This window comes from Sorghum bicolor, chromosome 6 (genome assembly GCF_000003195.3).
Source record: "Sorghum bicolor cultivar BTx623 chromosome 6, Sorghum_bicolor_NCBIv3, whole genome shotgun sequence".
In the NCBI taxonomy this organism is placed as follows: domain Eukaryota; kingdom Viridiplantae; phylum Streptophyta; class Magnoliopsida; order Poales; family Poaceae; genus Sorghum; species Sorghum bicolor.
The window spans coordinates 12,233,805-12,305,893 of record NC_012875.2 but is presented as its reverse complement, the minus strand read 5'-3'; the positions used below and the strand labels follow the sequence as shown (position 1 = coordinate 12,305,893).

The window sequence follows — 72,089 nt, the reverse complement described above, 5'->3', positions numbered from 1 at the left end:
GTCTTGATAGATATTGCTTAAAGCGTTTGTCGATGAAGTGTGCTCCTCCATCACTTATCACTACTCTGGGGACTCCAAATCTTGGAAATATAATTTCTTCAAACATCCTCTTTGAACTGACGTTGTCGGCATGCTTGCAAGGTAATGCTTCTACCCACTTGGAGACATAGTCAACTGCCACCAAGATGTACTCACACTTCTTTGATGGAGGAAATGGACCCATGTAGTGTATTCCCCAGACATCAAAGAGCTCAATCTGAAGGTTGTTAGTGAGTGGCATTGCATCCCTTGTATTTATGTTTCCGTGCCTTTGACATGGCCCACATCTTCTGATATATTGCTTCGTGTCCTCATACATTGTAGGCCAATAGAATCCACACTGCCAGTTCCTTGAATGTGTACGGAATGTTCCATAGTGACCTCCATATGGTGATGAATGACATCTGTCGATGATCTTCCATCCTTCCTCAGTGGTCACACATCTCCTGAGTAAGCCGTCAGAGCATACTCGGAAGAGGTATGGCTCGTCCCATATATGTGAACGACTTTCTTGAATAAGCTTCTTCTTGTTTGCTCCTGGTGGTACATACCCTGAAACCATAAAATTAACAATATCTGCATACCAGGGGTCAGACCTGTTAATCCCGTAGAGCATGTCGTCCCGGAGTGAATCATTGATTGGGGTTTCCTGTGGACTCTTAAAATACATTCTAGACAAGTGATCAGCAACAGAATTTTCTACTCCCTTTTTATCTTTTATTTCTAAGTCAAATTCTTGGAGTAATAAAATCTATCTAATCAGGCGAGGTTTAGCATCTTTTTTTAGTGAGCAAATATTTTAGTGCAGCATGATCAGTGTAAACAATTATTTTAGCTCCAACTAAATAAGATCTAAATTTATCAATGGCAAAGACAACAGCCAGAAGCTCTTTTTCAGTGGTTGCATAGTTAAGTTGAGCTCCTGTCAAAGTTTTACTGGCATAAGCAATTGCATGATGCTTTTTATTTTTAGTTTGTCCCAATACTGCCCCCACAGCATAATCACTAGCATCACACATAATTTCAAAAGGCAACGACCAATCAGGGGGTTGAATGATTGGTGCAGAGATGAGTGCTTTCTTTAATAAATTGAAAGATGTTAAACATGCATCATCAAATTCGAAAGGAGCATCCTTGGCTAGCAAAAGAGTAAGTGGTCTAGCAATAAATGAAAAAACTTTTATGAATCTACGATAAAAACCAGCATGGCCAAGAAGGCTTCGAATCCCTTTTATATTCACAGGTGGAGGTAGTTGTTCAATTACTTCAATTTTAGCTTTGTCTACCTCAATACCTCTTTCAGACACTAAGTGTCCCAGCACTATTCCTTCCCTAACCATGAAATGACATTTTTCCCAATTAAGGATTAAGTGCTTTTCTTCACATCTTTGCAAAACCTTGTCTAAGTTTTCAAGACAACTATCAAAAGTTTTTCCATAAACAGAGAAATCATCCATGAAAACTTCCATAATCTCTTCAATCATATCAGAAAATATCATGCATCTTTGAAAAGAAGCTGGTGCATTACATAACCCAAAAGACATTCTACGGTAAGCATAAGTTCCATAAGGGCATGTAAAAGTGGTTTTGCTTTGATCATCGGGATGGATCGGGATCTGATGATACCCTGAATATCCATCTAAGAAACAAAAGAACGAATGGTTTGCTAATCGCTCTAGCATCTCATATATAAAAGGTAAAGGAAAGTGATCCTTTCTCGTGGCTTTGTTTAGTTTTCTATAGTCTATACACATCCGCCATCCTTTGACGGTGCGTTGCGGAATTAGCTCGTTCTTTTCATTCATAATAACAGTCATGCCTCCCTTTTTGGGCACAACTTGTACTGGGCTCACCCACTCACTGTGCGGCACAGTATATATAATCCCTGCATGCAGCAACTTTATAACTTCCTTTTTAACTACCTCTCTCATAGTGTTGTTAAGTCTACGTTGGGGTTCTCGAGAGGGTGTAACAGAAGGATCTGTTGGAATACGATGTGTACAAATCATAGGACTGATTCCTGTAAGATCTTGAAGTGAATAGCCAAAAACCGAGTGATGTTTCTCAAGGATGGTCATTAATCGTAGAGTTTGATCCTGAGTGAGTTTATCGCTAATGATCACAGGGAACTCTGGATTATTGTTTAGGAAAGCATAGGTAAGACCGGGTGGTAAAATTTTAAGTTCTATGGGGGGTCTAGGTGTTTCTGCAAACTCATCTAAGGGTTCAGGCTCAGAAGGTTCGTCTTCTTCTTCTGTGAAGAAAGGAGTTTCTTCTTCTAAGTCTGGTTCATCTAAAAGCTCTAGAGATGCAGCCTTTACTTCCTCCATAGGATCAGGCAAAAGATATGACTCGACCTTATTGTTTAAGGAGTGTGAAATTATTATTGGGAATTTAAAAGTTTTTCCAAAAGAAATGTGTAGCTTTGCAGTATGACCTTCATAAAGGAGTCTTCTAAAAGGTTGTCCTATCAACAGGTCGAAGTCCCATGTATCAAAGATATAGAAGTTCAAATGAACCATGGAGCCTTCTACCGTGAGAGGTAGGACATTAATAATTCCAAGACTGGGGACCAATCGTCCCGAAGATTCCTTTATGACCTTTGTTGTGGGGGTTAAGATAAGATTTTTAAATAGTTTAAGTGCAAAGGATTCAGACATAATGTTGATCCCCACAACAGGATTATAAAGAGCATTAAATCGATCAGAATTATAAGCACAGCGTATAGTTATAGAGGGTGTGTCCAAACGGATCACATCAGAGGAAAGCTCTGATTCCTCAAACCATTCGCTAATCATTACTGAGATAAGCTCTCTCAATTGATATTCACTTGGTAAATAAATGCTGAACTGGCCGTTTTGGGGTTTGTCAATAGAATGGTAGTTTGAAATGTTTCCAAAATCGGCAAAAAGATCAGATTCTATATCCAACATGAAGTCCGGTGGTGGAATTTCTTCCTCTTGTGGCTCAAAACTTGGAATAGCTAAAGTAGATGAAGAATTTGGCAGAGTGTCTACTTCGGCTTCGTAGGTTTCATCATGAAGGGTATTATCCATCTCAGCTTCTAGGATTCTATCTAGGATCACTCTTGCTTCATCAGCAGGGATGCGAAAGAAAGAACCTCTAGACATTGTGTGAAGCATTTGTTTATGATTTTTATGAAGACCTCGAAAAAAGTGAAATAAAAGAACAGGGTCTTCAAGATTAAGGTTTGGACCAGATTCTAAAAGATCAGAAAAACGTTTCCAGGATTTTCCCAAAGTTTCATTATCTTTTTGTTTAAAAGATAGGACTTCGAGTCTAAGGTCGGCTATACGGTCAAGGGAATAGAAATCTAGACAAAAGTTGGCTCGTAAAACTCCCCATTCACCTTGTTGTTGACTTACCTTCTGACTGTACCATTGTCTAGCTTCTCCCCTTAGAGAAAAAGGAAAAAGCTTCCAACGTAAAGTCTTATCAAAAATGCCTTCAATGCGAAGACAATCACATGTTTGCTCAAAATCTCTAATATGAAGGTAAGGGTTTTCGTCTTCCTTTCCCGAAAAAGATAGGTTTTGAATCATGGCAATCAACCTAGAACTTAACTTATATTGGGATGTTTGGATAGGCTGTGATGATTCCCATGGTAAAAGGTCAGTTGCTAAAGGGATTGCAGACTCATGGATCGATTTAGAATTTTGGTTTTCCATAAGGTAAGAATAAAGAAAATAAATAAAGGATATAAAAGATAAGAAAAGATAAAAGTATAGATACAAGCTAGTAGCAAGACACAGGTTATCTCAGCAACCGTCTTTCTCCCCGGCAACGGCGCCAAAAATGCTTGTTGATATTTGGGAACGCAATAAGGAATTGATCCGCAAGCGCACGGATATCGGTGAGCACTTCACCCGGGAGGTTATCCAGAGTATCGTATTTATTTTTTTACCACTAGGAGAAAGAGTGCATCTGACTAACCGGTCTATTACTACTAACCTTTAGGCACAAAGAATGTCTTTCGATGTGAGTGATAAATAGAGAAGACTGCAACTGTAGTCTCCTTCTAACCTTGGTAAGGATGATCTACTGTTCTAATGGGGAGGCTAACGGAATCTAGACACCACAAAGGATGTTCAACCCGCACCTATAAACCCTATCCTTCCTGCTAACGAGATGTGATCTACAAAGGTAGCTCGGAATTGTCACGTTCCTCACTACTACCACGGTCCAGCTAGTCAGGGAATATCTATGAGTACCCCAGCCTAAACACCACGTTTACGCCAGCAATGATTACTCTAAACTCTACGCGAAGAGATTAAAGTAAACTCATAAACCATAAGAACAATAAAACAAGAACTTACTAGAATTTAGAAGTCGAATTACTGAAGAATCCTAGGAGCAAGCTTCGGGTTAGGAGAACTTGATCCCGCAGGTACAAGCTTGGAGTAGACACCGACAGGCCGGGCTTCCTCCACTCTACACCTCCACTCTATCTCTCTCAATCTAGTAGAAACTAGAAGATCTATTTCTACCTTACATTGATTGCTAAGCCTTAAAAGAAATATTAATTAGAGAAGAGGTTTTCCTTCGAGGGCACCCCTCAGTCTCTATGATAATTTCTTCATGTCTTCTCCAGGGGCCAGGGGGCCTTGCTTATATAGTCCTCCCCTTCTATGCATTTTTGGGTCGATAGGCGAGGTGGTACTATGTTTTTCTTGATCCAATAGGTCGGTGGAATATCCCGAGCGAAAGAGTCCTGATTTGGCTCCAACAGGGGGGCGGGCGCCCTGGCTACCAGGGCGGGCGCCCTGGGCCTGGCCCAGTTTTGCCTCCGCTTCGGTCTCGTGGCTTCTGGAGTCTTCTAGATGATGAAAAATTACGCGATGCGTTGATATCTCTATGTAATCCCGACATGTGGGCCTTTCTTCCTTATTTCCTGATAACCCCCTGCAGAAACAGATAAACAACAAAACTCGTGGAATTCTGTCAGATCAAACCCTAATTCTAGGTGATGGTTGCATATTGGTCCTTTCTCTTATTTATTTGATAATTAAAATTGATACTTAAGAACCGTCAACAGTGGCTACGGTCGTCGAGGACCGTGCGTACAACTGGGGGGGCGTCGAGTCAGAGGCCTCGACTCTCGTACGGATGCTCTCGATATGCATATCAGTTAGGGTACCCCTTACTAATATCCTCGACAGTAGCCCCCGAGTCTCTATTCAAGCGCTTGCGCTCGAGTGGAGGCTCTTTTTTGTGGTCGAGTTTCCGTGGGGGCGCGCGAACGACCCCGCGGGGGTAGCCCCCGAGCCCTTGGAGGAGTTTTTGACTCATTCGAGGGTTATATTGCCTAATCTGTGGAAGTGCTCTCGATGCCCATCGTGGAAGGCGGGCTGAAGGCCTGGATTGGTTTATTTCGCACAGGGGTCACGACGTACTCCCGGTGGAGCGAGCGTCATCTACCCTAGATTGAGTTCCTAGCGGGTAATCCAAGTGAGAACCCGTGCCCCGTTCGAGGGGGTCGGCTGTAGCCTGGAGGCGTTCTCATAAAGCGGGGTCGACGTGGTCGGGGTTACTGGTCTCATTCGATAGAGTCCAGCAGCTTGATGCCTCCCCTCGGGGGATTCCTCTCGACCATCTCGTCCTCGCCTTGGACATCCCCAGCGAGTCCTCAAGGCGGGCCTCGTTTTTCGACCGCTCGCTGGGCATCCCTGACTCGGGTACTCGAGATCGGCTGTCGAACCCGTTCGGTGGGTCAGCCTGCAACCTCTCGAGGTTCTTATGAATACCTACCTTGGCTTACAAGGGAAGGAAAAGAACGCGGCGGTTCGCCTTTTTGCCCGTTGGGCGTGCCTTTTTAGGCGGGAGCCATTGTGACACTGTACTGGCGCGGAATTCATAGCGTCCCATCTGTGAGAGAGATAAGGACCATTAGGCAGCGCATTTATTGGAGGAGTTACCGTATCCGTCGAATCCGTCCGTTGGTGGGTTGCCGTCTTTAAATGTCCTGTGGTCTTTCTGCCGTCGCTCCTTCCCCCTTCTGCCTCCGTTATTGTCTCTGCTACCTTGCCATCTCGCGCACGCGCACCCTTGAACAGTAGTGAAGTCGCCCTTCTCCCACCTAAAAATGCCGGTGAGACTCATCGCCGTCGATGACTGGCGCCCGTCGTCGATGACGGAGCGCCGACTGTTGCAGCTCGAGAGGGACGGACTCCTGCGCCCCCGCACTTTGTCATCGCGGCCAGAGTGGATCGCGCCGGCGGCAGACCACCGGGAGCCAAGGCCACCCAAGGGCTATGTGGTCTCCTTCGTAAAGTTCCACCGCCACGGCTTGGGCTCTCCTCCGAGCCATTTCATGCAGGCGCTCTGCCACCACTACGGGGTGGAGCTCCAGCATTTCTCGCCGAACGCCGTCACCGCCGTGGCGGTTTTTGCCGCGGTGTGTGAGGGCTACCTGGGGATGATGCCTCACTGGGATTTGTGGCTCCACTTTTACCGGGGCGAGCTCTTCAACGCCCCTAGTGGAACCAGAGGGGTGAGGAAGCCGGTACGGGCCGGGTGCCTCAACCTGGTGCTCAAGACCGGCAAGTCGGAGAGGCAGCACGAGTACATCCTGGTGGGGTTGACGTCGAACCATGCCGGATGGGACTCCCAATGGTTTTACTTACGGAACGACGACGACCTCTGTTGACGGTCCTTAAGTACTAAATTTAACCATCAGATAAACATGGAAAAGGATCTATATGCACCAAACATCTAGAATTAGGGTTTTATCTGACAGAATTCCACGAGCTTCGATGTTTATCTATTTCTGCAGGGGGTTATCAGAGAATAAGGAGAGAAGGCCCACATATCATGTTTACAATGAGATAATTACGTGCCGCGCAATTTTTCTCAATCTAGAAGACTCCAGAAGCCACGGGAAGGAAGCGGAAGATGATCGGGCTCGGGGGCAGGGCGCCCGCCCACCGCCCTTGGGCGCCCACCCTGGCCAGGAGTTGGATCAGGACTCTCTTTCGGGACTACGATCCACCGACCTAAAGGATCAATCTAAACCATACAATCAAAGTCGGCTTGATCCAAACCAAGGCCTCTCCACCACTGGAGGAGAGAGGAAAAGAGAAGAAATCATTATCCTGAGGTAGCCATCAAAGGTAGGGTTTAGAGCTTCTCTCCCAAAGAGAATTAGAATTATCTACTCCCTAATCCTTCAAGTTTAGAGGTTTCATTAGATAGCAATTAGAGAAGTAGAGCACTACGCTCTGGATTCGGATCTTCGGTAATAAAGATTGGTATTATTCATATCTTTCTCTAATTCTTTGTTCTAATTGCATTATGTCTCTAATTATTATGCTCTTAGTTTGCTCTAGTTCTATATTTGATATAGTTATGATTGATAATGAGTTTATGTATAAGTTTGCAAAGCGCTTAGCTCTTGACGCGAGGGAGTTAGGTGATAGATCACATGTGAGCGTTGTTGACGGTCCTTAAGTATCAAATTTAATTATCAAATAAACAAAGAAAAGGATCCAAATGAAATCAACATCTAGACTTAGGGTTTTATCTGACAGAATTCCACGAGTTTTGGTGTTTGTCTATTTCTACAGGGGGTTATCAGGAAATAAGGATGAAAGGCCCACATGTCGGGATTACATAGAGATATCAACCCACCGCGCAATTTTCTACCATCTAGAAGACTCCAGAAGCCACGAGAAGGAAGCGGAGCCCGAAAGGGGCCAGGCCCAGGGCGCCCACCCTGAGGACCTGGGCGCCCGCCCACCTCTGGACTCCGTTCCGGACTCTCTTCGCACACGACATTCCACCGACCTATTGGATCCAGAATAACATAGTACCACCTTGCCTATCGACCCAAAAACGCATAGAAGGGGAGGACTATATAAGGAGACCCCCTCTGGCCCCTGGAGGAGACAAGAAATTATCATAGAGATTGAGGGGTGCCCTCGAAGGAAAACCTCTTCTCTAAATAATATTTCTTTTTAGGCTTAGCAGCCAATGTAAAGTAGAAATAGATCTTCAAGTTTCTACTAGATTGAGAGAGGTAGAGTGGAGGTGTAGATCGGAGGAAGGCCGGCCTGTCGGTGTCTACTCCGAGTTGTACCTACGGGATCAAGTCTCCTAACCCGAGGCTTGCTTCTAAGATTCTTCAGTAATTCGACTTCTAATACTAGTAAGTTCTTGTTTTATTGTTATTTGGTTTATGAGTTTACTTTAATCCTCTTCCGGTTGAGTATTAGAGTAATCACTTGTTAGCGTAAACGTGGTGTTTAGGCTAGGGTACTCATAGATATCCCCTGACTAGCTGGACCGTGGTAGTAGCGAGGAACGTGACAATTCCGAGTTACCTTTGCAGGTCACATCTCGTTAGCAGGACGGGTAGGGTTATAGGTGCGGGTCGAACATCCTTTGTGTTGTCTAGATTCCGTGAGCCTCCCCAGTAGAACAGTAGATCATCCTTACCAAGGTTAGAACGAGACTAAGGTTGCAGTCTTCTCTATACATCACTCACATCGAGAAACATTCTTTGTAGCCTAAAGGGATAGTAGCAATAGATTTGGTTAGTCAGATGCACCCTTTCTCCCAGTGGTAAAAATATAAATACGATACTCTGGAAAACCTCCCGGGTGAAATGCTCACCAATATCCGTGTGCTTGCGGATCATTTTCTAATTGCGTTACCAAATATCAACAAGCATTTCTGGCGCCGTTGCCGGGGAGAAAGACGGTTTGCTGAGATAACTTTGAGTCTTGCTATTATCTTGTATTATACTTTTATACTTTTATTCTTTTATCTTTTTATTTTTATCTTTATGGATAACTCAAATTCCATACCTATTATTGAATTCTTTGCACCTTCGGAGACCAGCCATAGACCATGGGAGTCAACACGTCATGCCCCTAATTATGATCTGTGTCCGGAGTTGATTGCAATAGGTCAAAACCAACCCTTTTCTATAGCTGAGGTGCTATCTTTTAATCAAGAAGATAATGCACTTTTAGCTACACCTAGGGAATCTGTTAATCTTTCTATAAATTCTGGTTTAGACCTAGCCCTACAAGACCATGTTTTTCCTAGATATTTTCACATTGGTCTTAATCATATAACCTTTGGTAGAGTCATTCTTTCTTTATCTATTAGTAAAGGAAGGTATGTCTTCATTTGTGGACATCCTTCTTGTACTAGCCTTCATAGAATAATCTTAGAGATAGAGAAGGAATCATCTCCCAGACGAGGAAAGGAAGTTTCAATAGCCGATTTCCAAACATTTCAATCCCATGATTCGGCTATCCATCCCATCCTTGAGCTTAATAGTTTCTACTATGCTCTTCCTCTTGAACCTCCCGATAATCCTATGAATCTCTCTAGACATCCCATGCATAAGAAGGAGGATCGAGAAGAGCAACATCGATGGCTAGAGGGCATTAAAAATCCATGTGCTATCACCATTGAATGGATAGATAAAACAAACTTGAGAGACCATCCTAGAGGAATTTTAAGCATTCATGAAGAATCATCCTTGGAGTTTGAGAATGAGGGAAACAACAGTGAGCATGGAAGTTATTTCATAAATACCTCACCCAATCCTTGCTCATATAAAACATCTCTCCAATCAATTTGTCTCTCCAACATTACCACATTTGAGATCTCCAACCCTCTCTTCTTTTCTATTTATAACAACTTTAAAAGAGCGGTTGTCGATGCATATGTCTATAATAAATATTGCAGATCTCATTGAGTTAATTGATGGTTTCCCAAGGACAAGCTTAGTGTCCTAAAACAAGCACTTCTAATTATTTGCAACATTGCCTTGTGTATTGAGCATATAAAGATAATTGTAGAAATATTCCTTCGGGTATTCTTGTCACTAACCTTTCCAGGATTGGAGCAAGAAGATCGGATGAATGACAAGCACAAGGTATGTCCAACCAACCGTCACACAACATTGAATTAAATTCATCCAAACTTGAATTTTGAAAAATTCAAGCTTGGGGGAGTACTTTACATAAAAACATCCTTTGCCATGTTGCTACGTTGGTTGTCCCTACCTTTGAGAGATGCTCAATTTGTTAAGTACTAATTACACTACTTCACCTCCATTTGAGTAGATCGCTATAAATGCTCTTATGCTACCTTTATTTGCTTTAGTATATGTCTAGGTTTGGAGTAGTTTCATTTATCTCTTAAATCAAGCATGGTGCTTAGTTTAGGAATGATGATGTTACATCCAAAGGATTTTTAAATTAAGCATGGTGCTTAGGTTAAAATGCCCTCCTAAATCAAATTAGACATGGTGTCTAGGTTGATTTTTGAGCCGATAGTATGCTATAGTAGATATGGGATATTTTGTTGGACTAACCCCTGCAGGAAAACTTTCAATATCAACCTGGGAAGTCCTGAGATACAAACTCATTGGAGATAAAGGAGACACATGAAGTTTAACAATTTGCACAAGAAGGACATAGCTCATTCATCATAAAGAGATGATCCATGGAGGGTGCCACAAACACGATGCACAACCGCTAAGAAAGGAAAGCTTCCACAAGGTGATACTGTACCGTCACTCTTCAAGTAAGGTAACATTTTAAGGTACGCGACTATCACTTTCATAAGCTTCTCCTTGGTTTTGGCATACACATGAATAAAAGAGACAAACATGTATGATTTGTAGCTCCAAATTAACCAACCCAATTAATTCAACATGTTTAGTCCTTTAATCTTTGTTCTTAGGACTACCTTCGTGATCCCACACTCCTAATCATATAAGCTAAAGTATTGCACATTCAATCTTTGGAAGATATAAACAAAACATAAATATAGACAGATTATCTTTCCATTAGGTTGAGCCATCTGATCTGACAAATGCTACACTCATGATCCATCAACTTTGTCTTGCTCACTATACTTAAGGTTAGAGAAGAACAAATACACTTTTGGTTCTGTTGGTGTTTTCCACCAACAGGGCCCATGCACTTGATGTCTGCCTTTTCTCTATGAATAGGTACACTTCAAACAAAACATGGAGGAGTTTTACAACTCCCAGATTCCATCAAGTGAAGAACCGGGATCTACGAGCACAAACACAATGGAGATCAGACACTTAGTTTCCCAAAGGAAATATTGAAGAACCTCTGTGTCCGAGTTGGTACCTTGTACACTCCAGCAAACTTCGTGGTGATAGAGACTGGCACTGAGGAGAGGGCACCCATCATCTTAGGAAGGCCATTCCTAAACACCAGAAGTGTCATCTACGCTAATGCTGCCAAGATCAGTCTCTACATCAAGGGGAAGAAGGAGATTTTCCTTCAAGAACAAGACTACACAAACTTCAGAGCAATCCCGACATGAACCAAGGAAGAGGACCAACAGGAGGAACAGGAACAAGCAAATGTGGACCGAGTCAGCTAAGATGGTCACTGCAGCTCAAGGAGGTCAAGATCGTCGACTCAAGTCACCTTTCTTGATCAAGAAGGACAACCCTGGTGTTCCAAGCATCGAATGCACAAACAATGGATACTCTTTTTAGAAGACACTCTACGACACTGGATCTGACGACAACATAATGGCCGCAGTCACTTATCAGCTCCTGCATAGAACCATGCCCCTACAACCAAGATACATTCAGCTTCAAACAATTTTCAGGTCATTGACATGGGAGAAGACGAGTATGATCCATCCACCATCCTTGGAAGACAGTTCCTAAACACTATCAAAGCCATTATCTATATTGGAACCGGAGAAGTCCACATACACTTCCCCTCTGAGAAAGGTACGCCACTACTTTAATGATTATATAGTTGAAGATTCTAAACAGGTCAGGACAAGAAGAAGACAACGCAACCGCAACCAGAGGAGGCAAATCATCAAGGACAGACGGGTAGACTACGAAGGAGAAGTGATAAGGACTGAAGACATACAACTTGAACAGAACTGTTCTGAGGAGACCGTAGCACCGAGTCAGGTGTGGAAAGAGAACATAGTTATACACAAAGAGGAGGCGCCACCGGAATCACCGACTACGCCACCTAGCGAATCCCAGGACGACTGAAAACACAAGGAGTCCCATTCGGAGGACTTAAAAACACCGAACGCCTTGCCAAGAGGTAAACTTGGTAGTTATCCTTTTCCTTTCAATTATTCAATTATAGTTTGCTTCGTTAATCAGGTTCATGCTATTTTGAAAAGAAAATAAAAATGCTAAAAAAAAATAGTAAGCCCCCTGTGAGTATGCTCATGGAATAAAACCCATAGGTACATTGACTGTGGTGGCATAAAAATAAAATAAATATTTTTCTACTTTATAAAAACAAAAATATAAAAACAGGGAGTAATAATTATTAAGGAGTCTCAAGATAATAAAGGCTAGATATTTATGCTAACACTTAATCAGTTCCACAAGCTTTGTTGTCTATTTGAGCTCCACAGAATTTAAGAATCAAGAAGACTAGCAGACGGAGGACATTCTAATTGCTGTCAGAATGCTGCTGACTTTCAAATACACCTCTGCCACCTGCTAGCTACATCAAGAGAAATTACGTCAAAATTCAGCTTGGGGAGAGCACCCCCATTTACCTCGATAAGTATTTCTATCTATCTTCATACTTATATTATTTTAGAATATAAATACACATAACTATGAAAAACCAAATAAAGATTTTATGCTTATATATATTTTGCCTAGTGTGTTTAATAAATAAATAAAGTGGCTATGCTAATCTGTATCTAACTCAAGCATGGATATGATGAATAGTTGCTCTGCCTAATTTGCACATTTTAAGTTCTCTCTCAAGTTTAGACATAACTGTTATAATTTAAGGCTTGCTCTAGACCTAAACTTGTGGGATGAAAACTTGATCTGAAGTCTAAGTTGTTAACGGATATGATATGGGAAGGTTGAGCTGTTGTTTATCTGTTCCTAGAGATGCTAGAATTCTGGAGAATTTTATCTTTTAAAATCTTTAAAATGTTGCATGATGAGTACCTGTATGATGAGAGTTTAAATTCCTACCACAGCCATATATACATGATTGCTAGACTTTGAGCCACACAGTTACTATTTACTGCTTATGAGCATTGAGTGTGGTCAAGCTGTGTAGACCCTTAGGAGCTTGTCATGTGGTTAAATCAAGATTCACTTGCACGTTCACTCATACATGCTACTTATACTCCGGAAGTACCATCCACATATATCCACTCATTTCCATCTCCAAAACCACCCAAAAGTATTCTACTCCTAATCCGGGAGAGAATAACCAAAAATATTTTTGTTTCCCCTTGTGAAATAAATGCTCAAGTTATCTTGTTACTACCACTTGCTATATTATCTCAAGAGATGAATGCTCTGAAAAAAAAGAGAAAAAGAAAATAAAAGATACGAGGAAATAAAAAGGAGCAAGTGCTCGGAACCTCGAAAGAAAAGAAAAAAAAGAGAGAGCATCTCATTCTCCTCATAAAGTTTCAAAAGCAAGGAAGGTATGTATCCCCTCAAAGAGCAAAGTAGAATTAGACTTCCACCACCATTGTTATCACCATCATCACCATACACCATTCATTCGCCACACATGCACATCTTGATTTGGCTTATTGATTTGTTTCTTTGGATCCATGGTTTGACTATGCAATAAATGTCTTGTAAGTATGTATACTTTATCTCCCACCTATGAGCTCCAGATATTAAAGCCTTATTAGAGTAGGGTGAGAGAGAAGACAATGTCACTATGCTTCATACCACAAATACTACATATCTTGAGAGAAGGCATATACCATCACTGCCTTGGTAAGGATCCAAAAATACCACAAAAGAGAGACCTGAGAGAATCATACAAGGAATCTCTGAGTTTTATTTGAAAATCTGCAAAAACCCCAGAGCTATAGCTGATCAAGAATGAGAGACATGGCACTTGACTAGACTGTTCTATCTTTTAACCACTCAAGACAGAAGTGACGGTTACAAGTCCCATGGTGAAGGTAAAGTAAGTAAGTTTTAAGTCTTGACAGTTTATCTAACCCAGAGATGAGATCTTATTTAAAAGCATGTGTACCGTCAAAGTTTTAAAGATATTGCAACTACTTATGATCCATAGCTGAGTCTATCCTTGCTCAGGGACGAGCAAGAGGTAAGCTTGGGGGAGTTTGTTGACGGTCCTTAAGTATCAAATTTAATTATCAAATAAACAATGAAAAGGATCCAAATGAAATCAACATCTAGACTTAGGGTTTTATCTGACAGAATTCCACGAGTTTTGGTGTTTGTCTATTTCTGCAGGGGGTTATCAGGAAATAAGGAAGAAAGGCCCACATGTCAGGATTACATAGAGATATCAACCCACCGCGCAATTTTCTACCATCTAGAAGACTCCAGAAGCCACGGGAAGGAAGCGGAGCCCGAAAGGGGCCAGGCCCAGGGCGCCCGCCCTGAGGACCTGGGCGCCCGCCCACCTCTGGACTCCGTTCCGGACTCTCTTCGCACACGACGTTCCACCGACCTATTGGATCCAGAATAACATAGTACCACCTTGCCTATCGACCCAAAAACGCATAGAAGGGGAGGACTATATAAGGAGACCCCCTCTGGCCCCTGGAGGAGACAAGAAATTATCATAGAGATTGTGGGGTGCCCTCGAAGGAAAACCTCTTCTCTAAATAATATTTTTTTTAGGCTTAGCAGCCAATGTAAAGTAGAAATAGATCTTCTAGTTTCTACTAGATTGAGAGAGATAGAGTGGAGGTGTAGATCGGAGGAAGGCCGGCCTGTCGGTGTCTACTCCGAGTTGTACCTACGGGATCAAGTCTCCTAACCCGAGGCTTGCTTCTAAGATTCTTCAGTAATTCGACTTCTAATACTCGTAAGTTCTTGTTTTATTGTTCTTTGGTTTATGAGTTTACTTTAATCCTCTTCCGGTTGAGTATTAGAGTAATCACTTGTTAGCGTAAACGTGGTGTTTAGGCTAGGGTACTCATAGATATCCCCTGACTAGCTGGACCATGGTAGTAGCGAGGAACGTGACAATTCCGAGTTGCCTTTGCAGATCACATCTCGTTAGCAGGACGGGTAGGGTTATAGGTGCGGGTCGAACATCCTTTGTGTTGTCTAGATTCCGTGAGCCTCCCGAGTAGAACAGTAGATCATCCTTACCAAGGTTAGAATGAGACTAAGATTGCAGTCTTCTCTATACATCACTCACATCGAGAAACATTCTTTGTAGCCTAAAGGGATAGTAGCAATAGATTTGGTTAGTCAGATGCACCCTTTCTCCCAGTGGTAAAAATATAAATACGATACTCTGGAAAACCTCCCGGGTGAAATGCTCACCGATATCCGTGCGCTTGCGGATCATTTTCTAATTGCGTTACCAAATATCAACAAGCATGGTGCTTAGATGTTATTTATCTGCAAATGTATCCTATTGGCCGGGTTGTGTGGTAGTTCGCGATAGTGACAACTTCGTTGATTCTTATATAGTCCACCCTCCGTTGATAGGACAGGCAGAACAGGTATTGTGGAGTAAGTCTTGAGATTCTCTGATTTACTTTAGCAATGTTCCTTATACATGAATGAAGAGTCTTTTATACAATACATGATCTTGTAGATAACTAGAGTAGATTATGACTTAGTAGATAGTAGATAATTTGGAATCCATTCTCTAGCTAATCCGACATCACCTACATATATGAGGAGTAGTCTATTTTCTAATCGCTGTGTTATTTATCCCTTGAACTTATAATTCATTATCATTATCTTTATGGTTTACCCCCTACTAAAGTAAGTGACTGTGTGACGAGTTTCTCATTAGTAATCATGTTCTTGCAAGTTTTTCTCTAGTCTATGCCTTGATAGATTTTGTCCTTAATTTAATTTCATCCCTTTTGTTCTCTTAAGCAAAATTATAAATAACGATACCTGGAATACTTATCCTGGTGAAATGCTACAATGAGGTGTTTTATCTGTGCGCATGCGGATATAATAGATTATTTTCTAGAGAGCCTTTACATTTATAAATACCTTTGTATACTCTGGCACCATGCTGGGGATGACAACCTAGTATCTAAGTGGTGTTAGCTAGTGTCAACAAGCATTTCTGGCACCGTTGCCGGGGTTCAAAAGTGTAATTCATAGGAACGGTAAGGAAAGTCAGGAAATCAGCCAAGGTTATTCACATAAAATATTAGACAAGACTATAGAGAAATAATTGCATAAAACAGCTACTAAGTGAGAAATCATAACAAGGCACCTTTGCTTTAGCAGGTTCACCCTGTTGTTTTTCTATGTTTATATTTTTATACATTCAACTCTTCATCTTCAGAACCAATTCAATCAAGAGAAGAAGAAGCTAGCAACCAATTGCTGAAGCTATGGCACAAAAGACCTTGCAAGAATTCTCTGCTCCAAGTCTTGAGAACATTCTAACTGGTCCAAGATTTGCAGTAGAAGAAGGAGTACCTGAGTTTGAGCTCAAGTCAAGCCTCATCAATTTGGTGCAAGCTACACAATTTAGTGGAAAGGCACACGAAGATGCTAGTACACACTTGCAGACTTTCTTAGAGATTGGAAGCACAATCCACATCAACGGAGTTGACAAAGACGTCATACTACTTCGCCTTTTTCCATTCTCACTAGAAGGGAAAGCAAGGAAGTGGTTCTACACTCATCAAGATAACATCAACAACTGGACTAGCTTGTCAGATGCCTTTCTATCAAAGTTTTTCCCTATAGGTAAAACAACTGCTGTGCCAGAACCACCCTAATTATATGGCCCACATGCACTTGACATCGTCCTTAAGACCTCTGACTACTGCACATGAGAGTCATATAACTTGGATAGTCTGTCGGGTGCCCTCGGAGGACCCCGAATCATCCACATTTTAACTCATACAGGATCAACATGGAGTTACCACAACATTACATCATTTGTTACAAAAAAATAACTTACATCGGAGTGCGGAAGATTTATAACTCAATTTACAACATATGATGGAAAATAAACATCTAAATTTCCAAAAGGTGTGTAGAGTAGCGGAAGCATCTTAGGTGAAGCTTCTAAGGTAGAAGAGGTGGATAAATCATGTCGTGCCCACCGACATGACTTCCATTAGCAGCATAAGTCAGCACCTGCAACAGGGGTTATAAAACCCTGAGTACGGGAGTACTCAACAAGACTTACCCGGCAGAAAAAGAGGAGAACTTTGGAATGCAGGCTTAGGGTAGACAAGGAGTGGCTGAGCAAGGAGCCAAATTGTTTTGCCAAAAAGCTTACTAAAAGTGCATCCTTACTTTCAAGTTTTATCCACGAATTCCTCTTCTTAATAGGTCGAGGAGTTCGAGGACAGTCTATCTAGTTGCTTCTCACAGACAAGTCTGTAAGTTCCTAGTCCTTAACTAAAGTAGTATCCATCCAACGGCCATAGCTTCATGTCACTCTGAGTTCAGGAATTGGGACCCGAACCTCATGAGACATTTCCCCCTTTTTCATTTTTCAACTTAGTTGCATATTTAACTACGATGAGGGTCAAAGGAATTGAGTCTCCCAATCGGGGAGCAACGACGACTCGAATCACTAAGCAATCCAGCTAGAGTTCCTAACCACCCGACATATGTAGAACCAAATCTTGCATATGTCAACCCAAATCGAGCTCCCCCCAAATTTGACTAGGTTCGCGGTACCCGAGAGCACAGTACTCCACCATCCTACAGCCGATCTAGATGTTTCCCGGTCATCTCAGATCTGTAAGGTGGGTACACGCTACTCTCACCATCGCTCCACGCCCAGTGCGCGAGTAGCTGTTCGCGTCGAGGGATCACAAGACCGGGCTTACCGAGGGCAAGTGGCTAGAACTATAAATTCGCAACCCATCAGGCCATCAACGGAACGGTCCTTAATCGACACAGTTGGAGACACTACTTTAAGACTCCATTCTTAAAGCAAGTCCACCGACCGGTCTCAAATTGAAACATCATTGAGCGTAAGTGTATTCCACAACAACCCTTCAAACTTTCTTATTTGAAAACCTATCTAGTAGCAGGGCTAAGCATCACTATGCAGTTTCAAAATAAAATAGGTGTCAAGGACAGGATAACAAATATCAAAGTAGTAAATGCAGCAAGTAGGTTAACCCAATTCTCAACTACCTAATGCAGCATTTTCAATTCATAAGTGATAAAAGATTTAAAACATTCAAGGAGGGGTTAATGCATCCAGGGCTTGCCTTGGTTGCAGAGCTGATAGGGACCCTCGGAGACTTCCCAAGTCTCGGTTCCAACTTCCTCGAGCGGAACACCAACCTTGGGGTTCGGTTCAACGGTCGCTCCTTCGGTCACGTGTACTACACGTAAAATGATGTATGCTCATGATATGCTTATGACAACTATTTAAGAAGGACCGAGTTGAGTACAACTTTCCTTCTCGGTGCAAGGACAGGTTAAACAATAACTAAAGTTGTTTGTCATTTTAGTGTTCTTACCCAAGAGGTTGCATCAGGAAATTAAGATTTCTCTTAATTCATAATTATTCTTAATTAACTGACTATTAAACGTTTTTACCTTAATTAATTTTTAATTAAGTATTAATGACAGTAATTAAACATTAATGCCAAACAATAATTAAATGCCAAAGGTCATTAAGGTTAATGACATCAGGTCATCACACAATCCCAAAATCACTCAAACCCTAATTTTGAGAATTTAAATTAATAATCATCTAATTATTCTAGAATTATTATTTAATTACTAATTAAGGGTTTAATGATATTTTATCCAAACGTTATCCAAATGCCACCAAATTTTGTGTGAAGCCAGGGAATAATATTCAGAGGTTCCTCACAATTCTTGGTGATTTTTGGATATACCCATAAATTATTAAAATTCATGGAAGTTTCATTTATCAAATAAAAGAGGCAATTTTTTATATACATGCAAACTACCAGAAAAAAGAATCCAATATTTTTCCTGTGTCCTATTCATTTTATGGAACCTATACAAAAATTTCCATGATTTTTGAATCAGTACATGTTTTTCTATATAAAATTAAACATCAAGCATTTTGAATCAAAAGAAAAAGGACAACAGCACTGTGTTGCTGCGGCCGGCCCGTTTAGCCTCGGCCCAATCCGGCCCCGCGCGTGCTGCTCCCCTCCTCTCTCTGAAGGTCGCTAACGGGGAGGTCCCACCCGTCAGCTTCTTCACCACGCACGGCGGCTCGGCCACGGCTCCGGCCGCCGTTGGCGAGGGTCTCGGCCCACGCGCGCGTGCGCACTAGCCTCGCCTCCCCTTCGCGACTCCACTGCCATCCCCTACTCACGCTCTACCCCCTTCTTCCCACCTCAACCGCGCGAATGGCGGGCGGCCGCCATAGCCGATCACAGACCGGCAACTAGGGCTCGGTAGAGCGCAAATGAACAAGACAGGGAGGTTCGGGGAGGATTAGGGAGCACGGTGCTCACCTCACCACGTCGGGATAAGCAGAGGAAGGCTTTGGCGATGGTGGCCGTGTAGTCGGGCGGCGCTCTGAGCTCAGCGAGCTTGTTCCGACGAACCTGCTCGCGTCCGAAGGAAAAGGGCAAGCGCATCAGCTTCGGGCGAAAGTGAGGAACCGGAAACGACTATGTACAAGGCGTATAACCTCCTAGAACGGCGTGACCACGGAGGAGGCGCACGGCGGCGGTCCCGGCCGGAGTCGGAGGAGAACGGCTCGTTTGTGGCTTATGGGGGATTAGAGCTTGCGCTAGGGGGCGCAATCGGTGGCGGAGCTTAGGGCGGAGCTGCTGGGGGGTCTCTGGTGGCTTGGAAGGGAACGAGGAGGGCGAATTGGTGGGCGCAGTGAGCTCGTCGGCGTCGGACGCAAGAGAAAGAAACGAGTGCGTCGGCCGATGGAGTGACTTATATCGCGAACGGAGGAGACGCCAAGCTTCCACGTCGCCTGGCGACACTGGTATGCAAGCAGCTGCGTGCTCGCATGCATGCGCGCGGCGCTGCATGCGCGGCGGCTGCGCTGGACAGGGGCGCCATGATCCCTATCGGATCACTGTAGCCGTCCATATCTCTCCCCCTTTCTGTCTTTTTGTGAAATTCGACCAAAAGTTGAACTGGAGCCAAATTTTCACCAAAATGAAAGTTGTGCAGAATTTTACAAGCTACAAAACATATTTTGGTGTCCAAAGCTGATTGCAAGTGGAAAAGGGTGAATTTGACAAAACAGTTTGAATTTCAAATCTCAAATTGGAAGAATTCCAATTTTGAATTGGGTAGATCAGAATTTCCAAAATTACTTTTGATTTCCCATAACAACTTGAAACATTTCCAACATGAAAGTTGTTCAACTTTTGGAGCTCTACAACTTTCATGTTGGCTACTTTTCAAGATTCCAAACAGATTTTGAATTAGGGATTCAAATTGGAAAAGGGGACAATTTCTGAAAATCTGTATTTTCAAAATTACTTTGAATTTTGTATTGAAACTTCAAAAACTCAACACACCAAAGTTGTACATCTTGACAAGATCTACAACTCTGCTTTTGAACTCATCCCCAAATTTTGCTTAATTTTTAAGTTACACAAAAGGGGGGTAAAAACTAGGATTGAAATTAGGGTTTTTCCTTAGCTATTTCCTTACCACCCTCCTTAACTAGGGATTAAACAACCATCACAAGCATCACTTCACAAGATAAACAGACTTTAATTCCCTAAGAACAATCAACCAAATTAAACTTATTTTAAGTTGATGCATCATGATGTGCTTAACAAATATGCTTTGCAATACTTATGATGACGTGATCCAGTTTTAGTGTTCGTAACATCAGGGATGTTACAGCCCTTCCCCCTTAAAGAAATCTCGTCCCCGAGATTTTCAGGGTACTAAAACCCGTGGGGTTAAGTAATGGAAAAGAAAATGTGTGAAGCACATTAACTTCTGAGAAGTTCATACAACAATTACGATTGGTCCAAGAATTACAACTAAGATCAACAGGAAGTTGTAATCAACCAGGAATTTTAGAGAATTCATAAGAAGATATGAATCTTCAAATGAGCTTCCAAGGAGGATGAAAGCACACTAACTGTAGACTATAGTGGAGCATGACTAGAGATCCTGATGTTTAACGAGAACCTGGTAGTATTTCCTTATGGCCGCGGTTCCACAGGAGACTACAAGGTTCGACGCTATAACGTGATCACGAATCATGGTACCTACTATAGAGTACGGTTACAATAGCTTTCAATCAACCTATGTTAGTATTTAAAGTCAAGGGAAGAACATGTGTCAGAGTAGAAGTGATCAAGGTGTGACACATGCATGAAAGTCAAGGAGTTATCTCAGGTCTTCATATTTATGTTGGTGATCTATCAATATGCATCCAAAAGTATCCCCAAGGATGGGAACTTTGTGGAGCAAGGATTGTCAAAAGGATATTTAATTTGATGAGACCTGGCACATGATGAGATTTATTGAATAGAACAACTATAAGGAGAATAGTTGTCCTGGATTGAAAAGGGAATCTATAACATCCTCATATCATTATTTTGAAGTGAATGATATGATGTATGCTCGCCCTGTACGTCTTTACAACGTTAGCTAGGAGATAACTACTTATATAGGGCATACTTTATACATTATCTTTATTGCTTCAGATGGAAGGCTCCAAGACCGTTGACAAAGCATTGTTGGAGTAGTTGGATTCTTCACTTGGCTTGCTGAAGACTTGAAGCCTCTTTCAATGTCTTCTATTTGAGTCAGCAGAAAGTCTTCGTAGAACTCAGACAGCAAGCATAAGAAAAGTTAAGGAACATTTATAGGTTGTTATCCTCAAAAACTTTTAATTTGTAAATTTTTTTGAACTTTTCACAAGTAATGTTGCAGAAGATCCATGTATGAGCTCCGATACCACTCTGTGGCAGAACCACCCTAATTATATGGCCCACATGCATTTGACATCGTCCTTAAGACCTCTGACTACTGCACATGAGAGTCATATAACTTAGATAGTCTGTCGGGTTCTCTCGGAGGACCCCGAATCATCCACATTTTAACTCATACAGGATCAACATGGAGTTACCACAACATTACATCATTTGTTACAAAAAAATAACTGACATCGGAGTGCGGAAGATTTATAACTCAATTTACAACATATGATGGAATATAAACATCTAAATTTCCAAAAGGTGTGTAGAGTAGCGGAAGCATCTTAGGTGAAGCTTCTAAGGTAGAAGAGGTGGATAAATCATGTTGCGCCCACCGACATGACTTCCATTAGCAGCCTAAGTCAGCACCTGCAACAGGGGTTATAAAACCCTGAGTACGGGAGTACTCAACAAGACTTACCTGGCAGAAAAAGAGGAGAACTTAGGAATGCAGGCTTAGGGTAGACAAGGAGTGGCTGAGCAAGGAGCCAAATTGTTTTGCCAAAAAGCTTACTAATAGTGCATCCTTACTTTCAAGTTTTATCCACGAATTCCTCTCCTTAAGAGGTCGAGGAGTTCGAGGACAGTCTATCAAGTTGCTTCTCACAGACAAGTCTGTAAGTTCCTAGTCCTTGACTAAAGTAGTATCCATCCAACGGCCATAGCTTCATGTCACTCTGAGTTCGGGAATTGGGATCCGAACCTCATGAGACATTTCCCCCTTTTTCATTTTCAACTTAGTTGCATATTTAACTACGATGAGGGTCGAAGGAATTGAGTCTCCCAATCGGGGAGCAACGACGATTCGAATCGCTTAGCAATCCAGCTAGAGTTCCTAACCACCCGACATATGTAGAACCAAATCTTGCATATGTCAACCCAAATCGAGCTCTCCCCAAATTTGACTATGTTCGCGGCACCCGAGAGCACAGTACTCCACCATCCTATAGCCAATCTAGATGTTTCCCGGTCATCTCAGATCTGTAAGGTGGGTACACGCTACTCTCGCCATCGCTCCACGCCTAGTGCGCGAGTAGCTGTTCGCGTCGAGGGATCACAAGACTAGGCTTACCGAGGGCAAGTGGCTAGAACTATAAATTCTCAACCCAGCAGGCCATCAACGGAACGGTCCTTAATCGACGCAGTTGGAGACACTACTTTAAGACTCCATTCTTAAAGCAAGTCCACCGACCGGTCTCAAATTGAAACATCATTGAGCGTAAGTGTATTCCACAACAACCCTTCAAACTTTCTTATTTGAAAACCTATCTAGTAGCAGGGCTAAGCATCTCTATGTAGTTTCAAAATAAAATAGGTGTCAAGGACAGGATAACAAATATCAAAGTAGTAAATGCACCAAGTAGGTTAACCCAATTCTCAACTACCTAATGCACCATTTTCAATTCATAAGTGTGAAAAGATTTAAAACATTCAAGGAGGGGTTAATGCATCCGGGGCTTGCCTTGGTTGCAGAGCTGATAGGGACCCTCGGAGACTTCCCAAGTTTCGTTTCCAACTTCCTCGAGCGGAACACCAACCTCGGGGTTCGGTTCAACGGTCGCTCCTTCGGTCACGTGTACTACACGTAAAATGATGTATGCTCATGATATGCTTTTGACAACTATTTAAGAAGGACCGAGTTAAGTACAACTTTCCTTCTCGGTGCAAGGACAGGTTAAACAGTAACTAAAGTTGTTTGTCATTTTAGTGTTCTTACCCAAGAGGTTGCATCAGAAAATTAAGATTTCTCTTAATTCATAATTATTCTTAATTAACTGACTATTAAACATTTTTATCTTAATTAATTTTTAATTAAGTATTAATGACAGTAATTAAACATTAATGCCAAACAATAATTAAATGCCAAAGGTCATTAAGGTTAATGACCTCAGGTCATCACACAATCCCAAAATCACTCAAACCCTAGTTTTGAGAATTTAAATTAATTATCATCTAATTATTCTAGAATTATTATTTAATTACTAATTAAGAGTTTAATGATATTTTATCCAAACATTATCCAAATGCCACCAAATTTTGTGTGAAGCCAGGGAATAATATTCAGAGGTTCGTCACAATTCTTGGTGATTTTTGGATATACCCATAAATTATTAAAATTCATGGAAGTTTCATTTATCAAATAAAAGAGGCAATTTTTTTATATACATGCAAACTACCAGAAAAAATAATCCAATATTTTTCCTGTGTCCTATTCATTTTATGGAACCTATACAAAAATTTCCATGTTTTTTGAATCAGTCCATGTTTTTCTATATAAAATTAAACATCAAGCATTTTTGAATCAAAAGAAAAAGGACAACAGCACTGTGTTGCTGCGGCCGGCCCGTTTAGCCTCGGCCCAATCCGGCCCACGCACGCGCTGCTCCCCTCCTCTCTCTGAAGGTCGCTGACGGGGAGGTCCCACCCGTCAGCTTCTTCTTCACCACGCACGGCGGCTCGGCCACGGCTCCGGCCGCTGTTGGCGAGGGTCTCGGCCCACGCGCGCGTGCGCACCAGCCTCGCCTCGCCTTCGCGACTCCACTGCCATCCCCTACTCACGCTCTACCCCCTTCTTCCCACCTCGGCCGCGCGAATGGCGGGCGGCCGCCATAGCCGATCACAGACCGGCCACTAGGGCTCGGTAGAGCGCAAATGAACAAGACAGGGAGGTTCGGGGAGGATTAGGGAGCACGGTGCTCACCTCACCACGTCGGGTGAAGCAGAGGAAGGCTTTGGCGATGGTGGCTGTGTAGTCGGGCGGCGCTCTGAGCTCAGCGAGCTTGTTCCGACGAACCTGCTCACGTTCGAAGGAAAAGGGCAAGCGCATCAGCACCGGGCAAAAGAGAGGAACCGGAAACGACTATGTACAAGGCGTATAACCTCCTAGAACGGCGTGACCACGGAGGAGGCGCACGGCGGCGGTCCCGGCCGGAGTCGGAGGAGAACGGCTCGTTTGTGGCTTTTGGGGATTAGAGCTTGCGCTAGGGGGCGCAATCGGTGGCGGAGCTTAGGGCGGAGCTGCTGGGGGGTCTCTGGTGGCTTGGAAGGGAACGAGGAGGGCAAATTCGTGGGCGCAATGAGCTCGTCGGCGTCGAACGCAAGAGAAAGAAACGAGTGCGTCGGCCGATGGAGTGACTTATATCGCGAACGGAGGAGACGCCAAGCTTCCACGTCGCCTGGCGACACTGGCAAGCAAGCAGCTGCGTGCTCGCATGCATGCGCGCGGCGCTGCACGCGCGGTGGCTGCGCTGGACAGGTGCGCCGTGATCCCTATCGTATCACTGTAGCCGTCCATATCTCTCCCCCTTTCTGTCTTTTTGCGAAATTCGACCAAAAGTTGAACTGGAGCCAAATTTTCACCAAAATGAAAGTTGTGCAGAATTTTACAAGCTACAAAACATATTTTGGTGTCCAAAGCTGATTGCAAGTGGAAAAGGGTGAATTTGATAAAAAAGTTTGAATTTCAAATCTCAAATTGGAAGAATTCCAATTTTGAATTGGGGCAGATCAGAATTTCCAAAATTACTTTTGATTTCCCATAACAACTTGAAAAACTTCCAACATGAAAGTTGTTCAACTTTTTGAGCTCTACAACTTTCATGTTGACTACTTTTCAAGATTCCAAACAGATTTTGAATTAGGGATTCAAATTGGAAAAGGGGACAATTTCTGAAAATCTGTATTTTCAAAATTACTTTGAATTTTGTATTGAAACTTCAAAAACTCAAAACACCAAAGTTGTACATCTTGACAAGATCTACAACTCTGATTTTGAACTCATCCCCAAATTTTGCTTAATTTTTAAGTTACACAAAAGGGGGGTAAAAACTAGGATTGAAATTTGGGTTTTTTCCTTAGCTATTTCCTTACCACCCTCCTTAACTAGGGATTAAACAACCATCACAAGCATCACTTCACAAGATAAACAGACTTTAATTCCCTAAGCACAATCAACCAAATTAAACTTATTTTAAGTTGATGCATCATGATGTGCTTAACAAATATGCTTTTGCAATGCTTATGATGACATGATCCAGTTTTAGTGTTCGTAACATCAGGGATGTTACAACTGCCTTAAGAGGAAATATTGTCAGCTTCCAACAGGAGAAGACAGAAACCATTCCAGAAGCATGGGAGCGTTTTCAAGGATACATATCAGATTGTCCTCACCATGGAATGGCCACATGGTTACTTATGCAGACCTTCTACCATGGATTAACCCAGAAGGCTCGTGAGTGCCTAGATGCATCTGCTAAAGGATCATTCTTGGAGCTTACAATTGGAAAAGCAGAGATACTTTTGGATAAGATAGCAGAAAACCAAAGCTGGTTCCAAGATGAAGCTCAACAATGTCATCAAACTGAAGAAATACTAGAAGAATTAAAAGCATTATCAACCAAGATGGAAAATTTTCTCTATTGGATCGACCAGAGGGCCAAGTTCAAAGAAGATCAAAGGGCCATTGAGACAACATACAAATATCAACCTACCTCAAGTCAACCCAATAGCAAAGGTATGAATTCAGGTAATACTTTCAAGCAACTTTCATTAAAAGAGATAATTGCTCAACAAACTAAAATTAATGATGAAGTTAAACAAAGGCTAGATACAAATGAATCATCTCTAAAAGATATACACAATAAAATGGATTTTCTACTAACTGCCTTTGATGAGCAAAACACTCTTAATAAAAGGGTAGAGCTTAAATTAACAAAGCTAGCTGATGCACTGCCTGTTGCTACTAACATTGAGCAGGTAAAGAACATAACTACTAGAGGAGGCAATGCCACCAGGGATCCCTCATATCCAAAAGAGAAACAAAGAACATCAGCACCAGTGCAACCACCAGTGATAGAAGAAGAAACCCCAGTTGAAGCAGAAGATCTGCTACAACCACCAAGAACTGGAGAAATGAGGAAAGATTTTTACGACACCAACTATTTGCCATTTCCCAGAAGAAACAGAGGACTACAGTCGGATGAGCAGTTTGGTAAGTTTGTAGAGGTCATTGAGAAATTATATGTCAACATACCTCTGCTTGATGCCATACAGGTACCTACATATGCAAAGTACATCAGAGATATTCTTAACAAGAAGAGACCACTGCCCACCACTGAGGTTATCAAGCTGACAGAAGAATGTAGTGCGGCCATCCTCAATAAACCACCAAAGAAGAAGGAAGATCCAGGATGCCCCACTATTGATTGCTCAATCGGAAACCAACACTTCAACAATGCACTTTGTGATCTCAAAGCAAGTGTCAGTGTGATGCCAGCATCAGTCTACAAGAAGCTTGAGCATACAACCCTAGAACCAACATCAATGTGCCTACAACTACCGGATCGATCGGTTCGACACCCGATGGGTATCGCCGAGAACATTCCAGTCAAGATCAGAGATTTCCTGGTGCCAGTAGACTTCGTAGTACTGGACATGAGTCCTGACTCAAAAGTGTCCATCATCCTTGGAAGGCCATTTCTGAGCACTACCAATGCCCACATTGATGTCGGGAAAGGAGAAATCAAGTTCAACATAACGAAAAAGAAGAACACTTCACATTCAAGCCCAGACCAGAGAGAGACTCTACAGTGAAGGAAGTTTATGAACAAGAACCACTGGAGACACCATCTCTGGAGGAAGGTAATTCAGAAGATTAAAAGATTTTGAGGTCCAGCTTGGGGGACCTAAAAATCCCAAACCCTCACCGGGAGGTAAATCGGTATTTATCCGCATCATTAATTCTTGCATAATTAATTCTTGTATTAGTCATATTTATTCATTGCATTATTATAATAATCAAAAGCCCCATATAAAGAATATTCATGGTGTGTAACAACCCATATTTATTAATTATTGTGGAGGCACAAAAATATTTTCCATTATCATTTCAAATAAGTTTCAATTTTCATAGATTTTCCTGCATTATATTTAATTATAGCAACCTTCTAGAAGCATGACCCACACTCCTTGGGTCCCACATGTCATACACCACACCTCACATACATCCCATCACATTATTTGATCCACCAACATATCTCCACTAACCAGCACTTTTCCACCGGCCAACCACCACCCATAATGCATTATTTTGCATGAGAATTAAGCAGAGAAAGGAGTGGAGATAGGGCAGCCAGAATGGACACCACAAGTGGGCGCCCGCCCACCTACCAAGGGCGCCCGCCCTACCCCCTCTTCCTCCTATAAAAAGCCAGCTTCTACCTCCATCCTCTCCACACAAGCACTCTAGAAAACCACACAAGTTTCAGTTTCCAGAGAAGGAGCTCTTGTAGTGGAGTAAGAAGAGAGTAGAGAAGAAGAGAAGAGTGGAAAAGAAGTTGGTAGTTTTCGAGTGAGAGAGTGAGTTTCACCTAGTAAGTAGTGATCCCGCTGTCCAAGTTGGAGTAAAAGTTCTTTAGGGGGAGGCTCTGCCAAAATAGAAACTTGTCTTGAACGACTAACCCCTGGACTACTGACATTCCGGACAGCTAACCACTAACATTTTCTCTCACATTTTCCACTAGTTGTGTTTTTCCCAACTTTTGTTTACAGGATGTTTAAGAAGGTGAAGAACGCAGGGAAGGCTCTCAAGAACATTGGTACAAGGAGTTCATCCCGACACTCCTCACACCCATCAAACATGAGCGTCGACCTGACACCCACACAAGCTCCGTCATCTTCATCTAATCAGCAAGTCAAGGTCGTTCTCAAGATAGGAGACCTAGGACTGAAGACCCAAAGGGAAAAGGAAGTATACCAGCAACTGAAGAACAAAGATTTCATTCACACCCCTACTCTAGATCCAATCTTACTACAAGAAACAGGTATGGACACTGAATTCGACTTAATTTTCCAGATGTTAGGTTGGACAAAATTTTTGAATATAACTGAGCTGGGTTCTCGTCTTCTCACCCTCGAATTTCTTTGCACTTTACAATACTATGAGGGGGGAATTGTTTTTCGGATGTTCAAACAGGAGATTATGTTGTCTTGGAGAGAACTAAGCGACCATCTTGGTTTCTCTTCAAGATGCATCTTGAACATTGACTCCGACATACCTAACTTTGAGAGACACCAGTTTTGGAGAGAAATATCTAGAGATATTATTTATAGTCAAGTCCGAACTAGTGACATGGAACGCCCCACTCTTAGGATGTTCCACAAATGGCTTGGGTACAATCTTTTCTATCGTGATGACATTAGGAAAGTAAGAGTAGGAGATTTACAACTTTTATATGCTACTATTAATAAAGTACCCACTTCACCTGTTACACTTTTAGTTTTTCATTGGCTTAGTGTACCTAGTCTTCAGAGACCAGTAGGATGTACTTCACTTATCACTCGTCTAGCCTTTAATCTTCATTTACTAGAAAACTCGTCTTTGGACTTCATAGATGAGTTAAGAATTTATCATGGCTATGAAACATTTAGACAGGCTCAGATGTTAAAGAAAGAGGGGAATATAATGTATATGCTATATGATGATAAAGGCAAGATTCGGTTACCTAACCCGAACCTTGGCCTCTACGTTGTTCAAAATTTTTTGATTGAGATTGCAGCAACACCGGTGAATGAGAGAGCTCCACAACGAGTGGCATCTGAAAGGATGACCACCCATCGAGAACACACCTGGTATGGAGCTGATCCCGGACCAGAAGAAGCAGCGCACCTGCATTATCGCGACTACAACCCCCGAGTCCTTCCAGACCCATGGGTTCGTCATGCGCAACCACAAGAACCAACAGAGGAGACCTGGCCGGAGAGCCAAGATCACCAGTGGACAAACCCGCCTTTTCAAACGGGCAGGTACTCCACTGATCCATATGGAGCTTCAGGATCCAGACCTCCGCCTCAATTCGATGCAGGACGATACTTCGACGCCTCTTACGCTTTCACGAATGACTACTATCAAGAGGTCGGCGCTTTCTTCACCCGTACCGACAACACTCTCCTCGACATCCAGAATACGCAAGCAGAACATGGACGACTCCTGGAAGAGTAGCAAAAATGGAACCTGGACCACGCCACTGCAATAGAAGAGCTGAGACAAGATACAACAACAATGAACGACAACATCACAACCATGATGAGGTTCTGGAATATCGGGTAAGACCGACATCAACATCCAGCTTGGGGGAGTCCCTCCCCAATTTATCAAGTAAGTTTTTATTTGCTCTTCTTATTTATTCTTTTCTATTTTAGTATTTTATCTTAAAGAGAAAAACTTAGAAAACCCAATAAATATTTTCTTGCTTTAAATTACTGCATTCTGTAAACATGAAAACAAAATAAAAAGCGTATGTAGATAAGTGTGCTTTATTTATCTGCTAAGTTTAATCTCTAGAAAAATAAAAAGACCAAAAAGATACATGATGGAAATGATGAACAGTTGCTCTGTTTACTTACTTTCAAGTACTTAGCTTTTATATTGAAGTTCTTCCAGGAATTACTAAAACTGAAATTACTATGTTTGGGAAGCATAAAACTAAAGTCTAGGTAAAAGAAAGGCATAATATAAAGTTAAGCTACTGTTTATCTTGTTCCTACTACACTAAGTTCTGGAGATTTATTTTGAAAACTTACAAATCATATGATGAGTTCCTAGCATAACAAACTACCTACCACAGCCATACTTGCTATAATATCTTATATTCACATTGATCGAGCTGTGGAGACCCTTGGGAGCTTTTCATGTGGTTAAATTAAGATATTCACTTGCACACATCTACTACACCATCCATCACTATTCATTAAAATTGCTAAAAATATTATCACTCACTGTCCCAAATATTGTTATTCTCTCTCTCTGAAAAGATTTAATGCGGAAGAGGCATGGGTTATGCAAAAATATGCGAGGAAATAAAAAGGGGCAAGTGCCCGGAACCTCGAAAAAAGAAAGAAAAAAAGAGTGAGACGAGAGGTAAAAATGGACAAGTGTCCGAAGTAGAATTAGGGGTACAAAGATGCCCACTTGAGCGGAAAAAATGGACAAGTGTCCGACAGTAGAATTAGGGGTATTTACTACCCACCTGAAAAAAAAAGAGAAAAAAAGAAAGAGATAGCCCATGTTCTCCCAAAGCAAAGATCAAAGAAGAGAAGAGATAGCAATATGAGGAGCAATGAGAGCTAAGTTTTATTATCATATTATTACCATTACTATCATTTACTCCACCACACATGCACATTTTGATTTAATTATATGCTGAGTTCCTTTGGATCCATGGCTCGATTAGACAACATATGTATGAGCTGTTTTTCACTCCTATGAGCTCCACTTAAATATTCCATTAGCTATAGGTAAGTGACATTTTGGTAAGGATCCACAAATACCACATATAGAGAGACTTGAGAGATTATTGCTGGGAACTCTGAGTTTTATTTTGAAAACTTATGAAAAACTCTGGAACAAAGGTGAAGTATAGATAGGAGGAATACTGCTTGACTTAACTATTTTGTTTTTCAAATATTTAAGACTTAAGTGCAGGTACTAAGTTCCATAACACTTCACTCTAATCTGGAAGAAATTTTATAAAAGCATGTGTGCCTGTCAGGAAAGAAAACATTGAAGCAACTCCTGATCCATCTGAGTTTAGCTATTTGCTCAGGGACGAGCAAAGGGTAAGCTTGGGGGAGTTTGTTGACAGTCCTTAAGTACTAAATTTAACCATCAGATAAACATGGAAAAGGATCTATATGCACCAAACATCTAGAATTAGGGTTTTATGTGACAGAATTCCACGAGCTTTGGTGTTTATCTATTTCTGCAGGGGGTTATCAGAGAATATGGAGAGAAGGCCCACATGTCATGTTTACAATGAGATAATAATGTGCCGCACAATTTTCCTCAATCTAGATGACTCCAGAAGCCACGGGAAGGAAGCGGAAGACGATCGGGCTCGGGGGCAAGGCGCCCGCCCACCCCCCTTGGGCGCTCCCCCTGGCCAGGAGTTGGATCAGGACTCTCTTTCGGGACTACGATCCACCGACCTGAAGGATCAATCTAAACCATACAATCAAAGTCGGTTTGATCCAACGACCCAAATTCACTTGAAAGGACTATAAAACCAAGGCCTCTCCACCCCTGGAGGAGAGAGGAGAAGAAAAGAAATCATTATTCAGAGGTAGCCATCAAACTTAGGGTTTAGAGCTTCTCTCCCACAGAGAATTAGAATTAGCTACTCCCTAATCCTTCAAGTTTAGAGGTTTGATTAGATAGCAATTAGAGAAGTAGAGCACTACGCTCTGGATTCATATCTTCGGTAATAAAGATTGGTATTATTCATATCTTTCTCTAATTCTTTATTCTAATTGCATTATGTCTCTAATTATTATGCTCTTAGTTTGCTCTAGTTCTATATTTGATATAGTTATGATTGATAATGAGTTTATGTATAAGTTTGCAAAGCGCTTAGCTCTTGACGCGAGGGAGTTAGGTGATAGATCACATGTGAGCGTGGTGCTTAGATGTTATTTAACTGCAAATGTGTCCTATTGGCTAGGTTGTGTGGTAGTTCGCATAGTGACAGCTTCGTTGATTCTTATATAGTCCACCCTCCATTGATAGGATAGGCAGAACTGGTATTGTGGAGTAAGTCTTGCGATGCTCTGATTTACTTTAGTAATGTTCCTTATACATGAATGAAGAGTCTTTTATACTATACATGATCTTGTAGTTAACTAGAGTAGATTATGACTTAGTAGATAGTAGATAATTTAGAATCCATTCTCTGGCTAATCCGACATCACCTACATATATGAGGAGTAGTCTATTTTCTAATCGCTGTGTTATTTATCCCTTGAACATATAATTCATTATCATTATCTTTATGGTTTACCCCCTGCTAAAGTAAGTGACTGTGTGACGAGTTTCTCATTAGTAATCATGTTCTTGCAAGTTTATCTCTAGTATATGCCTTGATAGATTTTGTCCTTAATTTAATTTCATCCCTTTTGTTCTCTTAAGCAAAATTATAAATAATGATACCTGGAATACTTATCCTGGTGAAATGCTACAATGAGGTGTTTTATCTGTGCGCTTGCGGATAGAATAAATTAATTTCTAGAGAGCCTTTACATTTATAAATACCTTTGTATACTCTGGCACCATGCTGGGGATGACAACCTAGTATCTAAGTGGTGTTAGCTAGTGTCAACAACCTCTTCCCCGCCTACAACGGGTGCTTGATCTCGGAGCGCCCGGGCCACTAGAGTTACGGCGTTGTCCAAGCCCACCAGCCGCGGCTCGACCCCATTCTCGACGCCCTGAAGAAGCTGCGTGAGGAGGGCTTGACTGCCGCACTCGTCCTTTCCGCCGTACATCACCGACGAGTGCTCCCATTGATGTCTCGGGCGTTGAGGATGGACGAGATGGGCCCTGGCGTCCCGTCTCGCGCCCTCGAGGCTTGCCGGATGTCTAATGAAGCGCCCGCGGACGATGAGGTCGCCGCTAGAGTCAGGTCGTCCATTGCAGGCGACTTTCAGCCTGAGCACGTCGACGGCTTCCCTATGAGGCCCGATCAAGGATCGATCGACCTGGTAAGTCCTTTTCCTATGTATGGTTTCGATTCTCGATTTTCTTCGACCACTTTTAAGACTTATCTTTGCTCGTGTAGGGACCGATCGACGCTCGGTCCTCAAAGCCTTCAGTGAAGGATGACGACGTGGATCGTGACAAGAGGCGCGAGTCCGCGGAGAAGCTAAAGTCCGTAAAGGACTTGGAAAAGAAGGGGGAGAAGAAGAAAAATCTCGCGTGACAAGCATTGGAGACTTGTCGAGCGAAGTCCAGGCAGAAGAATCCCCCAATGGGGACGACGGTGGCGATGGTGACGACGACGACTCCGAGGGGATGGCGTCTCGTCTCGATCGGATCCTCGAGGGCCTGCCTCAGATCGGCGTCGACGTCTCGCGGACGGGAGTCCCAATGGGGGCGCCAAGCGCGTCTCATGAGAGTCAACAGAGGGAGTCATCTCCACACCGCTCCCGCGCCGACACTCCCTCAGAGCCTGCACCAGGTCGGACCGTCCCGCGCCCCCAACCTCCTCCCGCGTCTAAGGCGGGCCACCGGGTTAAGTCCCTGGCGACGGGGCCGCTGACACGTGGTCGCGCCGCGGCCACGAGTAAGGGGGAGATGGATCGCGGGAGTACCAGTCCAGGTGCTGGCCAGGCGGGAGACACCGAGCTGAGACTGGCGCCCGCTCGCGAGGGGCCCGGAGCCTCGACACGGGGTGGCTCGAGGCCTGCTGGTCGAGGGACCGATAGGCGGGTCACCCTTCCTGTGGGGTAAGATTTTCAACGTTGTGATTCTCACCTTCCGATGTCTTTGCATTTTCTCGGGTAACGGCTTCTCTTACGCTTGTTCCTCTCTCCTCAGGTTGAAGCGGACGCTCGAACAGGCCCAGCCCTCGATGGCCAAGAGGCTTAAGGTGGGAGCAGCGTCCAAAGACTCAGGTTAGCGGTTCATTCCTGTCATCATGGGAGTCGTGTTGCCCTTATGTCGATCATCATGGCGACTGACTTCTTGCTTTTGAGTGCTTACAGGCTCCTCCGATCCTCGGCCGTCGACTGGTGTCGAAGGTGCCCCGCCTCGTCCATTGGTGGGGGAGTCCACCCCACCATCGCCGAAGCGGGTCGAGGTGCCTCGCCCCCAAGAGCAGGAGGGAGCCCCCGAGCCTCCACGATCTGGGGTCGAGGGGGATCCTATCACAATAAGTCCAGCGGCGACGGGCCTTCGAAGGACGCCTACCCCATGGACGAGGAGGTCGAGGCTTCTCCCGTCGCGAAGCGGACGCCTTGGCCCATCGGGCTTCACTCCGTCGAGGAGCAGAGGAAGAGAGGAGAGGAAGAACACGAGCGGGAGACACAGCAACAGCTGCAGGAGGGGCAGCAGAAGCTGCAACAGGAAGGAGAAGGAGAGGAGGTGCGGCGGCTAGAAGGAGCCCAGCTCGAGGAGCTGCTAGAGCAGGATTGGCAGCAGGAGCTGCGGGAGCTCCAGGAGCAGCAGCAGCAGAGGAGCCAGCAGTTGGAAGCGCTGCTCGAGCCACCACCATGCAGTCCGCCCTAGCCAGTGCGGCCAATGCCGTAAGAGCCTGAGACCGGGGAGTAGGGTCTACCGGTCTATGGTCCGCCGACCCCGGCATGGCTCCGTCCAGGAGTGCCCGCTTCTATCTCGGCGGAGCCAGGGCGGGCGGATGGCGTGGTGGCGCTTGCTTGCATGATGCGCACCCCGGTGGACCCCCAGTCCGAGATCAAGGGCACGGTCTACGGCATCGAGGGGATTGCTCCCAGATTTCTCTGAGAGCGACGGCCGTGGGAGGACCACAAACCCTCTGAGGAGGATGAGGCCGGGACGTCGGGTGGTGACGCTACCAACGAGACCGGGACCTAGAAGACAGTGGATGACGACGGGCGATTCCCCTCCCTTATCGACCTATTTTTACGTCATGGGGGGTCGCTCGAGACGGTCCACGAGCTCATCCGGGGTGCTAAGGCATGCACGGAGGAGGAGATGGAGAACTGGTGCCCCGACCGAATCCGCATCCGGGCCTCCACCGACCCATCCGAGCCTAATATTTTTATGGACGATCGGAAGGAGGCCGAGAAGTGGGAGCATCTCGAGGAGCTTCGCCTCTAGATGAAGCTTGTGGTGGGGCTCCTGTCCGATGTCGTCAACAATGGGCTTGGTCCGGCCTACTTTGTAAGTGTCTTTGGGCATTAGTTATCGTAGGACATTTTGGTTTTATGTTCTTACTGTTCCACTACTGGCTCGCAGGATCTGAAAGAGACCTCCCGCATCAAGTCAAGCTTTATCCATGCGACGAGGGGCGGCTGGGAGCAACTCCCTCTCCTCAAGGACCACCTCCTGGAATCGCAGGAGAAACTCCTCAAGGCTTACAAGGAGCTGTTGGCACTCGAGGAGGAGAAGAAGGAGAGGGAGTCCGCTCTGGCCGAAGCTCGGGAGGCCTCGAGGAAAGCGGTGGAAGAGGCTACGCTGTTGAGGGAGCGGACCGTGTCGGTCGAGGAGGCTGCATCCAAGGCCCGGGAAGAGGATGCATTCTACAAGGATGCAGCTGCCGATCTTGACAAGGAAAAGGTCCTTATCAAGGCTGACCTCGCCTCTGCTCTAGAGGCATTCCAGGAGATGAAGGTTGAGTGCGTGAAGGGCGAGATTGCTCGGAGCGCCACAGAGGAAGCCAAGAATAAGGCCCTCGAGGATCTCGAGGCGGAGCAGGCTCGATCTCGCCGCCTCTCTGACGACGTCGACTGTCTGAAGAGAGCGTTGTTGGAGAAAGATGGAGCCATTGTGTAGGTGGGCAAGGTGATCGAAGACCTGCGGGTTGCCAATACCGACTTGTCTCGCTCCTACAAAGGGATCGAGAGGGCCAACACCGACCTTGTTGGTGAGAATACAGCCCTGGAGGAGAAGATTCGCGGTATTATTCTACCCTCGTGTTTCCTTTCCATAGCGTACTTTGTGTTATCTAACTTCTCTGTGTCGGTCTTTGTTGGGCTTAAAGATGAGCTTCTTGCTGCTCAAGTCGAGGCCCGCTCCACCAAGGCTCAGCTCGAGGGGGAGGTCGCTTTAAACGGTCGGCTGCGAACGGCGATAAGCGATCTCTCGGCCTCCTGGGAGCTCGAGCCCATGGACGAGTCGAGGGAGGTGGCTCGAGGCGACGCACTGGTCGATCATCTATGCTATCTAGGTGCTACGCTGAGGGACCGGGTGCGGGACGCTCTTCATACCGGGGTGAAGCGGGCAATGGCGGTTGTCTGCTCAGGCTTTTCCTATGATATGGAGGTGGTGTCCTACGGCTTTGTCACCGACATTTCCAAGACCGACGCAGAGAACGAGGAGAGGCACCATGCCTTGATCGACGACGCGGAGGCTCCTGGGGAAAGGCTGGCGAGGCTGTTCGAGCCGGAAGTACTTCCTCCCGAGACTAGCTCGGGCGTAGACGGGGGTCGTGAGGGCCGAGATGCAGACTGAGGCCTGCGAGCCTACTATGGGTGCTAAGGCCCCTTGTACAGTACTTATTATTCTGTCTTAAGTGTTACTGTGTTTTGAGTGGTTTATAAGATCTCTGAATATTTGCTTATTCCTTTGTTCACACCCTCTTTTGTTTCCTTTTTGCCTACGTCTGTATTCCCCGTTTGATTTTTCGTTAAGGCGACCTTGATTGTCTCGAGGGTGAGGGAGCGAGTAGAGTTACCATAGCCCGGGGGCGTAGGAGTCCTCAGGCTCGTTGTCTCTCGGCCCTTAAGGGGCTCGAGGTGCCTTTACTACTCGACCGTGTGAGTCATATTTAAATGAAAAAATCGTTCAGTTTTTAGGAACTTGGGGGGGTTCCCCCTGCTAGCCCCCGAGGGGGTATCGACTATGATCGGCCGTAGTTGGTACTCCCTTCTAACATCGAGATTTCGACCAATGAAAAAGTAAATTATTCGAGGGAAAGATCTTATCCATTCATGCATTCATTCATAAGGTCCTGGTACAGAATGTACATGGGAACATAAAGCTTTGAAATTCTAGGGGTAGAATCGACGTAGCTGTTCGATGTTCCACGCGTTGGTGAAGACCGCCCCTTTTTCTTCCACGAGCTTGTATGTCCCTGGCTTCAGGACCTCGGCCACCACGTATGGGCTCTCCCAGGGCGGAGTCAGTTTGTGGCGCCCTTGGTTGCTTTGCCGCCGCCGTAGGACAAGATCGCCCACGTTTAGATCTCGTTTGCGCACGTGCTTGTCATGGTATCGTTGAAGCTTCTGTTGGTATCTGGCAGAATTGAGGTGGGCTATGTCTCGAGCTTCCTCGAGCTGGTCGACCACGTTCTCTCGAGTCTCCTTATTTGACTGCTCATTGCAGGCTTTGAGTCGAGGAGACCCGTACTCGAGATCTGTTAGAAGCACGGCCTCGGAGCCGTAGACCATGAAAAATGGGGTATATTTCGTGGCCCTGCTAGGCGTCGTCCTTAAGCTCCATAGGACTGAAGAGAGCTCTTCGACCCATTTCTTGCCGAATTTCTTCAACCGGTTGTAGATTCTTGGTTTGAGCCCCTGCACAATCATGCCGTTGGCACACTCGACCTGGCCGTTAGTTTGAGGGTGGGCCACTGCGGACTAGTTCACACGGATGCGATGCCGGTCACAGGAGTCCAAGAACTTTTTGCCGGTGAACTGAGAGCCGTTGTCGGTGATGATGACGTTGGGAATCCCAGACCGGTGGATGATGTCGGTGAAGAAAAGGACGGCCTGCTCAAAGCGGATGTTCGTGATGGTTCGAGCCTCGATCCATTTGGAGAATTTGTCGATGGCCACCAGCAAATGGGTGTATCCCCCTGCTGCCTTCTGTAGAGGCCCCACTAGGTCGAGTCCCCACACCGCGAACGGCCACGTGATGGGGATCATCTGGAGAGCATGGGCGGGAAGATGCGTCTGCTTGGCGTCAAATTGACACCCATGGCACGAGCATACGAGCTCGATGGCGTTAGCTATGGCCGTTGGCCAGTAGAAGCCTGTCGAGGGTATCAACAAGGGGTACCCTCACCAAGGCATATAACAAGGTTATCCGTACGTAGGACGAGGCCCACGATTCGACGCTCCATCCGTACGTATGCGCAGCCATCGACGGCCACAGCCTCGAAGACGGAAATAGCGTCGAGCGAATCAATCAGGCGTCGAGCTCTGGTTACCGTCGAATACGGAACAGGCTCACGCGAACCGGGAGGCGTCGAGCGCAAGGACGCCGCCCGCCGCCTGACGCGCGCACGCGAGCCGGGGCATTAAATGCGCCTGATGCTTCCCCACCTAACACACGGGTCACGGGAGGCGTGATAGGGAACAGGCATCCGTCCCATCGATCTTTTTGCAGCCTTCCCTACCAAATGGCCCAGGGCGTGTCAGGACGTGGGAAACAGAGATGGCACGTCTAACCAAGACCCCCTCGAGGTAGCCAAGGTCCGCGCTCCGACATCAGGACGTCGTACGGCGTCCGACCCTCGACTAAACATGGTTCCTTCCTGGGGACGGCTCGGACGTCGACTGGCCACGCCGCAACCACTCCGCCGGATTTGCCGCCAAACCGTACGAGCATGCGACCGTTGAACCAGTACAAGACGGCGCGCAGAGCAGAATGCAGGGGCACGCGTAATCATCACCAGGCTATTAAGATGGGACGGCTCGAGGCCATGCCGGTACGGAGGCCTCGAGTAGGTCAGCGCTCCATACTGCTATCGACTCCTATTCTGACGCCTATACATGTAGCCTGGGTCTCTCCTTGGAACTATAAAAGGAGGGACTCAGGAATAGAACACAAGACACAACACCACGCTCATACGCAGTAGAACTCCTCACTTCATACCACGCTTGTATTCACCCCTGTACAAGCACTTAGGTGCAAGATAATACAAACTCTCTCCCCCAGCTGGACGTAGGGCCTTCTCTTGCCCGAACCAGGATAAATCTCTGTGTCTTCTTGCATCACCATTGTGGGGGTATAAACCCCTATAGCCTCATGGGCCTATATGGGCCGCACCATCAGAGGTGGCTCGGCCCACAGGATGAAGACGTGTGGCGCACGACTGGTCGGCGTGCACCGCAAGGCTACAAGATATTGTACCAAATAGGATAGTTTACTTGTAACTCTGTCTCTTCACGATATATAAGGAGGGGCAGGGGTCCCCTAGAGGACAGATCACACATTATTCTCTCAATCCAATACAATCAGGCGCAGGACGTAGGTATTACGCCAACTCGGCGGCCGAACCTGGATAAAAAGCTTGTCCGTGTCTTGCGACACCATCGAGTTCGTAGTTTGCGCACCGTCTACCGATAAACTACTACCGTGGGCATACCCCAAGGTAGACTGCCGACCAACTTTTGTCGACAGTGGCGTGCTAGGTAGAGGGTGTGCGTACAGCTTCCCAGACGAACAAGATGGCCATCATCCCCGACTTCGTGGTCATGGCGGGCGGCTTTACGTTCACCGTCAGCTTTAACAGCTTCACCGCCACGACCACGGAGGAGGCGTAGATCCGATCTACGCCAACCACTTCTTCATCGACGTCGGCGGCGGCTCCAACCACGCTGGCTACGACTCCGACCACTCCGACAATGTCACCGACCACACCGACGACTCGCCCTCCGCTCTCTCGCTATAAAGGAAGGCAGATCAACAACGCAGATCTACTCGAGGCTTTGACCAAGTCGGCGACTCGACTTCTCGCGGCGAGCGTTCTTTAACAACATGGCATGGTGGCGGTCATCACCCTTTACGTTTGACAAGATCTAATCAGCTGGAGTGACACTGCATGGATGCATGCACGATGCCTTGGACACCGATAGGCTCAAGAATCAAGGCTCATTAATCAACCATATAGATCTACAGAATCATGCAAGCCAGCAACAAACAAATAAAAGGAATACATGGTCGGCACCGCCATGCAATACAGACTAGGCATGCATGCAATCGTGATGTCCTCGTCGCACTTGAGATCAAGTACCGGCTGGCAGGCTACACGCGGGAGTTTCTTGCAGACAACGACAACGCCCTCCGACTACATGAGGCCATCCGAGTCGTCGAGCTGCCAGTGAGCCATGTCGAGCCATCAAGCGAGCCGCTGAGTAGGCCACGTCGAGCCGTCAAGCGAGCCGTAACGAGCCATTAAGCGAGTTGCTGAACAAGCCACGTTGAAGCAGTCACGGAACCGTCAAACGAGTCATCTAAATCACATCTATCTCCTCAAATATCATGACTCACCGACTCCTCTACTTTACTCGGCATCGATCAAGGCTCATGATATGACTCTGTCACGATGAGCGAGGGATCGTGAGCAAAAGGAAGGGTGCATGATCTGCGATGCTATACATTAGTTGGCTTGTACATACGGGAGTATACACATATATCCACATTAGCATGCATGCACAGAGATCGCAAGCACAAATATGATCGTCGACCTGTTGACAATCATCTACGACTCCGACACATACCTGTCCGTACTGTTCATGGAAATCGTCAAGCTCCGTTCGAGCTCCGAACGATTCTCCGAGCTGGCTAGCGAGCTGCTCGGCCTACGTGCTATCGTCGCATCGAAATGATGATTGCCGCGAAGAACGGCGCTATGACAACTACGACCATCGTCATGATGACATATCAAAAAGCTTGAGGGCCAGATAATTTTGTAGCTAACGACCAGACTTCCGTCCAAAGATAAGTGCACTTCTAATATTTCATTTATTCATAGCATAATATTTTTAATATTATTATCCTTCAAAACAATTTTTTGGTTAGCCGACTAGTTTTTTCTCCTACACGAGTTTTTTCCAGAGCCGGTACTGTCTCCAACTCCTCCCTACACGTGCATGAGATCCGCTCTCTGCGTTCCGGGTGGTCGGCAGTAGCTCTCTGGCGAGGCTGGCAATCCTACGCGTGCCTAGGTTCCGCACCTCATGCAGATTGTTGGCTAGACCAGAGCTGGTACAAGCTTTAGGATGATTAACTACTCGTGCTAATTTTATAACAAAAAATCTAAAACATATCTCAGTGCTGATTTTTTATCTAGAGTTTATTTATACATCATATACTACCTATTCTCTATATTTATTTTTCAGGAGTTTGGCCCAGTCAACAAGCTACGCTCGGGGACTTGTCAACTATTCCCTACGCTGTGCTCGGGGACTGCTGCGACCACCGAGCACGTTTACGTTCCCAACCACGCTCGGGGACTTGTCGACTAGTCTCTACGCTGTGCTCGAAGACTGTGCCGACCACCGAGCACGTTTACGTTCTCAACCACGCTCGGGGACTTGTCTACCAGTCCATACGCCGTGCTCGGAGACTGTGCCGACCACCGAGCACGTTTACGTTCCCAACCATGCTCGCGGACTGGTCGACCAGTCTCTATGCCGTGCTCGGAGATTCATCAATCATCTCCCTGCGCTGTGCTCGGGACTTGCTTCGATTACTCTCCAACCACAACTTGGGGATTGCTTTTCTCAGTTATGGATAATTATAATTTTTTAGATCTTGCTACAAGGCTCATACTTCGCCTTCCAGCAAGCTCGGGGACTACATCGGTACGATGCATCTGGCGATGCATCTCAGTTTCAGAATTTCTCTGAGGATTTTTCTTTTGACCCTGGCACCACGTGCCTACGTCACCTACTACCAAGCTCGGGGACTAAGTGGGCACACTTCACCTTGCGGTGAATATGCTTGCTTTTTTGAGGTCTATACTTTTTAGAAAAGTAAAGTGGGCACACTTCACCAGGAAAGAAATCTTTTTTAATTTAGAGCACCATGCATTTTTCGAACAACCTGCTTCTTCGATGTCAAAATACCGTTGCAACCGTTTGGGCGACTTTCCTGCTCATTGAAGACGTCAAGCCTCACTGATCGAAGAAGCTCAAGACGGCGTGTTACATCACAATACATGATGCTCGGGGACTAGGTGTGGGGGTATAAACCCCTATAGCCTCATGGGCCTATATGGGCCGCACCATCAGAGGTGGCTCGGCCCACAGGATGAAGACGTGTGGCGCACGACTGGTCGGCGTGCACCGCAAGGCTACAAGATATTGTACCAAATAGGATAGTTTACTTGTAACTCTGTCCCTTCACGATATATAAGGAGGGGCAGGGGTCCCCTAGAGGACAGATCACACATTATTCTCTCAATCCAATACAATCTGGCGCAGGACGTAGGTATTACGCCAACTCGGCGGCCGAACCTGGATAAAAAGCTTGTCTGTGTCTTGCGTCACCATCGAGTTCGTAGTTTGCGCACCGTCTACCGATAAACTACTACCGTGGGCATACCCCAAGGTAGACTGCCGACCAACTTTCGTCGACAACCATCTGGGAAAGGAAGCACGCGCACAAATTTACTCGTTGGTGTGACCCCCCGAGGGGAAAACACCGACAGTTGGCGTGCTAGGTAGGGGTCCTGCGTGTTTTTCATCGATTTCCCACTCCTTTCCAGATGGCTACTCTCGCCTCGCCGATTCCGCGCTCCACGGTGATTTGGTTTGGGAGTCTCGAGTTCATGTCTACGGGCTCCGGCTACGACATGATCTTGCTCTCAGTCAGAGGACCAGGAGGAGCCCGCGTTGCGCCAGCACGATTGAGGGCCCCGAGACGCCCTCACCACCACGCCTCCCCACCTAAGAAGAGGCGCGGACAGCACCACCGCGGCCCCTCAGCTTCATCACGACCAACAACTCGTGCGAAGCAGGAAGCGGGCCACAAGTCGGCAACACCATGTGTCGAAGCAACAAGCGCGACGGCTCAGCACCGCACAACAACGAGAGGGGACGCATCCCACGCGCTCTCCCCCACCGCTGCTAGGCTGCTTCCACACGGGTTGTTCACTCCAAGAAGGGCACTGCCATTCGGATTGGACAACGCCGTGGCGTCGCTCGCCAGGGCGATATGCCTAAACGCCCAGACGTACGTGGAAAGACCAATGGTCCTCCCACATGACACTGAAGCGCAGCGGCCGGCGTCCGAGCTGCCGGATCTTTCCCGGGTACGCGGCCTCCGTCGTCTAGGCCCCGGACGATACACGATCACCTCACTCAGGCAGCGGCTGCTGGAGGAGGGACGTGGGTGTTTCTACGCCGCCGAATCGGACTCCGACTCCGAAACTGATAGCTACGACCCTACAAGGGAATGCTATCACAACGACGGGGCGGTAGAAACTACCGACGAGACGCGAGATGCTGCTGCGGGCGGTCGGGCCCCCGCGGCATGAGAAGACCCCAGGACGCCTGGGAACGACGGGCAGGTCGACCCCCCTCCACAAGAAGACAAGGCTGCACAGCTAGCGCAGCTGCGAGAGCTCAAGATAAAGCTTGACGAAGACCGAGAGCGCCTCGTCCTGCTTGAGCAAATCCTTGAGCAAGACTTGCCATATCCGCCGGGCAGAAGTGTTTGCAAGCGTGCTCGAGAGGTGCATCGACAAATCGTCGGAGACGCAGAGCCAGAGCAGCCCGTCAGCCGCTTCCCTCGAGCAGGCCAAAACGTAGTGGCGGCGACGATGCTACTGCGCAACATGCCAGAGCCGTCGAACTCCCAGGCTCGACGCATTGGAGACGAGGTACAGACCCTGCTCCAGGTGGCGGCAGTTCAACAAGCCGAAAGCTCAGCTTCTCGGCGACGAGGAGCTGCCACTGAAAAGCGCGACGAGCGGCCTCAAAATGAAAAGGAGGTGTCAGTCCATCAACAGCCTCCACCTCGAGGCAGAAAGACCACTCTCGTTCTCCCCGTCTACAATCAGCGTCGACACGACGCGTGGCATGACATCGAAGAGAATCGACGCCGCTGGCACGGAGACGCGGAAGAACGCGGTTACAGCGCACATCGCGGTGGGAGGTACGACTGCGACGAAGATCGGGTGGCCCCTGAGCCACCGGGCCCACGAGTGTTCAGTAGGGCGATCCTCAGCACGCCCCTGCCCAGTCCGTTCCGACCCCCGACCAGCATCGCGAAATACAACGGTGAAACCAAACCAGAATTGTGGTTAGCTGATTTTAGGTTGGCCTGTCAGTTGGGGGGAGCTCGAGGGGACGATCGAGCCATCATCAGGCAGCTACCGCTCTTCCTCTCCGACACCGCCCGTCGATGGCTCGAGGAACTTCCCGCTGATCAGATCCACAACTGGGTTGATCTGGTCAGGGTTTTCGAGGGTAATTTCAAAGGGACCTACATACGGACCGGGAACTTGTGGGACCTTAGCAAGTGCAAACAGAAGTCAGGAGAAACTCTTCGAGAGTATGCCCGACGCTTCTCGGAGCAGCGCACTGAGCTGCCGCACATCCCCGACCATGACGTCATCCTGGCTTTCGTCTCTAGTACCACCAGTCGAGACTTAGTGCGGGAACTGGGCCGAAATCGCCCTCAGACCGTCGATGAGCTGATGGACGTAGTGGCAAACTACGCGGCAGGGGAGGAGGCAGTCGGCGCTTTCTTCAGCTATGAAGGGGGGAAAGGCAAGCGGCCTGCCGATGAAGATGGAACCCCCAGTCGGGGCCTCAAGAAGAATAAAAAGAAGCAGAAAGCACGGCAGTTCCAGCGGGAGGATTCCGACGACAACCTTGTCGCCGCCATGGAACGAAAGAAGCCTCGAGGCCCTCCGGAGGGAGGCGTCTTCGACAAGATGCTAGAAGAGCCGTGCCCTTACAATAAGGGAGGCGCCAACCACAAGCTCAAGGACTGTCTTATGCTGAAAAAGCATTTCAACGGTCTAGGGTTCAAGAAAGATGCGCGTGACGACTCCAAGAATGAGAAGGGCGACAACAAGGAGGACAACAAAGACGACGACGGCTTCCCCGCCGTCCACGACTGCTACATGATCTATGGCGGGCCCTCGACTCAGTTAACCACGAGGCAGCGCAAAAGGGAGCGTCGCGAGGTCTTCGCGGCAAGAATGGCGATGCCCCAGTACCTCAACTGGTCAAGCACTCCCATCACTTTCGATCAAGAGGACCACCCCGACAAGGTAGTCGCCCCAGGTGTCTACCCGCTCGTCGTCGACCCGATCATCGTCAACACACGGCTCTCAAAAGTGCTGATGGATGGTGGCAGCAGCCTCAACATCATCTACCTCGAGACCCTCGACCTCCTCGGCATAGATAGAGGGAAGCTCCAACCAAGCGCCGGCGGTTTTCATGGCGTCGTGCCAGGGAAAAAGGCGCTGCCAGTAGGTCGAATTGACTTACCGGTCTGCTTTGGCACAGCGGCCAACTTCAGGAAGGAGACCCTCACCTTTGAAGTGGTTGGATTCCGAGGCACGTACCACGCCATCATCGAACGCCTGGGCTACGCCAAGTTCATGGCTATACCCAACTACACCTACTTGAAGCTGAAGATGCCCGGTCCCAAAGGCGTCATCACCATCAGCTCCTCCTTCGAACACGAGTACGAGTGCGACGTCGAGTGCGTCGAGTATGGGGAGGCGGTCGAAAACTCCACCGAGCTCGTCGCGAAGCTCGAGGCCCTGGCCACTGAGGCTCCAGAGCCCAAGTGCCACGCGGGCAGTTTCGAGGCGGCAGAAGGAACCAAGAAGATCCCACTCGACCCCAACAACTCCGACGACAAGGTGCTGACGATCAGCGCCGATCTCGACCCCAAATAGGAAGCTGTGCTCGTCGACTTTCTCCGTGCAAACGCCGACATGTTTGCATGGAGTCCCTCGGACATGCCAGGCATACCGAGGGAAGTCGCCGAGCACTCCTTGGAGATTCGAGCCGGTTCCAAGCCAGTGAAGCAGCGGTTGCGCCGATTCAATGAGGAGAAGCGCAATATCATTGGCGAGGAAGTCCACAAGCTTTTGGCGGCTGGATTCATCAAGGAGGTTCATCATCCCGACTGGTTAGCAAACCCTGTATTAGTTAAGAAAAAGAATGGGAAAATGAGGATGTGTGTCGATTATACTAGTCTAAATAAAGCATGTCCAAAAGTTCCTTTTCCATTGCCACGTATTGATTAGATTGTCGATTCTACCGCGGGATGTGAAACCCTTTCTTTCCTTGATGCGTATTCTGGTTACCACCAAATAAAAATGAAGGAGTCCGACCAGCTCGCGACCTCTTTCATCACGCCTTTTGGAATGTATTGCTATGTGACCATGCCGTTTGGGCTTCGAAACGCGGGAGCTACATACCAACATTGCATGCTCCACGTTTTTGGTGAACACATAGGGTCGACAGTCGAGGCCTATGTCGATGACATTGTCGTCAAGTCAAAGCGGCGAGGGGACCTGATCCAGGACCTCGAGATCGCTTTTAGCTGTTTACGCGCCAACCAGATCAAGCTCAATCCCGAGAAGTGCGTTTTCGGCGTGCCTCGAGGCATGCTCTTGGGCTACATTGTTTCGTAGCGCGGCATCGAGGCCAACCCCGAGAAAGTCTCGGCCATCACGAGAATGGGGCCGATCCGGGACATCAAGGGTGTGCAGAGAGTCACGGGATGCCTGGCGGCTCTAAGCCGTTTCATCACGAGACTAGGAGAAAAGGCGTTACCATTGTATCGACTTCTAAAGAAGGTCGAGCATTTTTCTTGGACCCCCGAGGCCGAGGAAGCGCTCGAAAAGCTGAAGAAAACGCTGACATCGGCACCCGTCTTGGTCCCACCTCAACCTGCAGAACCGCTGCTCCTCTACGTTGCGTCGACGACCTAGGTCGTCAGCGCAGCGGTGGTGGTCGAAAGGCAGGAGGAGGGACATGCGCTACCAGTCCAGAGGCCAGTCTATTTTGTCAGCGAGGTGCTTTCGGAGACCAAGGCTCGTTATCCCCAAATCCAGAAGCTGATCTATGCCGTAATCCTTGCCCGCCGTAAGCTGCAACACTACTTTCTTGGCCACCCCGTCACGGTGGTCTCGTCCTTCCCCTTAGGCGAAATAATCCAGAACAAGGAGGCCACGGGAAGAATAGCTAAATGGTCGGTCGAGACTCTCACTTACGCGCCTCGCAAGGCCATCAAATCGCAGGCCCTGGTAGATTTCATCACGGAATGGACAGACTCCCAGCTTCCCCCGACTCAGGTCCAGGCGGAGCTGTGGACGACGTATTTTGATGGGTCACTCATGAGAACAGGGGCCGGGGCCGGCCTGCTGTTCATCTCACCCTTAGGCGTCCACATGAGGTATGTAATCAGGATTCATTTTGCCGCGTCTAACAATGTCGCAGAATACGAGGCCCTCGTCAATGGTCTCAAGATTGCCATCGAGTTAGGAGTCCGACGCCTCGACATCCGAGGTGACTACCAACTCGTCATCGACCAAGTAATGAAAACCTCGAGCTGCCACGACCCGAAAATGGAGGCGTACTGCAAAGAAGTCCGTCGACTCGAGGACAAATTCCATGGTCTCGAGCTTGTCCATGTCGCCCGACGCTACAACGAGGCAGCCGACAAACTCGCCAAGATCGCATCAACTCGAGGCACGGTGCCGCCTGACGCGTTCTCGAGAGATCTCCATGAGCCATCCGTCGACTTAGGCTCGGGGGCTGGCATCGACGCTGCTCCTGCCCAGCCAACCAACACCGTCGACACACTCTTGATGGCGCCTGAAGTGATGGAGGTAGAACGGCAGCCTGGTCGACCATTCGACTGGCGCACACCATACCTCGACTGCCTAATCCATGGCGAACTGCCGGAAGATCGGTCAGAGGCCCGTCGTATCGCTCGACGGGCCAAGTCATATGTGATCTATGGTGAAGACAATGAGCTATATCCACGAAGCCCGACGGGGGTCTTACAGCGTTGCATCACCGTGGAAGAAGGCCGAAAACTCCTCGAGGACCTACACTCGGGGGCTTGCGGTCACCATGCTGCTCCACGGACCCTCGTAGGAAACGCTTTTCGACAAGGTTTCTACTGGCTGATGGCCGTGGCAGATGCCATCGAGCTCGTACGCTCGTGTCACGGGTGCTAGTTCTACGCCAAGCAGACGCACCTGCCCGCCCACGCTCTTCAGATGATCCCGATCACCTGGCCGTTTGCGGTGTGGGGGCTCGATTTAGTAGGACCTCTACAAAAGGCGAAAGGAGGGTACACCCACTTGCTGGTGGCCATTGACAAATTCTCCAAATGGATCGAGGCTCGACCCATCACCAACATCCGCTCCGAGCAGGCCGTCCTTTTCTTCACCGACATTATCCATCGATTTGGGATTCCCAACGTCATCATCACCGATAACGGCACTCAGTTCACCGGCAAAAAGTTCTTGGACTTCTGCGATCAGCATCACATCCGGGTGAACTGGTCTGCAGTAGCCCACCCTCGAACTAACGGCCAGGTCGAGCGTGCCAACGGCATGATTTTGCAAGGACTCAAGCCAAGGATCTACAATCGTTTGAAGAAATTCGGCAAGAAATGGGTCGAGGAGCTTTCCTCGGTCTTATGGAGTCTAAGGACAACACCAAGCAGGGCCACAAAGTACACCCCATTCTTCATGGTCTACGGCTCCAAGGCTGTCCTCCCCACAGACCTCGAGTATGGGTCACCTTGACTCAAGGCATACAATGAGCAATCCAATAAGGAGACTCAAGAAAACGCGGTCGACCAACTCGAGGAGGCTCGAGACATGGCCCTCCTCAACTCCGCCAGATATCAGCAGAAACTTCGACTCTACCACGACAAGCACGTGCGCAAGAGGGACCTCAACGTGGGCGACCTTGTCCTACGACGCCGGCAAAGCAATCAAGGACGCCACAAGCTGACTCCACCTTGGGAAGGCCCGTATGTGGTGGCCGAAGTCCTCAAGCCGGGAACGTACAAGTTGGCGGACGAGAAGGGTGCAGTCTTCACCAACGCATGGAACATCGAACAACTACGTCGATTCTACCCCTAGAAGTTCTAAACTTATGTTCCTACGTACATTTTGTACCAAGATTTTGTAAACGAATGAATGAATAAATAAAGTCTTTCCCTCGAGCAACTTCTTTTTGCGCCGAAAGATTTACAAGTCATAATCTCGACGTTAGAAGGGGGTGCCGACTATGACCCATCATAGTCAACACCCCCTCGGGGGCTACCAGGGGGACGACCCCCCCCCCTAAGCGTCGAAAAAGCCAAGAAATTTTCTTTTCTTACTTAGTAAACCTTGCACGGTTCGAGTAGCTAAGGCGCCTCGAGCCCCTCAAATGCCGAGGGATAACGAGCCGGAGAACTCCCACACCCCCGGGCTACGGAAACTCTACTCACTTCCTCACCCTTGAGGTGATCGAGGTTGTTTTTGACGAAAGATCGAGCAAGGGATACAAACGTAGGAACAAAGAGAAACAAAAGAACCTCGAGCGGAAGGACAAATAAGCATTTAACAATCACAAAAAGATACTGTATCACCTAACAGCAGAATTAATAAAGTATCATACAAGGGGCCCCAGGCGCGCTGAGCAGGCTCGCAGGCCTCAGTCGGCGGTACGATCCTCACCACCCTCGCCTCCGCCCGAGCCAGCTTCAGGAGGAAGCACCTCAGGCTCAAAAAGCTTGGCCCGCTTCTCTCCAGGAGCTTCCGCGTCGTCGATCAAGGCGTGGAGCCTCTCTTCGTTCTCCGCGTCGGTCTTGGAGATATCGGTGACGAAGCCGTGGGACACCACCTCCATGTCGTAGGAGAAGCCCGAGCAGACAACCGCCATCGCCCGCTTCACCCCGATGTGGAGGGCATCCCGCACCCGATCTCACAGCGTCGTGCCTATGTAGCACAGCTGGTCGACCAGCGCGTCACCTCGAGCGCCTTCCCTCGACTCATCCATAGGCTAAACCTCCTAGGAGGTCGAGAGGTCGCTTATCGCCGTCCGCACTCGACGGTTCAAAGCAACCTTAGCCTCGAGCTGGGTCTTGGCATTATGGGCCTCAGCTTGGGCGGCTAGGAGCTCGTCTCTGAGCCCTGTAAACATCAAACCAAGAAACTTTTGGAAGAACCAAGTGCACCTCGAAGAAGAAATTTAGCAACAGGAACATACCGCGAATACTCTCCTCCAGGGCTGTGTTCTCGCCGACCAATCTGGTATTGGCCCTCTCGATCTCCCTGTTGGAGCGCACCAGCTCAGTATTGGCAACACGGAGATCCTCGATCGCCTTGCCAGCCTGAGAAATGGCCCCACTCTTCTCTAGCAGTTCTCCCTTTAGACGCTCGACGTCGTCAGAGAGACTGCGGGATCGAGCCCGCTCCGCCTCGAGATCTTCGAGGGCCTTCTTCTTTACGTCCTCGGTGGCACCCCTGGCGACCTCACTATCCACATACGCCACCTTCATCCTTTGAAAGGAGTCACGGAGGGAGTCCAGGTCGGTCTTGAGAAGGCCCTTCTCCTTGTCCAGGTCCGCAATGACACTCTTGTAGGACAGGGCCTCCTCCCGGGCTCTGGACGCGGCCTCCTCAACCGTAAGAGCCCGCTCCCGCAGCATCGTCATCTCCTCCTCCGCCCTCCTTGAGGCCTCTCGAGCCTCGACCAAGGCAGCCTCCCTCGCTTTCTTCTCCTCCCCGAGCGCTATGAGGTCTTTGTAGGCCTGAAGGAGCTTCACCTGTGACTCGAGGAGTTGATCCTTAAGGAGGGGGAGCTGCTCCCAGCCACCTCTCGTGGCATGAATGAAACTAGACTTGATGCGGGAGGTCTCTTTCATATCCTGCGAACCAAGGATCGAACGGTTAGAGCACAAAACCAAAAGGCTCCATGAGGATTGAAGATCGAAAAACACTTACGAAATAAGCCGGCCCGAGCCCGTTGTTGATAACATCCGCGAGGAGCCCCACCACATGCTTCATCCAAAGGCGGAGCTCCTCGACGTGTTCCCACTTCTCCGCCTCCTTCCTATCGTCCAGGAAGATGTTAGGCTCGGACGGGTCGTGGGAAGCCCGGATGCGGATCCGATCGGGGCACCAGTGCTCCATCTCCCGGTCGGCCCGTGCCTTGACGCCGCGGATGAGGTCCTCGACGGTCTCGAGGGAGCCCCCATGGCGCAGGAATAGGTCGACAAGGCATGGGAACCGCCCGTCGTCGTCCACCATCTTCCAGGTTCCGTCCTTGGTCCACGACGTCCCGATCTCATCCTCCTCGGAGGGAAAGCGGACCTCCCATGCCCGACGCTCCCGGAGGTACCCTGGGGCGATCCCGTCCATGCCGTAGATCATCCTCTTGATCTCGGACTCGGGGTCGGTGGGGGTGCGCATCATGCAGGCAAGCGCCACCACTCCATCCGCTCGCCCCGGCTCTGCCCGGATCGCGGCAGGTGCCCCCGGGAGGAGCCACGCTGGGGTAGGGGGGCCGTACACCGGCAGATCCTCTTCCTGCTCGCCGGGCCCTTGCGGCTCCGGTGGTACTGGCTGGGCCGGACCTTGGGGCGGGGGCTCGAGCAGTCCCTCCTCTTGGCCCCCCTGCTACTGCTATTGTTGTTGTTGCTGCTGCTGCTGTTGCTGCTGTTGCGCCTCATGCTCCTGCGGCTCTCGCCCGCGGCCCTGCTCCTGCAGCTGCCGCGCCGATGCACGCTCCCGCTCTTCATCTTCCTCCCTCTTCTTCTTCTGCTCCTCAAGGGCGCGGAGGCCGGCGGGCCAGGGAGTCGGTCCCGCGACGTGAGAGGTCGACGCTTCCTCCTCCATATGGCGGGCGCCTCCAGGCATTTCGTTACCACCAGACGTATCACTGATGGTGATGGGTTCCCCCTCGACCCCCAATCGAGGAGGCTCGGGGGCTCCCTCCGGCACTTGCGTCTGGGGCGCCTCACCACACGCCGGCAGCGACGGGGTAGGCTCGGAACGAGGCAGAGCACTCTCAGCGCCTACTGGAGGTTGGAAGTCGGAGGAGCCTACAAAATAAAGAATAAAGGATGGTGACTACGATGGTTAGCACAAGAGCATCACAGATCCCAAAAGTAAGCCACAAACCTGGCTCCTTGGAGGCGACACCCGCTTTGAGCCTCTTCGCCATGGACGGCTGGGCCTGCTCGAGGGTCCGCTTTAGCCTGAGAAAAGAAAGAAATGAGCGCGAAAAAGATCAGCATATGAGGAAAGGCGGAAGAGGAGGAAGACAAAAGCCACAACATCGAAAAGGCTTACCCCACAGGGAGAACAGCTCGCCTCCCGCCGCCCCGACCGGTGGGCCTCGAGCCACCCCGCGTCAGGGCTCCAGACCCCTCGATGGCAGGCGCTGGCCCAGGCGCGTCATTTCCCGCCTGGCAGGCGCCGGGACTGGCGCTCCTGCGACTGGCCTCTCCTTTGTCGGAGGCCGCGGCGCGACCACGAGTCAGTGGCCCTGTCGCCTGGGACCTAGCGTGGCCACCCGTCTTGGGCACGGGAGGAGGGCGCGGGGCGACCTGACCAGCCGCGGGCGCAGGAGGGGTGTCGGCGCGCAGACGGTGGGATCCGCCTGGACCCCCGTCGAAACTTCCGTCCGAGGAGCATCGACATCACCTCGAGGTGGACCCTCGAGGATTCGGTCAAGGCGTGACGCCATCCCCTCGGAATCGTCGCTGTCGTCGTCGTCGTCATCATCGTCGTTGGGGGATTCTTCCTCAGGCTCCCCCTCTGCCTGGATTTGGCTCGACGCGCCTCTAACGTTGGACAGTCGAGGTTCTTCTTCTTCTCCCCCTTCTTGGCAGAGTCCTTGGCGGACTTTAGCTTTTCGGCGGATTGGCGCCGTTTGTCGCGATCGACCTCGTCCTCCTTTACCGGAGGCCTCGAGGACCGGACGTCAATCTGTCCCTGTTGAAATAAAGGCAGACTTAGAAAAGAAAAAGAGAGGGGAAGAAAAGAAACCCAGAATCGAGGCTGCGCGCACGGAGAAAACATACCAGATTGATCGAGCCAGCATCTGGCCTCATGGGGAAGCCGTTAACATGCTCCGGCTGAAAATCACCGGCAATTGCAGCCCTGACTCGGGCCGCGACTTCGTCGTCCGCCAGAGCCTCGTTGGACATCCGGCACGCCTCGAGGTCCCGAGATGAGACGCCAGGGCCCATCTCATCCATCCTCAACGGCCGAGACATCAAAGGGAGAACTCTCCGGTGATGGACGGCCGAGAGGACGAGGGCGGCGGTCAAGCCCCCCGAGCGCAGCTTCTTCATGGCGTTGAGGAGGGGGTCGAGCCGAGATTGATGACCTTGGACGACGCCGTATGTCCAGTCCGCTGGACGCTCCATGATCAGACGGCCCGAGTAGGAATGCAGGAGGTTGTCGTCGTTCCGCAGGTAAAACCATTGGGAGTCGAAGCCGGCGTGGTTGGTCGATAACCCTACCGGGATGTACTCCCGCGCCCTGTCTGTCTTCCCCGTCTTCTGCACAAGGTTGAGGCATCCCGCCCGCACGGGCTTCCTTACGCCCGTGGTTCCGGTGGGGGCATGGAAAAGCTCGCCCCTATAGAGGTGGAGCCACAGCTCCTAGTGCGGCATCATCCCCAAGTAGCCCTCACACACGGCGGCGAAGACCGCCGTGACGGTGATGGCGTTCGGGGAGAAGTGCTGGAGCTCCACCCCATAGTGGAAGCAGAGGGCCCGCATGAAGCGGCTAGGGGGCGCACCCAGGCCGTGGCGGTGGAACTTGGCGAACGACACCACGTAGCCCTCGGGCGGCTGGGGCTCCCTGTGATTCGCCGGCGGCGCGATCCATTCTGGCGACGATAACGAGGTACGGCGGTGCAGTAGTCCCTCTTTCTCGAGCTCTAACAACCGGCGCTCCGTCATCGACGACGGGCGCCAGTCGTCGGCGGCGACGAGTCTTACAGGCATCACGACCGGGGGGACGGTGGACCCGCTACTGCTCGAGGAGTCGTGTGCGCGTGAGACGGCGAGAGAGCTAGGGCGGCAAGAAGGCTAAGGCAAGAGTGAAGATGGGAGGCGGAAGAATGAACGGCGGCGGTGCCGTGGCGTATTTATAAGCCAAGATCTACCAATGGACAGATCCGAGAAATGAGGTAACGTCCCCCCATAAATGCGCTACCTAACAGTCTTTCCCCCTTCACAGGCCGGGCGCTCCGAATTCCACGCCGGTACAATGTCATAACGTCACCCGCCTAAAAAGGTGCGCCCAACGGGCAAAAAGGCGAACCGCCACGGCCACTTCCTTCTCTTGTAAGCCAAGGGGCGTACCCGCGAAAGCCTCGAGAGGTCGCAGGCTGGCCCACCGAAAGGGTTCGACAGCCGATCTCGAGCACCAAAGTCAGGGATCTCCAGCAAGCGGTCGAAGATCGAGGCCCGCCTCGAAGACTCGCTGGCGATGTCCAAGGTAGGGTCGAGACAGTCGAGAGGAATCCCCCCGACGGGAGGCATCGAGCCGCTGGACTCTATCGAATGTGACCGGTATCCCCGACCACGTCAACCCAGCTTTATGAGAACGCCTCCGGGCTACAGCTGACCCCCTCAAAAAGGGCACAGGTTCTCACTTGGACTACCCGCTAGGAACTCAATCTGGGGTGGAAGACGCTCGCTCTATCGAGAGTACATCGAAACCTCCTCGTAAGGCAAAGCCGATCAGAACCTTCCACCACTGGTGTCGACAGTGTTTCTGCGAATTTGGCAAAATAACCCTCGAGGAGTTAAAAACTCCCTCGAGGGCTCGGGGGCTACCCCCGCGGGGTCGCTCGCGCGCCCCCATGGAAGTTCGACCGTAAAACCAAAAGTCTCCACTCGAGCGCCAGCGCTCGAATGGAGACTCGGGGGCTACTGTCGAGGGTATCAACAAGGGGTACCCTCACCAAGGCATATAACAAGGTTATCCGTACGTAGGATGAGGCCCTCGATTCGACGCTCCATCCGTACGTATGCGCAGCCATCGACGGCAACAGCCTCGAAGACGGAAATAGCGTCGAGCGAATCAATCATGCGTCGAGCTCTGGTTACCGTCGAATACGGAACAGGCTCACGCGAACCGGGAGGCGTCGAGCGCAAGGACGCCGCCCGCCGCCTGACGCGCGCACGCGAGCCGGGGCATTAAATGCGCCTGATGCTTCCCCACCTAACACACGGGTCACGGGAGGCGTGATAGGGAACAGGCATCCGTCCCATCGATCTTTTTGCAGCCTTCCCTACCAAATGGCCCAGGGCGTGTCAGGACGTGGGAAACAGAGATGGCACGTCTAATCAAGACCCCCTCGAGGTAGCCAAGGTCAGCACTCCGACATCAGGACGTCGTACGGCGTCCGACCCTCGACTAAACATGGTTCCTTCCTGGGGACGGGTCGGACGTCGACTGGCCACGCCGCAACCACTCCGCCGGATTTGCCGCCAAACCGTACGAGCATGCGACCGTTGAACCAGTACAAGACGGCGCGCAGAGCAGAATGCAGGGGCACGCGTAATCATCACCAGGCTATTAAGATGGGACGGCTCGAGGCCATGCAGGTACGGAGGCCTCGAGTAGGTCAGCGCTCCATACTGCTATCGACTCCTATTCTGACGCCTATACATGTAGCCTGGGTCTCTCCTTGGAACTATAAAAGGAGGGACTCAGGAATAGAACACAAGACACAACACCATGCTCATACGCAGTAGAACTCCTCACTTCATACCACGCTTGTATTCACCCCTGTACAAGCACTTAGGTGCAAGATAATACAAACTCTCTCCCCCAGCTGGACGTAGGGCCTTCTCTTGCCCGAACCAGGATAAATCACTGTGTCTTCTTGCATCACCATCTGGGAAAGGGAGCACGCACACAAATTTACTCGTTGGTGTGACCCCCCGAGGGGAAAACACCGACAAAGCCTTGTCGGAAAGCGTTTCCTACGAGGGTCTATAGACCAGCGTGGTGGCCACAAGCCCCCGAGTGTAGATCCTCGAGGAGGTTTCAGCCTTCCTCTATGGTGATGCAACGCTGCAAGATTCCTGTCGGGCTTCAACGATATAATTCATTATCTTCACCGTAGATTACATATGACTTGGCCCGTCGAGAGATACGGCGGGCCTCGGATCGATCTTCTGGTAGCTCGCATCGAATCAGGCAGTCGAGGAACGGCGTGCGCCAGTCGAACGGTCGACCGGGTCGCTGTTCTGCCTCCATTACCTCTGCTGCCGCTAGCAGTGCCTCGATGGCGTCGGTTTGTTGGAGGGCGGTGGTTTCGACGTTAGCCCCCGAGCCCAAGTCGATGGATGGCTCGTGCAGATCTCTCGAGAATGCGTCGGGCGGGACCGTGCCTCGAGTTGACGCGATCTTAGCGAGTTCATCGGCTGCCTCGTTGTAGCGTCGGGCGACGTGGACGAGCTCGAGGCCGTTGAACTTATCCTTGAGCCGACGTACCTCCTTGCAGTATGTCTCCATTTTTGGGTCGTGGCAGTCCGTCCATTCCGTGACGAAATCCACCAGAGCTTGAGACTTGATAGCTTTGCGGGGCACATAAGTAAGGGTCTTACTCATGAGCTCGACCGACCATTTGGCGATTCTTCCCATGGCCTCCCGACTTTGGATGATCTCACCCAAGGGGAAGGACGAGACCACCGTGATAGGGTGGCCGAGGAAGTAATGTTACAGCTTGCGTCGGGCGAGGATCACGGCGTGGATTAGCTTCTGGATCTTTGGGTACCATGCCTTGGTCTCTAAGAGTACCTCACTGATGAAATAAACCGGCCTCTGGACTGGCAGCGCATGCCCCTCTTCCTGCCTCTCGACCACCACTGCCGCACTGACGACCTGGGTCATCGAGGCGACGTACAGAAGCAGTGGTTCTGCGGGTTGAGGTGGGACTAGGACCGGGGCGGAGGTCAGTGTTTTCTTCAAGTTATCGAGGGCTTCCTCGGCTTCGAGGGTCCAAGAGAAACGCTCGGCTTTTTTTCAAGAGCCGATACAGCGGCAACGCCTTTTCTCCCAACCTCGAGATAAAACGACTTAGCGCCGCCAAACATCCCGTGACTTTCTGCACTCCCTTGACGTCTCGGATTGGCCCCATTCTCGTGATGGCCAAGACTTTCTCGAGATTGGCCTCGATGCCGCGTTGGGAGACTATGTATCCTAGGAGCATGCCTCGAGGTACACCAAAGACGCATTTCTCGGGGTTGAGCTTTGTTGATATTTGGGAACGCAATAAGGAATTGATCCGTAAGCGCACGGATATCGGTGAGCACTTCACTCGGGAGGTTATCCAAAGTATCGTATTTATTTTTTTACCACTAGGAGAAAGAGTGCATCTGACTAACCTGGTCTATTACTACTAACCCTTTAGGCAACAAAGAATGTTTCTTGATGTGAGTGATAAATAGAGAAGACTACAACCGTAATCTCTTTCTAACCTTGGTAAGGATGATCTACTGTTCTATTGGGGAGGCTAACGGAATCTAGACACCACAAAGGATGTTCAACCCGCACCTATAAACCCTATCCTTCCTGCTAACGAGATATGGTCTGCAAAGGAAACTCGGAATTGTCACGTTCCTCACTACTACCACGGTCTAGCTAGTCAGGAAATATCTATGAGTATCCTAGCCTAAACACCACATCTACGCTAGAGATGATTACTCTAAACTCTACGCGAAGAGATTAAAGTAAACTCATAAACCAAAAGAACAATAAAACAAGAACTTAATAGAATTTAGAAGTCGAAATACTGAAGAATCCTAGGAGCAAGCCTCGGGTTAGAAGAACCTGATCCCACAGGTACAAGCTCGGAGTAGACACCGACATGCCGGGCTTCCTCCGATCTACACCTCCACTCTATCTCTCTCAATCTAGTAGAAACTAGAAGATCTATTTCTACTCACATTGGTTGCTAAGCCTAAAAAGAAATTTTATTTAGAGGAGAGGTATTCCTTCGAGGGCTCCTCTCAACTCTATGAAAAACTTGTCTCCTCCAGGGGCCAGGGGGTCTGGTTTTATAGTCCCCTCAGGTAAACGTGGGCCGTTGGATCAAACCGACATTGATTGGACGGTTATCCTTGATCCTTTAGGTCGGTGGAGCGTCGTGTGCGAAAAGAGTCCTGATTGGCATCCAACAGAGGGTGGGGGCCCAGGTCAACTGGGCGGGCGCCCATGGCCTGGCCCCGTTCAGCCTCCGCTTTCTTCACGTGGCTTCTGGAGTCTTCTAGATGGTAGAAAATTGCGTGGTGCATTGATATCTCTATGTAATCCCGACATGTGGGCCTTTCTTCCTTATTTCCTGATAACCCCCTGCAGAAACAGATAAACAACAAAACTCGTGGAATTCTATCAGATTAAACCCTAATTCTATGTGTTGTTTGCATATTGGTCCTTTCTCTTGTTTATTTGATAATTAAAATTAATACTTAAGAACCGCCAACAAATACCCCCATACTTAGGCTTTTACTCGTCCTCGAGAAAAGGATGGTTAAGAACAATATCTAGGGTAAAACATTTTAAAACATTCTCTTCATAACTGCAGGGTCTTAAAATCCACTGTGTACTATAGTCAGGGAAGTATATGGTTAAGAGTAAAGATCCTTTCTTCTCAATCCTGTCACTTAGAGTTTTTATATGTTTTTGAAAAGAAAGTTAGCGTACCTTTTATCCTCATAGGTTCTCTCTGATCACTCATTATCTTTTATATATCTCACTGAGGCTGTTTTAATTTGCAAAAATTCTCAAGCATACTTCCCCTGCATCTATTTCCTGATCAAAACGGGATCCGAGGAGAAGAATGTCATACTCCTAGATTAAAATCTTTGTCAACTCTTGCTGGCATATTGCTTATTAGAGGGACCATGGGCTATCATTTTTTTAAGTGGATACCGAGGTACCCCTAATTCTACTGCCGGACACTTGTCCATTTTTTCTGCGAGGTTATCGAGCACTTGCTCCTTTTTATTTCCTCAAAATATCTTTATTTTTGCATAGCCCATGCCTCTAATGCAATAATACTTCAGAAGAGTGAATCTTTCTGAATAATGTCTTGATCTTAGGAGCATGATAAATCTCTCAACAAGGGTCTAACTCATTTTGAACAAACTCAATACAGAGTAGATAGCTTCTATAATCATAATTAATATTTTCAGTTTTAGTAGGCATATAAAACACTGAGGATGGTAGCTAGAATTTTTGAATAAATTTTGAAATAAATTATCCAAGCAACAATGATGTCAAGAATAAGAAACTCATACTCTACCATCTCATAGTCCACAATGACTTAAGTAACACAGGGTTTTAAAATGATTTTTCAATAATTACAAGTTTCAGGAAATATCACAGAGTGAGATTAATCATATTTAGAAACATTTTAAGCTTGTTAATTTATCATGTCAGAAACAGTATTCTGCATAATCTAAAATATATGTGTGTGTAAAGTGTGCAGAGTGTGTACCTGAATCGTGGAGTGGTGCATGTCGAGGGATCTCCCCCATACTTGTTTTCTGCTTTCTTGCACATAAATAAAGTAGAGACACACAAGACATAATAATAATAATAATACTCTTTATTAATCTTGAGGCATTTATTACAAATAACTAGTAGCAAACTGACGATAATAGCAGCAAACTGACAATAATAGTAAACCTAAACCGAATTTAAAGATAGATAACTAAGATGCATTGCCTCAAGATCTAATCTAGATAACTTAGCAGCGCTCTAATTCCTTGATCTTCTTATTGGCACTAGCAAGATCATGCCTAAGGCGTAATATAACAATGTTGTGGTTCGAGAGCTGCCTAGTGAGGGAATTAACCGGGGACTGGAGGTCTATGATAACTCTGTCTAGCCTACGAACGTCCTCATCAATATCTACTATAGTCTTGTGACGCTTGCGAGGTGTCTCAAAAGCATTGAGCGCGTGCTTTGGGGCTGCCTTTGGAGGGATGAAACGGACTTTGGCTGATCTAATCCCTTCAAAGTAAGGTCTCTCCTCCTCCATAGTGTAGCGTATGCTGCTGATCTCGCCGCTCCGGTTGGTCTTGACTCCAACGACCCTCTCATTGGGTCTAGGTGGAAGGATCCTCGTGCCAGTTGGCACCTTGATGGTGGCCTTCGTCTTGGATGATGATCCCTTGAGAAGTAGGGGTTGTGGTGGTGCGGTGAGAACTGGTTGAGCATGATAGGATTGGGCGGAGCTACGTTGGCGTAATGGCATGGATTCTATTTGTCGCTCTGTGTTGGCCGGGACGAGAGCACGAGCGTTGGGGTCTTCCTCGGGCTTCATGTTGAGGTTGAAGGGGACGACTTCCCAATCATCGTGGAACTTCTCGGCCATTGGAGCAGCGAGGGACTAAACAAGCTCTAATTGAAGAAGAAGAGAAGGCTTGGTGGATTGGTGTTTGAAAACTGATGTCAGGGGTCTGTTTATATAGTGGTCAAAAAGTGCCTCTAGGGGTTGTTCTGGTTGCTCCCGTTGATGTGCGTGAGAAACTTTCCATCTGAGGGATTATTCGGATTACCATAAGTTTATTTTCCATAACAGAGAAAATCGGGACCGAGGGGGAACAGGGGCTGGGCGCCCGCCCATCTGATCAGGGCGCCCGCCCTCTCCCTGGCTCCTCTCTGAGCCTACTTCCTCGGGCGTGTTTCTAGATGCAAAACTTTTTAGGAAAATATATGTATGACCCAAAAACGTCACATTAAAAGTGCCGGGCTCTAATTCTCCATGGGAAGGTCAAAATGGACTACGTCTATTTCTTCTAATTCTTTATTGGGCTCTAAAAACAATTTAACACGTTGACCATTTACCTTGAATAACGTACCTTCGTCATTTTGAAGTGTGATAGCTCCGTGGGATGATGAATTGATTACCTTGAATGGTCCTTCCCATTTACTCCGGAGTTTTCCATGCCCAAAAAGCTTCACCCTGGAATTAAAAAGTAATACCTTATCTCCGGGTGCGAACACCTTCTTCTTGATTCTCTTGTCATGCCCCCTTTTGACTCTTTCTTTGTAGATCTTCGAATTGTGATATGCTTTCTCTCGCCATTCTTCCAATTCTGATAGTTGCATTCTTCTATGATCTCCAGCGACATCTAGGTCCATATTCCATCTCCTTATGGCCCAGTGTGCTTTGAATTCTAGTTCAACAGGTAGGTGGCAAGTCTTCCCATACACCAATTGGTATGGGGACATTCCAATCGGAGTCTTGTATGCTGTCCGGTATGCCCAGAGTGCATCGGGTAACTTGTCTTTCCATGCCGTTCCCATTTCATTCACTGTCTTCTGAAGAATATTCTTGATTTGCTTATTGGAAGTCTCTGCTTGGCCACTTGTCTAAGGATGATAGGGGGTAGCGACGTTGTGACGGATTCCATGTTTTGATAGATATTGCTTGAAGCGTTTGTCGATGAAGTGTGCTCCTCCATCACTTATCACTACTCTGGGGACAACAAATCTTGGAAATATAATTTCTTCAAACATCCTCTTTGAACTGATGTTGTTGGCATGCTTGCAAGGTAGTGCCTCTACCCACTTGGAGACATAGTCAACTGCCACCAAGATGTACTCACACTTCTTTGATGGGGGAAATGGACCCATGTAATCTATTCCCCAAACATCAAAGAGCTCAATCTGAAGGTTGTTGGTGAGTGGCATGGCGTCTCTTTTATTTATGTTTCCATGCCTTTGACATCGCCCACATCTTCTGATATATTGCTTCGTGTCTTCATACATTGTAGGCCAGTAGAATCAACACTGCCAGATCTTTGAATGTGTACAGAATGCTCCATAGTGACCTCCATATGGTGATGAATGACATCTATCGATGATCTTCCATCCTTCCTCAGTGGTCACACATCTCCTGAGTAAAACATCAGAGCATACCCGGAAGAGGTATGGCTCATCCCATATATGTGAACGACTTTCTTGAATAAGCTTCTTCTTGTTTGCTCCTGGTGGTACATACCCTGAAACCATAAAATTAACAATATCTGCATAACAGGGGTCAGACCTGTTAATCCCGTAGAGCATGTTGTCCCAGAGTGAATCATTGATGGGGGTTTCCTGTGGATTCTTAAAATACATTCTAGACAAGTGATCAGCAACAGAATTTTCTACTCCCTTTTTATCTTTTATTTCTAAGTCAAATTCTTGGAGTAATAAGATCCGTCTAATCAAGCGAGGTTTAGCATCTTTTTTAGTGAGCAAATATTTTAGTGCAGCATGATCAGTCTAAACAATTATTTTAGCTCCAACTAAATAAGATCTAAATTTATCAACAGCAAAGACAACAGCCAGAAGCTCTTTTTCAGTGGTTGCATAATTAAGTTGAGCTCCTGTCAAAGTTTTACTGGCATAAGCAATTGTATGATGCTTCTTATTTTTAGTTTGTCCCAAAATAGCATAATCACTAGCATCACACATAATTTCAAAAGGCAACGACCAATCAGGGGGTTGAATGATTGGTGCAGAGATGAGTGCTTTCTTTAATAAATTGAAAGATGTTAGACATGCATCATCAAACTCAAAAGGAGCATGCTTGGCTAGCAAAAGAGTAAGTGGTCTAGCAATGAATGAAAAATTTTTATGAATCTACGATAAAAACCAGCATGGCCAAGAAAGCTTCGAATTCCTTTTATATTCACAGGTGGAGGTAGTTGTTCAATTACTTCAATTTTAGCTTTGTCTACCTCAATACCTCTTTCAGACACTAGGTGTCCCAGCACTATTCCTTCCCTAACCATGAAATGACATTTTTCTCAATTAAGGACTAAGTGCTTTTCTTCACATCTTTGCAAAACCTTGTCTAAGTTTTCAAGACAACTATCAAAAGTTTTTCCATAAACAGAGAAATCATCCATGAAAACTTCCATAATCTCTTCAATCATATTAGAAAATATAGACATCATGCATCTTTGAAAAGAAGCTGGTGCATTACATAACCCAAAAGACATTCTACGGTAAGCATAAGTTCCATATGGGCATGTAAAAGTGGTTTTGCTTTGATCATCAGGATGTATCGGGATCTGGTGATACCCTGAATATCCATCTAAGAAACAGAAGAACGAATGGTTCGCTAATCGCTCTAGCATCTCATCTATGAAAGGTAAAGGAAAATGATCCTTTCTTGTGGCTTTGTTTAGTTTTCTATAGTCTATGCACATCCGCCATCCTGTGACGGTGCGTTGCGGAATTAGCTCGTTCTTTTCATTCATAATAACAGTCATGCCTCCCTTTTTAGGCACAACTTGAACTAGGCTTACCCACTCACTGTGCGGCACAGGATATATAATCAGTGCATGCAGCAACTTTATAACTTCCTTTTTAACTACCTCTCTCATAGTGTTGTTAAGTCTACGTTGGGGTTCTCGAGAAGGTGAAACAGAAGGATCTATTGGAATACAATGGGTACAAATCATAGGACTGATTCGTGTAAGATCTTGTAGTGAGTAGCCGAAAACTGAGTGATGTTTCTCAAGGATGGTCATCAATCGTAGAGTTTGCTCCTGAGTGAGTTTATCACTAATGATCACAGGAAACTCTGAATTATTGTTTAGGAAAGCATAGATAAGACCGGGTGATAAAGATTTAAGCTCTATGGGAGGTCTAGGTGTTTCTGCAAACTCATCTAAGGGTTCAGGTTCAGAAGGTTCAGCTTATTCTTCTATGTAGAAAGGAGCGTCGTCTTCTAAGTCTGATTCATCTAAAAGCTCTAGAGATGCAGCCTTTACCTCCTCCATAGGATCAGGCAAAAGATATGACTCGGCCTTATTGTTTAAGGAGTATGAAATTGTTATTGAGATTTTAAAGGTTTTTCCAAAAGAAATATGTAGCTTTCCAGTATGACCTTCATAAAGGAGTCTTCTAAAAGGTTGTCCTATTAATAGGTCGAAGTCCCATGTATCAAAGATATAGAAGTTCAAATGAACCATGGAGCCTTCTACCCCACATTAATAATTCCAAGACTAGGGACTAATCATCCCGAAGATTCCTTTATGACTTTTGTTGTGGGGGTTAAGACAAGATTTTTGAATAGTTTAAGTGTAAAAGTTTCAGACATGATGTTGATCCCCACAACAGGATTATAGAGAGCATTAAATTGATCAGAATTATAAGCACAGTGTATAGTTATAGAGGGTGTGTCCAAACAGATCACATCAGAGGAAAGCTCTGATATTTCCAACCACTTGCTACTCATGACTGAGATAAGCTCTCTCAATTGATATTCACTTGGTAAATAAATGCTAAACTGGCCGTTTTGGGGTTTTTCAATAGAATGGTAGTTTGAAATGTTTCCAAAATCGGCAAAAAGATCAGATTCTATATCCAGCATGAAGTCCAGTGGTGGAATTTCTTCCCCTTGTGGCTCAGAACTTGGAATAGCTAAAGTAGATGAAGAATTTGGCAGAGTGTCTACTTCGGCTTCGTAGGTTTCATCATGAAGGGTATTATCTATCTCAGCTTCTAGGATTCTATCTAGGATCACTCTAGCTTCATCAGTAGGGATGCGAAAGAAAGAACCTCTAGACATTGTGTGTAGCATTTGTTTATGATTTTTTTGAAGACCTCAAAAAAATTGAAATAAAAGAACAGGGTCTTCAAGATTAAGGTTTGGACCAGATTCTAAAAGATCAGAAAAACGTTTCTAGGATTTTCCCAAAGTTTCATTATCTTTTTGTTTCATTGTGTATAGAAATCTAGACAAAGTTTCATTGTGTATAGAAATCTAGACAAAAGTTGGCTTGTAAAACTCCCCATTCACCTCGTTGTTGACTTACCTTCTGACTGTACCATTGTCTAGCTTCTCCCCTTAAGGAAAAAGGAAAAAGCTTCTAACGTAAAGTTTTATCAGAAATGCCTTCAATGCGAAGACAATCACATGTTTACTCAAAATCTCTAATATGAAGGTAAGGGTTTTCGTCTTCCTTTCCCGAAAAAGATAGGTTTTGAATCATGGCAATCAACCTAGAACTTAACCTATACTGGGATGTTTGGATAGGCTGTGATGACTCTCATGGTAAAAGGTCAGTTTCTGAAGGTGTTGCAAATTGGTAGATTGATTTAGAATCTTGGTTTTCCATATGGTAAGAGTAACGAAAATAAATACAGAATATAAAAGATAAGAAAACATTAAAGTATAGATACAACCTAGTAGTAAGACTCAAGGTTATCTCAGCAAACCGTCTTTCTCCCCGGCAACGGCGCCAGAAATGCTTGTTGATATTTGGGAACGCAATAAGGAATTGATCCGCAAACGCACGGATATCGGTGAGCACTTCACCCGGGAGGTTATCCAGAGTATTGTATTTATTTTTTACCACTAGGAGAAAGAGTGCATCTGACTAACCCGGTCTATTACTACTAACCCTTTAGGCAACAAAGAATGTTTCTCGATGTGAGTGATAAATAGAGAAGACTACAACCGTAATCTCTTTCTAACCTTGGTAAGGATGATCTATTGTTCTATTGGGGAGGCTAACGGAATCTAGACACTACAAAGGATGTTCAACCCGCACCTATAAACCCTATCCTTCCTGCTAATGAGATATGGTCTGCAAAGGTAACTCGGAATTGTCACGTTCCTTACTACCTACCATGGTCGAGCTAGTCAGGGAATATCTATGAGTATCCTAGCCTAAACACCACGTCTACGCTAGAGATGATTACTCTAAACTCTACGCGAAGAGATTAAAGTAAACTCATAAACCAAAAGAACAATAAAACAAGAACTTACTAGAATTTAGAAGTCGAAATACTGAAGAATCCTTGGAGCATGCCTCGGGTTAGGAGAACTTGATCCCGCAGGTACAAGCTCGGAGTAGACACCGACAGGCCGGGCTTCCTCCGATCTACACCTCCACTATATCTCTCTCAATCTAGTAGAAACTAGAAGATCTATTTCTATTCACATTGGTTGCTAAGCCTAAAAAGAAATTTTATTTAGAGGAGAGGTATTCCTTCGAGGGCTCCTCTCAACTCTATGAAAAACTTGTCTCCTCCAGGGGCCAGGGGGTCTGGTTTTATAGTCCCCTCAAGTAAACGTGGGCCGTTGGATCAAACCGACATTGATTGGACAGTTATCCTTGATCCTTTAGGTCGGTGGAGCGTCGTGTGCGAAAAGAGACCTGATTGGCATCCAACAGAGGGCGGGCGCCCAGGTCAACTGTGCGGGCACCCAGGGCCTGGCCCCGTTCGGCCTCCGCTTTCTTCCCATGGCTTCTGGAGTCTTCTAGATGGTAGAAAATTGCGCGTTGCATTGATATCTCTATGTAATCCCGACATGTGGGCCTTTCTTCCTTATTTCCTGATAACGCCATGCAGAAACAGATAAACAACAAAACTCATGGAATTCTGTCAGATTAAACCCCAATTATAGGTGTTGTTTGCATATTGGTCCTTTCTCTTGTTTATTTGATAATTAAAATTGATACTTAAGAACCATCAACAAGCTTCATCTTGATGGCGCGTAAGCAACTGAAAGCGATCTCGAGGTCCTGAATCAGGTCTCCTCGTTTCTTTGACTTGACGACAATATCGTCGACGTATGCCTCGACCGTCGACCCTATATGTTTGCCAAACACGTGGAGCATGCATCGCTAGTATGTTGCTCCCGCGTTTCGAAGCCCGAACGCCATGGTTACATAACAGTACATCCCAAAAGGTGTGATGAAAGATGTCGCGAGCTGGTCGGACTCTTTCATTTATATTTGATGGTAACCAGAATATGCATCAAGGAAAGAAAGGGTTTCGCATCCCGCGGTAGAATCAACAATTTGATCGATACGTGGCAATGGAAAAGGAACTTTCGGACATGCTTTATTTAAACTTGTATAATCGACACACATCCTCATTTTCCCATTCTTTTTCTTAACTAGTACAGGGTTTGCTAACCAGTCGGGATGGTGAACCTCCTTGATGAATCCGGCCATCAAAAGCTTGTGGATATCCTCACCAATGATCTTGCGTTTCTCCTCATCGAAGCGACGCAACCGTTGTTTCACTGGCTTGGAACCGGCTCGAATTTCCAAGGAGTGCTCGGCGACTTCCCTCGATATGGCTGGCATGTCCGAGGGACTCCATGCAAACATGTCGGTGTTTGCACAGAGAAAGTCGACGAGCACGGCTTCCTATTTGGGGGTCGAGGTCGGCACTGATCGTCAGCACCTTGCCGTCGGAGTTGTTGGGGTCGAGCGGGATCTTCTTCGTTCCTCCTGCCGGCTCGAAGCTGCCCTCGTGGCGCTTGGGCTCTGGAGCCTCTGCGGCCAGGGCTTCGAGCTTCGAGGCGAGCTCAGTGGAGTTCTCGACAGCTTCCCCATACTCGACGCATTCGACGTCGCACTCGTACGCGTGCTCGTAGGAGGAGCTGACTGTGACGAAGCCCTTGGGTCCGGGCATCTTCAGCTTCAAGTAGTTGTAGTTGGGGATAACCATAAACTTGGCGTAGCCCAGGCGCCTGATGATGGCGTGGTACGTGCCTCAGAATCCCACCACCTCAAACGTGAGGGTCTCCTTTCTGAAATTGGCCGCTGTGCCAAAACAGACCGTCAAGTCGATTCGACCTACCGACAGCGCCTTCTTTCCTTGCACGACACCATGGAATCCGCCGATGCTTGGTTGGAGCTGCGCCCTGTTGATGCCGAGAAGGTCGAGGGTCTCGAGGTACATGATGTTCAGGCTGCTACCGCTGTCCATCAGCACCTTCGAGAGCCTAGCGTTGACGATGATGGGGTCGACGACGAGCGGGTAGATGCCGGGAGCGACTACCTTGTCGGGTTGGTCATCTCGATCGAAGGTGATGGGGGTGTTTGAACAGTTGAGGTACTGGGGCACTGCCATCCTTGCCGCAAAGACCTTGCAGCACTCCCTCTTGCGTTGCCTTGCGGTTAGCTACGTCGAGGGCCCACCGTAGATCATGTAGCAGTCGTGGACGACTGGGAAACCTTCGTCATCTTTGTCGTCCCCCTTGTCGCCGTTCTTCTCTGTCTTCAGGTCATCCTTCTTGAACCCCAGGCCATCGAAGTGCTTCTTCAGCATACGGCAATCCTCGATCTTGTGGTTTTCCCCTCCCTTATGCTAAGGGCAGGGCTCCTTTAGCATTTTGTCGAATATAGCCCCCTCTGGGGGTCCTCGAGGCCTTTTGCGATCCATGGCGGCGACGACATCATCGTCGAGGGCTTCCTGCTGGAACAGCCGTGCTTTCTTCTTCTTTTTGTTCTTCTTGGGTCCTCGACTGGGGCCCTCATTGTCATCGGCGGGCGACTTGCCTTTCCCTCCTTCGCAGCTGAAGAAGGCGCCGACCACTTCTTTCCCTGCAGCGTAGTTTGCCACTACGTCCATCAGCTCGCCGACGGTCTGAGGACGATTCCAGCCTAACTCCCGCACCAAATCTCGACTGGTGGTGCCTGAGATAAAGGCTAGGATGACGTCGTGGTCTGGGATGTGCGGCAGCTCGGTGCGTTGCTTCGAGAAGCGACGAGCATACTCCCGGAGAGTTTCTTCTGACTTCTGCTTGCACTTGCTGAGGTCCCATGAGTTGCCGGGCCGTATGGAGGTCCCTTTGAAGTTGCCCTCGAATACTCTGACCAAATCGACCCAATCGTGGATTTGATTGGCCGGGAGTTCCTCGAGCCATCTGCGGGCGGTGTCGGAGAGAAAAAGCGGCAACTGCCGGATGATGGCTCGATCGTCTCCTCGAGCGCCACCCAACTGAGAGGCTAACTAGAAGTCTGCCAACCATAGCTTTGGCTTGGTCCCACCGTTGTATTTAGTGATGCTGGTCGGGGGTCGAAACGGACTGGGCAGCGGCGTGCTGCGGATTGCTCTGCTGAACACCCGAGGGCCCGGCGGCTCCGGGGCCATCCGGTCCTCGTCGCTGTCGTATCTCCCGCCGCGGTGGGCGCTGTAACTGCGTTCTTCTGCGTCCCCACATCGACGTCAACGATTCTCGTCGATGTCGCGTCTTGCGTCGTGTCGTCGCTGATTGTCGACGGGGTGGTTGAGGACGAGTGCTGTCTTCTTCCCTCGAGGGGGCGGCTGCTGATGGACCGACACCTCCTTTTCGTTCTGGGCCGGCTCATCACGCTTCTCCGTGGCTGCTCCTCGACGTCGAGAGGCCGAGCTCTCGGCCTGCTGAACTGCCGCCACTTGGAGTAGAGTCTGCACCTCGTCTCGAATGCGTCGCGCTTGGGGGTTCGACGGTTCGGGCATATTGCGTAGCAGCATTGTCGCTGCCACGACGTTCTGACCTGCTCGAGGGAAACGGCTAACGGGCTGCTCAGGCTCCCCGTCTCCAACAATCTGGCGATGTACTTCTCGAGCCCGTCTGCGGACACCTCCGCTAGGCGGGTATGGCTGGTCCTACTCGAGGATCTATTCAAGCAGGACAAGGCGCTGGCGATCTTCGTCGAGCTTCGCTTTGAGCTCTCGTAGCTGCGCAAGTTGCACGGTTCTGTCTTCTTGTGGAGGGTGGTCGACCTCACCATCGTTCCTAGGCGTCTTGGGGTCTTCCCTTGCTGCAGGGGCTCGACCGCCGGCAACAGCTTCTTGTGTCTCGTCGGTAGTTTCTACCGCCCCGTCGATATGGAAGCATTCCCTAGTAGGGTCGTAGCTGTCGGACTCATAGTCGGAGTCCGGCTCGGCGGCGTAGAAACATCCACGTCCCTCCTCTAGCAGCCGTTGCCTGAGTGAGGTGATCGTGTATCGCCCAGGCCCTAGGCGTCGAAGGCCTCGTACCTGAGAGAAATCCGGCAGCTCGGACGTCCGTTGCTGTGCTCCAGTGTCGCGTGGGAGGACCATTGGTCTCTACACGTACGCCTGGGCATTTGGACATATCGTGTTGGCCAGTGACGTCGCGACATTGTCCAGACCGAACGGCAGCGCTCTTCTTGGGCTGAACAGCCCATGTGGAAGTAGCGTCGTGGCGGGCGAGGGCGCGCAGGGCGCGCCGTCTCCTAACGTCGTCGTGCGATCCTCGTGGCATTGGGTCGTCATACCCATGGTTTCCGTGCGCGGGACTGTCGGCTTCTGTGTCACCTCCTGCCTGGCACGAACTCTCGGTCGTGACGAGGCAGAGGGGTGATGGTGGCGCTGTCCACGTCTCTTCTTGGGTGGGGAGGCGTGGTGGCGAGGTCATCTCGGAGCCCTCAACCGTGCTGGCGCTACGCGAGCTCCTCGCGGTCCTTTGACCGATAGAAGGATCATGTCATAGGCAAAACCGATAGACATGAACTCGAGGCTCCCAAACCAAATCACCGTGGAGTGCGGAATCGGCGAAACGGGGGTGGCCATCTGGAAAGGAATGGGAAATCGGTGAAATAACACGCAGGACCCCTACCTGGCTCGCCAACTGTCGGTGTTTTCCCCCTAGGGGGTCACACCAACGAGTAAAACTTGTGTGTGTGCTCCCCTTTCCAGATGGTGATGCAAGAAAAGACACAAAGATTTATCCTAGTTCGGGCAAGAGAAGGCCCTACGTCCAGCGGGGGGGGGGAGTGTTTGTATTATCTTGCACCTAAATGCTTGTACAGGGGTGAATACAGGCATGGTATGAACTGAGATGGAGTAAGGTTGCTCTACTATGTGTGTCTTGTGTTGTGTCGCGTGTCTCGTATCCACTCCTGGACCTCCTCTTTTATAGTTCCAAGGAGAGGTCTAGGGTACATATATAGGCGACAGAGTAGGGGTCGATAGAGGTATGGCGCGCTGACCTACTCGAGGCCTCCGTACCGGCGTGGTCTCGAGCCGTCTTGTCTTAGTACTTTGATGACGATTACATGTGCTCCTCAATCCCACTCTTGTGCGCCGTCCTGGACTGGTTTGTCTGATGCGTGCTTGTACGTCATGGTAGCAGCTACGTCGGAGTGGTTGAGGTGCTGTCAGTCGTCGCCCGATCCTTCCCTAGGAAGGAAACGTGCCTATTCGAGGGTCAGGTGCCGTGTAACGCCTCGCTGGCCAGAGCGCTGACTTTGGGCGTCTCGAGGGGGTTCTAGACTAGACGTTCCGACCCACTCCCTGTGCCCTGCCACGTTCTGGCTTGTTTGGTGGGGAAGGCTGCAAAAAGAACGACAGGACGGGTGCTTGTTCCCTATCACGCTTCCCGTGACTGACGGGTTAGGTGGGTGTTGACGGTCCTTAAGTATCAAATTTAATTATCAAATAAACAAAGAAAAGGATCCAAATGAAATCAACATCTAGACTTAGGGTTTTATCTCATAGAATTCTACGAGTTTTAGTGTTTGTCTATTTCTGCATGGGGTTATTAGGGAATACGGAAGAAAGGCCCACAGGTCAGGATTACGTAGAGATATTAACGTGCCACACAATTATCTTACATCTAGAAGACTCCAAAAGCCACGAGAAGGAAGCAGAGGCCGAACGGGGCCAGACACTGGGCACCCGCCCAGTTGCCCTGGGCGCCCGCCCTCCTGCTGAGTCCAATCAGGACTCTGTTTCGGGGAAGATCTCCACCGACCTAAAGGATCAAGGATAACCGTTCAATCAATGTCGGTTTGATCCAATGGCCCATATTCATTTGAAGGGACTATAAAACCAGACCCCCTGGCCCCTGGAGGAGAGAGCCTCTCAACCCTAATTTATTATTCCTCAAGGGAGACGAAGCCCCTGATCAAGATTAGAGCCACCACATCAATTAGATATCTAGATTAGCATAGCTACATAGGATTAGAACTAGAAGGAGTCAATCTTCAATTGGTTTCCGGATCTGTCAAGAGGATTCTTGGTAATTCTCTAATTGTGCTTCTAATTGTTCATCTAATCATCTTTGTTCTTCAATATTATGAATATGACTTTGTTCTACTTCAATATATTGCTTATGACTTTGCTCTACTTGCTTATATTCAAGATTATATTGTTCTTAGTTTATCATAGTTATGTACTTGGCTTAGT

General features: G+C 47.7%; 1 protein-coding gene across 1 annotated transcript; it reads left to right on the top strand.

The window, feature by feature from the left end:
• On the top strand, positions 34,323 to 36,223 carry LOC110436420 (cilia- and flagella-associated protein 251-like). Its single transcript, XM_021463516.1, has 5 exons — positions 34,323 to 34,365; positions 34,456 to 34,550; positions 34,742 to 34,967; positions 35,067 to 35,173; positions 35,687 to 36,223. Exons 1-5 carry the CDS (start codon positions 34,323 to 34,325, stop codon positions 36,221 to 36,223), a joined length of 1,008 nt encoding a protein of 335 aa, XP_021319191.1.

Excerpts from the sequence above, each read along its gene's own strand:
- LOC110436420 (XM_021463516.1), top strand. The coding sequence starts at position 34,323 with ATGGCCAAGAGGCTTAAGGTGGGAGCAGCGTCCAAAGACTCAG. Across the intron at positions 34,551-34,741 it reads CATCGCCGAAGCGGGTCGAG|AGGAAGAGAGGAGAGGAAGA; the intron begins GTGCCTCGCCCC and ends GTCGAGGAGCAG. Across the intron at positions 34,968-35,066 it reads GCTCGAGCCACCACCATGCA|GAGTGCCCGCTTCTATCTCG; the intron begins GTCCGCCCTAGC and ends GGCTCCGTCCAG.